This window comes from Dendropsophus ebraccatus, chromosome 6 (assembly GCF_027789765.1).
Source record: "Dendropsophus ebraccatus isolate aDenEbr1 chromosome 6, aDenEbr1.pat, whole genome shotgun sequence".
Classification (NCBI taxonomy): Eukaryota; Metazoa; Chordata; class Amphibia; order Anura; family Hylidae; genus Dendropsophus; species Dendropsophus ebraccatus.
The window spans coordinates 66,105,753-66,177,841 of record NC_091459.1 but is presented as its reverse complement, the minus strand read 5'-3'; the positions used below and the strand labels follow the sequence as shown (position 1 = coordinate 66,177,841).

At 45.5% G+C, this 72,089-nt stretch overlaps 2 protein-coding genes across 4 annotated transcripts; one reads left to right on the top strand and one right to left on the bottom strand.

Moving 5' to 3' along the window:
* Window positions 1-14,423: 14,423 nt before the first annotated feature.
* BDH1 (3-hydroxybutyrate dehydrogenase 1) lies at window positions 14,424-48,598 on the bottom strand. Its single transcript, XM_069975080.1, has 7 exons — window positions 48,556-48,598; window positions 45,762-45,863; window positions 38,056-38,125; window positions 27,699-27,806; window positions 19,554-19,695; window positions 18,800-18,952; window positions 14,424-15,090 (listed from the first exon to the last, which is right to left on the bottom strand). The coding sequence occupies exons 1-7, from the start codon at window positions 48,567-48,569 to the stop codon at window positions 14,621-14,623; spliced, it is 1,059 nt and encodes a 352-aa protein (XP_069831181.1). The 5' UTR covers window positions 48,570-48,598; the 3' UTR covers window positions 14,424-14,620.
* A 538-nt stretch (window positions 48,599-49,136) lies between these two features.
* LOC138795680 (D-beta-hydroxybutyrate dehydrogenase, mitochondrial-like) lies at window positions 49,137-66,797 on the top strand. Of its 3 annotated transcripts, none has more exons than XM_069975076.1 (5): window positions 49,137-49,417; window positions 53,056-53,166; window positions 54,110-54,251; window positions 55,075-55,227; window positions 65,705-66,797. In XM_069975076.1, exons 1-5 carry the CDS (start codon window positions 49,202-49,204, stop codon window positions 66,169-66,171), a joined length of 1,089 nt encoding a protein of 362 aa, XP_069831177.1. In that variant the 5' UTR covers window positions 49,137-49,201; the 3' UTR covers window positions 66,172-66,797. The 3 variants fall into 3 exon arrangements, with proteins under 3 accessions (XP_069831177.1, XP_069831178.1, XP_069831180.1); XM_069975077.1 differs by having other exon boundaries at window positions 49,150-49,240; XM_069975079.1 differs by lacking the exon at window positions 49,137-49,417 and adding an exon at window positions 49,467-49,704.
* Window positions 66,798-72,089: the final 5,292 nt, after the last annotated feature.

Here is a 72,089-nt window from a genome sequence, read left to right as displayed (position 1 = left end):
TGAAAAATTGCATTTTCCCAACTTTGAAATTTTTCTGCTTATACAGAAAATGGTTATGCCACATAAATTATATATTAAATAGCACTAGCAATATGTCTACTTTATGTTGGCGGCATTTATTAAACTATCTTTCATTTTTTTTAGACAATAGAAAGCTTAAAACATTATCAGCAATTTTCCAAATTTTCTGTAAAATTTTAAAATCAGATTTTTTTTTTAAGGACCTGTTCAGGTTTAGGCTATGTTCACACTACATAAACTACGGCCGTTGTTGCTGATGGCAACAACGGCCGTCGTTTTTGCGCAGCCTATTAAGCAATGGGATCCCGGCCGGAGCGTACGCACATCGTATACGCTCCGGCTGGGATCTGTGCGGCCCCGCAAATAACTAACCCCTTGTTAGATTCCTTGAGGGTTGTAGTTTCCAGAATAGGGTCACTTGTGGGAGGTTTCCATTGTTTTGGCTGTATGGGGACTTTGTATATGCAACATGGCCCTTGAAATCCATTCCAGTCAAATCCAGCTTTCAAAAGCCAATTGACGCTCCTTCCCTTTAGAGGCTCGTGCTGCGCCCACTTGGCACTTTATGTCCACATGTGGGGTATTTCCGTACTCGGGAGGAACTGCACAACACGTTTTGTGTTTTTTTTTTCTTTCATCCCCTTGTAAAAATAAAAAGTTGAAGGCTAGAACAATATTTTAGTGTAAAAAATTTCATTTTTCATGTCACTGTGTTCTGAAAATCTGTGAAGCACCTGTGGGGTCCAAATGCTCACCGGACCCCTTGTTACATTCCTCGAGGGGTGTAGTTTTCTAAATGGTGTCCCTTTAGGGGTGTTTTTTATGTTTTGGCACCCAGGAGCCTCTGCCAATCTGAAGTGGTACAGTCAAAAATGACCAAATATACACTTTAAGGCTATGTTCACAGGTTTTATGAGACCGGCCGGGTCACGGAACGGCCGGTCTCTGGCCGGATCATCTCGGCCGGTACTTAAGTACCGGCCGGGTGATCTTTCCGGCCGCAGAGCTCTGATGCGGGCGCATCAGCGCGTGCCGCATCAGAGCTTTACCATAGCAAACCGGAGTTTTCTGCGGCCGAAATTCAGTGAATTCTGGCTGCAGAAAGACCTGTCAGTTCACACAGTGAAGCAAGCGGCTCCAGCCACTTGTTTCACTGTGTGCTATGGTAAAGCTCTGATGCGGGCGCACGCTGATGCGCCCGCATCAGAGCTCTGCAGCCAGAGACCGGCCGTTCCGTGACCTGGCCGGGGTCGCGGAACAGCCGGTCTCATACAACGTGTGAACATAGCCTTAAAGTGTATTTAAGGGGATTGTATGTTAGGAATCCCCACAAAGCATCCCATTTCAGAAACTGCACCCCCCAAAACTCTGCAAAACTGTGCAAAAGCACAACCAGAAAGTTTTTAAGCCCTTTAGGTGAGTCACAAAAAAATAGTGTGTAAGAAATTTGAAAATTTTTAGTTTTCTGAGCATTTTATTGTAATTCAATATCTTTCATAATTATAAACCTATTACCAGATAAATGCACCGCAATATTTACTGCCCCGTTTTAACAGTTTATAGAAATAACCCATATGTGGCTCTATTGCGCTATTTGACGCAACCACAAGCCTCAGATATAAAGGAGCGCCTAGTGAATTTTAACCCAGCTATATTTGGTCATTTTTGACTGTACCACTTCAGACTGGCAGAGGCTCTGGGGTGCCAAAACATAAAAAACACCCTTAAAAGGGACACCATTTAGAAAACTACACCCCTCAAGGAATGTAACAAGGGGGCGGTGAGCATTTGGACCCCACAGGTGCTTCACAGATTTTCAGAACACAGTGACATGAAAAATAAAAAAAATTTACACTAAAACATTGTTCTAGCCTTCAACTTTTTATTTTTACAAGGGGATGAAAGAAAAAAAAAAACACAACACGTGTTGTGCAGTTCCTCCCGAGTACGGAAATACCCCACATGTGGACATAAAGTGCCAAGTGGGCGCAGCACGAGCCTCTAAAGGGAAGGAGCGTCAATTGGCTTTTGAAAGCTGGATTTGACTGGAATGGATTTCAAGGGCCATGTCGCATATACAAAGTCCCCATACAGCCAAAACAATGGAAACCCCCCACAAGTGACCCCATTTTGGAAACTACAACCCTCAAGGAATCTAACAAGGGGTGCAGTGAGCATATGGACCTCACTGGTGATGGGCACAAATGTGGAACAATGTGATGAGAAAGTGAAAAATTAAATTTTTTCACTTTCACTGCACAAATGTGGCCGTTATCAAGGGGTCCATATCGCCAAAAAGGAGGAGTTGCTGATCAGCGGCGCACTTACATGCGATGCTGATCAGCACTCAACTGCCAAAGATAGACTAAGGGGGAGCCGAAGATAGCTGAAGTTGGACTGTATCTTCCCCAATCGCTGTGTGTGTACACCGCAGGTGTAAATCTATATACATGTGACCTTTTTAATCACTTTTTGAATTTTCTGGGATGTGATTTCACTAAAACTCAACAAATTTGGACTTGGCCTCTTTGGCGATTACACTGTTTACCGTGCAAGATCAGGAATGTGATCATTTTATAGTAATGACAGTAATATTTCAGATATCAGGGCATACTAGGGGTAGTAGTTATGCACTGTTTCAGCTGTTGGGGTATGCTGGGGTTAGTAGTTATGCACTGTTTCAGCTATGAGAGTATGCTAAGGGTAGTAGTTATGCACTGTTTCAGCTGTTTTGGTATGCACAGGCAGTAGTTATGCACTGTTTCAGCTATGAGGGAATCTGGGGTAGTAGTTATTTACTGTTTCAGCTGTTAGGGTATGCTGAGGGCAGTAATTACGCACTGTTTTAGCTATGATGGATGCTGGGGCTAGTAGTTATGCACTGTTTCAGCTGTTGGGGTATGCTGGGGCAGTTGATAGATAATAGATCGATAGAAGGGAGGGAGGGAGGATAAAGAGCTAGACAGAGGAGAGAGAATCATCAGGCTTACAGCAGGGGCAGAGGATGCTGGATGCTGCACGAAATGCTGAGGAGGAAGGAGGAGGCACACCAGCCGGGCAGAGGTCAAAGGTCACCACACTGCCCGGGGAAGCATGGCCTGTGCTACAGATATCCCTGCAGCTACCACACACTCAGGCGACTGATTTATGTCCAGATGACCTGTCCGGCACACAGATCAGCAGGCTGCATTGTCGGGTAGCTGCAGCTTTTTCTTCACACCCCCTGCTTCCCTGTCAGAGTGATGAGGCGATTGCCACCCCTCAGATTCCTGATAGTTCCGGAGGCCTTCCCCCACGTCACAGCCGCGCTGGATCCTCTCAGGTGAAGAGGCCGCATCTCCGCACCCGCTCTCTGCATGTCCATCCTTCTCCTGCCATCTCCTCTCCTGGCCCACCCCACTCTTCCTCTTCTCTCTCCATGTTCTCTGCAGTATACTCTATGTTAAGCTGCACAAAAGCATAACTTAATGGGGTACTCCCGTGTGGGGGCTATTTTTGGATCTGACAGGGGAGGAGGTGGCTGAGAGAAAAGACGTCCACTTACGTCCCCGGTTCTAGCGGCGGGTCCCGTATCGCGGCGCTCCGGTCCCCGCCCGCTTCCTGGTGTCTGACGCAGGCTCGAGACATGACGTCTCAAGTCCGCTCAGCCAGTCAGTGACAGAGGCAGGATCCGTTTCATGTCCGCTCAGATCCCGCCTCTGTCACTGACTGGCTCCTCCCTGGCCAGATCCAAAAATAGCCCCCACGCCGGAGTACTTCTTTAACATAAAGTATCGACTACCAGGGAATCCTGGTATTGAACAGATATTTTGCCCCAAGAATCAATATTAGAATCGAATTTTCGGGGCATCGTGCATCCCTAATCGCTGCTGTTTTCTGCGTGAAAGAAACATGATGCCTAGAAAGGGCCACAAAGCAATTGCTTCAGATGTAACATAGTGGAGCTCAACCAAGGTTCTGAAGTGTCTATATGTTGTCTACTAGGTGCGGAGGAAATGGTCTGTTTACACAATGCAGCATTATAGAAATCCACTCAATGGATGGTGTAGTAAGCAATTGGAGAAAAAAGCAAAAGGGCACCATGGGTTGGGGATTCGCTGTCATGGATCCGCTCCAAGGATGGGTGCAGTGGGCTTTGTGGGGATGTGTTGCCAGGTCTCTCTGTGTGTGGTGGGCGTGACATGGAATCTGTATTTTTCACAGATTCTGTCCATGTAACAAAGGTGGAATCAGTAGAAAACACAGATACCATAGAATTCTATTGGGGGATCAGTGATTCCACTCCACACTAAACTGTCCTATTTTGCAGCACAGATCATATTGTTAGGTTTATAGGATTTAATGTCCCCTAAAACTGTCCATAGTTGCAGATCTACAAACACAGTCAATTTCACAGGACGTGTGAATAAGACCTTAGATTTTAAAATCATTGATCTACCTAGTAAAAGACCTGGATACAGTCAATGTTCTTTCCAGCATGCAGTAAAGCTGTTGTGTTATGCCTACAAATCTCTAGCTAAGCTTTACAAGGTTATAAAAGGAGACTCAATGATCATTACTCTGATAACATTATGTTAAGTAAGTAACACATGAAATTAAAGTAGATGGAAGCAAATGGAGAGGGTGTTTAGTGAAGTCAGGTCCCTGGAGCTTTCTGCTGCGTAAGTGGTGATGTTACAGATAATCAGCTGACATACTGCTTCATTTATGTGGAGTTTCTTTTGCACTAATCTACACAAATATAAAGGCAAAAATCACACCAGAAGTGCCATTCTAACATTTAAAAGTGACTCAAGACATAGTTCTGTATTTCCACATAAAAGGATAGGTGGTTGTGACAATGCATAGCTAGCAAAATTTATTTTATGAATTATAAAAAGTCTGGGCAATCATTTCTTAGAACTCTGCATTGTTCTGTTTCTCTCTTAGCCTTCTAAAGTGTACCTGTCGAGACATATTTTAAAAAAAACCTAATCTCCCTCCTCCCCTCTCCATAGGTTAGACAGGGCTCGACTGATGTAAAAGAGTCGAGATTTCCTGATAATGAGCAGTGAATGAGAGAGAGGAGGGGGGGGGCACCTGGGGAAAGTCTTTTTGAATGCAGATAATGGCAGATTTGCCTAATAAAACCAATTACAAAGTTTCTTAAAATCGCCTGTACAAAAAAATAAAAAAAAAGACAACAGTGACACGATGACTGAGCCTTGACTGCAATTTTCCAGTGAGAGAGACACCTAGTGGCCAAATGTATAGCATTGTGTTTTTGATATAGAAAACTCAGCAGAAGACTTGTTAGCAAAGAAAGTTTATTTTACTGGGACCCAGTGATCATTGCACCAGCACCTACAAGCTATACCGTCCTTAGGTCCCCCTTTCTGTGGGTGGCAGTACAGAAAGGCTGGGTAGGCCATCTCTCCACTTCAGACCACCGTGATAAGAGCCCAAGGGACCCCTCACAACCCGACAGGTCACCGGCCATTGGGGAAGGGTATAGCCAAACGCACACAACAAGCAGGTATAACATCACACCTGTGTGCTGAGTTAGCACTAGCGTAATGACAATCTCATCACCGGCTGAGCTATATTCCACCGACCAACCACCACCCAACAGGTGACCCAACAGATAAAACAAACAAATGTATTTGGCTATTAAAATATTTTAATAATCATATGATGTTTTATTTTACTTAGCAATAAGAGTACCAAATCCTTCACCAATATAAAATGTCTACAGAATAACCAGAATTACTTACGGTAATGATGTTTTCATAAGCCCATGACAGCACCCCTGGAGAGGACCTCCCACCGCTTGACAGGAAACCTGAGAAGATAAAAGCTGACACACCTCTCCACACCTTCAGTTCATATAAAAGTACTCCAGCGGAGCACACATATCACATGATAGTTTGAAAAAATAGAAGAAAGATAGAAGGAAAAAATTAGATAGAGAAATCCGTAAGGATATGTAAGGTAAATAGGGTGGGTATACCGGAGGGGTGCTGTCATGGGCTTATGAAAACATCATTACCGTAAGTAATTCTGGTTTTACCCAGACGCCCTATGACAGCACCCCTGGAGGATAAGCAAGTAAATATACGATCTAGGGTGGGACGACAGCAGACAGAACCTTGCGCCCAAAGGATAGGTCAGAAAGTGGATTCAGTTGGAGTCTGTAGTGACGAAGAAAAGTGTGAGGAGAAGACCATGTCGCAGCTCTACAAATCTGATCTAGAGAGGCATCTGCTCTCTCCGCCCAAGATGTGGCTACTGCCCTAGTGGAATGTGCGGGAAAAGTATGTAGGCGGGTCCTTCCCCTGAGAAGTGTAGGCTAGTGAAATTGTATCTTTAATCCACCTACTAATAGTAGGTTTGGAAACTAAAGTCCCCCTGTTCTTGCCTGAGAACTGAACTAGTAAGTTCTCTGATTTTCTAAAGTCTTTGGTAGACTCTAAGTAATGTATCAAGCATCTCCTGACATCTAAATTGTGAAAGTTCCTTTCTCCCTCATTTTTGGGTCTGTCACAGAAAGACGGGAGAACAATATTCTGGTTCTTATGGAAGTCAGAAACCACTTTAGGAAGAAAGGATGGAAGGGTTTTCATTGTTACTCTATCCTCCAGGATAATGGTGTGAGGAGGAAAGGCTGACAATGCCTGGAGTTCACTAACTCTCCTAGCAGATGTAATAGCTAAAAGAAAGGTGAGTTTGAGAGATAGCATTTTTAGTGATAAAGACTCTAAAGGTTCAAACGGAGGTTTAGTTAAGGCCTCTAAGACTAGGTTTAAATCCCATGGGGGAATAGTGACCCTAACTGAAGGATTTAACCTGAGTGCCCCTGTGATAAACCTTTTAATTAATAGGTTATCTGCTAGTTTATGGTTTAGGAATGTACTTAGGGCTGAAATCTGAACCTTGAGGGTGCTAGGTTTTAAATTTTTATCCAGCCCTGCCTGTAGAAAGCTAAGGATTAATGGGATGTTAGGTTCCCCTAAAGGGTCTTGTCTTCCCTGAGAAAATTTTAAAAAGGCCCTCCATGATCTTAGATAGATTGAGGACGTGACTTCTTTTCTACTTGCTAGCATAGTATTTATGACATCGTCTGTGAGGCCCCTACCTCTGAGGATTAGCCTTTCAGCATCCATGCAGTCAAGTGCAAGTGTGGACAGGTCGGGTGCTGTACTGGGCCCTGGGAGAGAAGATTCTTCTCTGGGAGAATCCATGGTTGGGCGACTGACAACCTTCTCAGCAGCGTGAACCAGGGTCTCTTTGGCCAAAACGGAGCTATGAGAATGACTTGAGCTCTGTCTTCTATTATTTTTCTCAGAACCCTGGGAATGAGGTTGAGGGGGGGGAAGGCATAAGCTATCTCTCCTTTCCAACTCTGAGAAAGTGCGTCTACCGCCGCTGGGCAGTCTCCTGGCCTGAGGGAGTAGAACTTTTTGACTTTCCTGTTCGCTCTGGTCGCAAATAGGTCGACTGTTGGAGGCCTGAATCTGCTGGTGATCTGCTGAAACACCTCCTCGCTGAGAGACCACTCTGATTGGGTTATCTTTACCCTGCTTAGGAAGTCCGCCTGGATGTTTTGGTCCCCCCTGAGATGAACTGCTGTTAGTGATAATAGATGTTGTTCTGCGAACAGGAAAATTTGGGCTGATAGTTGCAGGAGAGTCTGGCAGCGTGTTCCCCCTTGTTTGTTTATGTAAGAGACAGCTGTGGTGTTGTCTGAGTATACTAAGACATCCTTTGAGGACACTAAAGGCTCTAGGTCTTGTAAGGCTTGAAAGATTGCATACAGCTCCTTGAAGTTGGAGGTCTGTTGCCTGAGATGAGGAGGCCAAGTGCCCTGGGTAAAGGTATTGCCCAGGTGTGCTCCCCAGCCCCAGGGGCTGGCGTCCGTTGTTAGATTTAGTTGTTGTATAGGTGACCATCTCACCCCCCTCTCCAGATTTTTGGGGTCCATCCACCAACGGAGACTTATCCTTGCTTTGGAGGATAGATGGAAGGTGTTGTTTAGCGTCTGCTGACTGCCATTCCAATGCTGAAGAATGTCCCATTGTAAAGCTCTGGTTCTGGACTGAGTCCAGAGTACTGATTGGATACAGGATGTAAGTAGTCCCAACACCGACATTGCGTGTCTTATCACCGGTCTGGGGCAGAGAAAGAGTTCTTCTGCTCTCCTGATAACTACCTCTCTCTTTGGGGGAGGGAGAAGGGATAACAGTCTCTCTGAGTCCAGTAGAGTGCCCAGAAATACACACTGTCTGGAGGGACATAGGTTTGATTTTTTCAGATTTATGTTCCACCCTAACCTCCTGATAATGTCTGATACTAGCTGGATCTGGGCTTGAAGATGCGGGATTGAATCTGCTACCAGCAGGAAGTCGTCCAGGTATGGTATTATGAGGATATCTTGTTTTCTGATGTAAGACGTCATATCCGCCACAATCTTTGTGAAGGCTCTTGGCGCCTGAGATACACCAAATGGCAGGGCTCTGTACTGGAGGTGAGTCCACTTTCCCGCTATACACACTGCCACTCTGAGAAACTTTTGATGTATCGGATGGATGGGCACGTGATAGTATGCGTCCTCCAGATCTATTGACGCCATGACGCAGTGTGGGGATAACAAATTTATTGTGGACTTCAAGGTCTCCATACGGAATCTTTTGTATAGGAGAAACTTGTTGAGACCCTTTAAGTTTATGATGACTCTGTAAGAGCCATTTGGCTTTTTTACCAGGAACAGTGGGGAATAGAATCCCTGCTGGTGTTGTAATGGAGGAACTGGGATTAAAACGTTTTTGTTGATCATAGACAAAACTTCTTCCTCTATAATAACTTGCTTTGTCCGATCTGACAGGATTCTGGTGGGGAGGAATCTGTCTACTGGAGGGCTTCTGAACTCCAGAAGCAGACCAGAAGAAATTGTATTTAGAACCCAAGGACTGGGAGAAATTTCCCTCCAGGCCTGGGCAAAAAAAGACAGGCGCCCCCCCACCTGCATCCCGTCATTGCTGAGGGGGTTTAGGTTTATCGTCTTTGGAGCTGAACAGGAAACCTCTACCTTTCCCTGGCACTCTGAATTTCCTGTTGTCTTGGTTGGGACGAAAGGACCTCCTGGATTGCCTTCTGCCACGAAAGGACTCCTGCTGTTTGGGGGGAGCTGGAAATTTTTTCTTGTCTGATGCCTTCTCCAGTAGAGAATCTAGAACCGGACCAAACAGCAAATCTCCATTACATGGAATACCACATAATTTTCCCTTTGCGGCTACATCTCCCTTCCATGCTTTGAGCCAGAGTGCTCTTCTTGCGGAATTTGATAGCACTGCCGCCCTTGCTGACATCTTTATGGTGTCTGTAGAGGCGTCTGCTAGGAAGTCCACCGCTTTGGATATCACAGGCAAATCTTCCAATACCTTAGTGGTATCCTGATCATTAGTTAACTGAGTCTTTAGCTTAGTTAGCCACATTCTTAAGGGTCTAGCTACGCAGGTAGCTGCAATACTGGTTCTTAATGCACCTGTAGCTGCTTCCCAAGTTCTTTTTGAAAAATAGTCAGACTTTCTGTCCATAGGATCAGAAAGAGACCCGAGATCATCAAAGGGAAGGCTATTCTTCCTCGCAATCTTTGCCACAGGTGCATCAATAGCCGGGGCCTTATTCCATGAGCTACATTCACCCTCTTCAAAGGGATATTTCCTTTTATAATACCTAGGAATAAAAAATTTTCGGTCTGGGTTTTGCCACTCGTTGTCAATTAATGCCTTAATACTTTTGTGAACCGAAAAGTTATGCATCTTCTTGGGGGCTAACCCCTCATATAACGCATCCTCAGGTGACACCGTCACCTCCTCTTCCACTATATTCATGGAGGATCTGATTGCTTTGATAAGCTGCTCAGTATCTTCTGTAGGACAGAGAGCTCTAGAAGTGGAAGGCTGCTCTTGATCTTCATTAGAAGAAATTAAGTACACTTCTCCTTCTTCTTGATCCTCACTTGGAGCTACCGGAGGTTCAGAGGTTACTGAAAATCCAGGAGCTACAAGCGGGGTCTCAGCAGCTGGCCTATCAAACCCTAGATTTCTTAGGGAAAGCTGCACTTCATCTCTGACCACTTGCTTTAAATTATCCGCCAGGGAAGAGGCCTCCTGAGCCACTAATTTATCCACACAGTATTGGCAAAGTGACCTGGAATAGTCATCTGGCAGTAAGTTTCCACATTCCCCACATTCTTTATGGTGGTGTTTAGACGATCTCTTTCTATGGGATCTATCAGATGCCTATAAAGCAATAATTTAACGCCAATATTAGCAATATAAGACAAAGAGGAGGGAATACTCTCACCAACATGCCCCTCGTCCCACTGGTACCGTGTCACGGTCTCTTGAAGATTTGGACGATCTCTCGTGGCGTCCCCGCTCTCTCCTGCCCGAACTCTCAGACATACTGTCGGCAAGGCAGGCTGTTATCTCCTGATAACTAACGGCTGGCTGGTGAGTCCCTCTCCTGGACGCCTAGGAGCATGGACGGAGTGCTGGAGTGCCCCTGGCTCTATAAACGCCTGGACCGCCTACTCCACAGCTGCTGGATGCGGCGTCCCGGTGTGTGACGTCATCAGTCAGCGCCGCGCACCCTCGCGATACTTCGTACGGGTACACGGCGTCTGACGTCACTGCGCGTGCGTACGCACGCACGTCACGTGACCCGGAAGCGCCGCGCCATCAGCGGCACTCCGGGCATGCGCAAATGCGCTCCGTGAACGAGCTGGCGGGACAGCACGGCCTACCCGGACCACAGCCCCCGGAAGACCCCCGCCCGGGAGCGGAGACCCCCCAGGAACCGCAGGAGCCCGCAGCACCCTCCAGGGATCTCAGCCCAGGCTTATCCGGCTGCTGTCCGCAGACAGACTTCTGCCTCCAGGGAGCCCCACTATGAGATTCAGCTACGGGGGACCTGCAGCCAAAAAGGTATGGAGTTGTGCCATCTTCACCCAGGATGGGCTCTTCTGAGGCCTCCTATCCGCAGGACAGGAAACCTAAACTGAAGGTGTGGAGAGGTGTGTCAGCTTTTATCTTCTCAGGTTTCCTGTCAAGCGGTGGGAGGTCCTCTCCAGGGGTGCTGTCATAGGGCGTCTGGGTAAAAAGTTATTGCACCCGAAAAATCTGAGATTTCTTGTAAGGTTAGGAAGGCCTTCATAAGATGCATGTATTATACATGCATTATTACTAATATCACATATTGCTATAAAAACCCCTGAGCCAGAAACGGAAAGTTATACAGACTGTGACAATAAGCCATGTGCAGCCATAAAAACTGTACTACAAAAGGTAAGGGGAGTAACTATTAAAAGACAACTCCAGGAAAAATGTATTTAATATGTTATTACATAAGAAAAGTTAGACAAATTTCTAATATACACTAATTATGGGAGATGCACATAAAGTGCTATTTTCCTCAATTTGGTTGATAAGACAGGCTTTAATTCTCCTAAAAAACTGTAACGTCACAAATCAGAGCAGGGCGTAATTCCTATGAAGCGTCCAGCAGGAGGTGCAGTGTATGGAGAAATTACATAGTACGAATAACCATATCACAAGTGCCAGCAGCCCCATGCATGGCACATAGGATGGGGCTGCTGGCACTTGTGGTGCGGCTGTCCCTGTGCCAGCAACCCCCAGTGAACACCCTCACCCACCCTCCCCCCGCAACAGCAGACCCCAGACCAACGCCCCCCCCCACCTAAGGACCCCATAGCTCACCCCAGCACACCCCTTTCCACCCGGTGCCCCCTGAACCACACCGTGAGGAGGTGCATAGCTTCCTGTGATGCAGCGTCTCCCTGCTCTCTCTCTCCTCTCCCTTGCTGCAGCGGGGAAACGCCGCATCACAGGAGGTTATGCACCTCCTCTTCGTGTGGTTCAGGGGGCACCAGGTGGAAGGGGGTGTTTGGGGGTGAGCTATGGGGTCCTTAGGGGGGGGCGCTGGTCTGGTGTCTGCTGTCGCGAAGTAGGGGGCTGCAGCCGCAATACAACTGCCAGCAGCCCCGTCCTATGTGCCGTGGATGGGGCTGCTAGCACTTGTGGTATAGTTATTCTTACTATGTAATTTCTCCATACACTGCACCCCCCTGCTGGATGCTTCATAGGAATTACACCCAGCCCTGCTCTGATTCGGGATGTCACTTTTTTTTTAGGAGAATTGAAGCCTGTCTGATCTACTAAATTGAGGGAAATAGCAGTTTATGAGCATTTAGACATTTGTCCAACTTTCTTTATGTAATAACATATTAAAAAAATACATTTTGCCTGAACTTCTCCTTTAAATCTGAAATGGAGGAACATCAGAACATGTGTAAATTCTAAAGAGTCTAATGCATTACTTTAACACAATGTAAATAAGCAACACTTTTGCTGTTGATTGTAATGGTAAAGATGACAGATTGAGGTAGTTGTCCCTCTCATCATGCAGAAGGACAGAAATAAGCAATTCTAAACATCTTAGGTCACTTGGTGTTTTTAAATGGATTAGTAAAAAACAAAAAACATATTTGTGAAATAACCCAATGTTCCAATTCCCATCATGCCTCGGTAGCCAAGACTTTAGCTGTCCAGGCAAGATGGGAATTGTAGTTTTTCAACAGCAGGAGGACCGCAGTTTGACATCCCTGCTCTAGACAAAGCATATGCAGAGGTCCCCAACCGATAGTGGCTCACGATCAATCAAACCTAGTTTTTACATTTACCATCCCTCTTGAGTCTGTCTTCGTTTGAATTTCCCGCTGTTTTCAGGTCCCTGAAGCTCCAGTTGGTGGCTTTATTTTTTATTTACTTCCTGGTTTGGGCTTTCCCATGAAGCACTTTGTCTCCTGCAATGTCTAACTGACTCTGTAAAATGGTTAGATGGCTTATAGCTTGTTCAGCCAATGAAAGCCGAGTAATCCGAGTCATCTGACAAAGGGAGTCTGGCCTAACAGGACCTGCCTCCCTCTTGATGTCGTCATTGTTACAAAATGGATTCCTGGGGTCAACAGTCATTAGGTAAGAATGAGTTTACTTCACTTCCTGGTGCTGGAGCAGTCAGGCCGGCCTCCTAAAGATGACATGATCATCCCAAGATGGCGGCCGGGGTCGACAATGATTCCGTAAGTATACTGTATCACACTTCAGGGTCAATGGCCGGGGGGGGGGGGGGGGGGGGGGGGGGGGGGGGGGGGGGGGGGAGGGGGGGGACATGGGCAAGGGGGTCATTCACTTAAATACCACACATTAATTACAATGTTGTATAACTTTGTAATGTGTGTTATTTAGTGAAAAAATGTTTTACACCGCACTACCCCTTTAATAAATCCAGCATGGTTGTACACTGGTGGGGGTTTACAAATCTAACCTGCTGATAGCTCCCTACTGTACACGAAGCGGTGAGGATGTAGGCACGTCTCCTTATCCTCTGAGCCGTTCCCGTACAGTTTTAGGGTAGTGCTTTGCCCGATAAGGCCTTTTGGAGCACTGCCCCGACTCTATATATATTACCGCCTGACCCACCCCTTCTAATGATTAAGGGTCAGACCAGATCAACACTCTGGGGACAGCGGGTGTTCTAGTTGGCCTTACCGGACAGAGCACTACATTAAAATTGCAGGGGAATCAAAGGATGAAGATAAGAGACATACTATCATCCTCTGGGAGTTATCAGAAGGTTAGATTCATCTAAACTGCAGTACCTGTCATTAAGCAGTTTTTTCTAATTGGTGTGCAGTCGCTCCACCTGTTTGGGTAACTATGGATATGACCTTGGTGAGTTGCCACTTGCCATGGACATACTCATAGTTAGCTGATCTTCTGGCAGCAGTAGTAACTGTATGTTGATCAGGAAAACTTGCATAATGTACATTCTTTGTTTGCAAATTCATACACTTATCTTCTGCATTTCTGAATTTATATGGCTCATGACTTATGAGTTATAATAGTTACAATTGCTATGACATTTCTGTCACATAAAAATATGGGTATTCTGATTTAATTACAAACCTTATTGCAACGTAACAAACTAGTGCACACTCTCCTCTATTGGTCCAGTGATGGCACTCTGATCTGTCCTGGTCCTCTGATTACTCTAATGATATATTCTTTCTGCTCTGTTCTCAACATTCTAAACTCACTGCATCCTGGTGATTGCTTGCAGCGTGTTAAGAACTTCATTGACAGAACAGGTAAAAGAGGACAGACCAGAGCACGTACGCTGGACTGGGAGAGGTTAATACATTATAGTTTGTTACTTTACAGTCCTGGGATGTTGCTTATAATTAAATCAGAATACCCATTTAGATGAACATGTAGTGAAACAAAATGCACAGTCATTTAAGGTTCTGTTAATATCTGCAGCATCTGCAATATCACAGCATCTTAGTGGATACATTGTATGCTTTTTAATTATCATTGAAAGAATTGCACCACATTTGGAGCCTCTGACACAAATATAATTAGAGCCTTAGAAAAGGTAAAATAGTTGACATGTGACAACATGGTGCGAGGTAGCAAAGGCTGCTAACATGATGTCAGTAACTTAAATCGTAAATTGACCATAAATCTATCAAACATATCTAATGGATGTAAATCCTATCAGATATGGCCCCAGGCAGGTGTGTCATGATCTGCATCCTCAACCACCAGTAGTAGTCCATGGGATGGTAGCGAGTGAATGGATTTGCAGCAGTGAGAGCATGAGTGACATCATTCACCACAGGAGACGTGTCTGTGGAACCACTATTACAATATGTGTTCATCCGGGCTATTTTCTCCTCAAAGTACTTTCTTCCATAATCATTTTTAACGGTTTCTGGCAAGTCGTTCCACATCTTCTCAGCAATTGCTTTTATTTTTTCCGGGCTGTACAAGCTGGTGCCTGCGATGAAATTCCCTGGTTCAACCACACTCACCTTGACTCCAAAGGGGTGCATCTCATAACGCAAGCAATCAGAGAACGCTTCTACCCCAAATTTGGTGATGCAATAAGGAGAACGAGCAGGGTTTGCCATGCGACCAAACATACTGCTTATATTTACCACACGGCCTGCAATACATGTGCATAACATTATAATGGGAGTTAAATTCAACACACAGTCTAATTATTTTATACTAACCAGACAACAAGCAGCACTTGGATCTGAAATACATGCCATAAGTGTCCAACATGGAAACAACCCTTAAAGTGACGCTGTCACCCCTTTTATGCATTATGAATTCTCTTCATAGATGTAAAGGGTAAAATTTGCAGTTTCCAAATCTTATTTTATATCATATGTCATGGTGCTTGTTCCAGTAAAAAGTGATTTTTTTATAATCTGTGGATGGCGGGGCTAAATGGCGCTTTGTCCGTGAGGCCCTGCCTAGATAGCGCAATCCACAGATGATAAAAGGTCACAAGCACCATAAGAAACAAGCACCATAACGTACGATATAAAATAAGGTATGAAAACTGCCAAATTTTACCCTTTTCACCTGTGTAGAGCAGTCATAATGCAAAAGGGGGTGAGAGTGTCACTTTAAACCCTCTAAAATTCACATAAAAAAATTGTGGGGAAAAACAGCAGAAGATTTAAAATTTGTCTCAATCATTGGTGAATAGTTCATTTTCACCACATAGTAATCCTAGTTAACTAATTTTAGCCTCAAAGAGGAATTTTATATATAATTTTGTAGTCTGTTTTCCCGATTCTAACACCATTGTTATTTTGTTCCTATTTCCAAGATCATGCAATTAGTTTAACTATTTGTACATTTCCCTGGATAGTGAGGTGGAAATAAACGTACAATAATTATGTGTGGATCTTTTTATTCCATTAATAAAATATTGTTTTGAAATGTATTTATTTTTTTTTCAAAACCACTTAAATGCCATGTTTAGCACTGACTGTGGCATCTGAGGATTAACACCTTGAAGACCAAGACCAAAATGACCCAGTGTACTGCGCAAATTTTCATTTTTGCATTTTCGTTTTTCCTCCTCCCCTTCTAAGAGCTCTAGAACTTTCATTTTTCTATGGAATAGTAGTACTTTGTAATGGCGTCTTTCATTCTACCATTTATGATGGAACCCCAAAAAATATTATTTATGAAGATATAAATTGGTGACATCGTAAAAAAGAATGCAATATGGTAACGTTTGGGGGGTTCCTGTGTCTACATAATGTACTATACAGTAAAAGCAACATGATACCATTATTCTGAAGGTCAGCCCGAACACAACCACATGCAGGTTCACACAGATTCTCTAATGTTATATATATTTTTCTTATAAATCTTTTTTTTTTTTTTTTGCAATTAATTATTAATAAAGTGGCCCTATTGTGACGCTTATAATGGTTTTATTTTTTCACCGACAGGGCTGGTTGGGGTGTCATTTTTGCACCATGATCTCTTGTTTTCTATTAAAAGTGCATTAAAAATTAAATATATGTGTCTATATAATGGATTACTGTATCTATACGGCTCTGCCATACTGGTAGCTGATAGAAATCCAGGAAGTGAAAAAATGGCATCTGTGCCATTCCACATTGTCTCCTGCTCCTTCTGCTATCCCCCCCTAGGAGACAAATATTCCATGTCTCTGTCCCACATTGTGTGTGTTTGCTGAGATCAGGCTGATGATGCAGACAGGGGGGCAGGGTGTGATGTCCCAGGAAGCTTGGCTGGATCACCCAATCCCCTGAGTGATTCACCATTTCTGACCAGCCAGAAGCAGGTGCTGCACTGATTTCTCTAATTGTGCAGAAGTGTGCAGCGAAATTAGGGCTGTGTTCAAACATGTTGGAGTGTCATTGCAGTACTGCAGCGTATTCACAAAAATGATGCAGTAACAAAAGTAAATGATGCTAAACGAGAGAGGATCAGAGCCCTATCGTGGGGCTCAACTTTAAAGATAACAGATGCTTTATCATAATATGTGTATGGAAATGAAAAGAAAAAAAAATTCTAAAAGTTCTTTACTTTATTACAATATCAGCGTTACAGGTAGAGAATACAGCGTGCTGCGTGGTGTTACAGGTAGAGAAGACAGGGTGGTGTGTGGCTACATAGCTCAGGACATACCGATACGGCCAGGGTCGTCTGGGGACAGGCACCAGAGGCGTACCGGTATGTCCTTGGTTGTCTAGGGGTTAAAGGAGAAGTCCGGCCAGGGGGAAAAAGATCATTACCCACAGGGGGTGGGGAGATCTGTCCTGGTCCTCTGTTTGATTACTCTAATGATATATTCTTTCTGCTCTGTTCACAACATTCTAAACTCACTGCATCCTGGTGATTGCTTGCAGCGTGTTTAGAGCTTCATTAACAGAGAGAGCACTTGATCAGTAAACAGAGAAAAAGGGCGAACCAGAGCGCGTACACTGGACTGGGAGCGGTTAATACATTCTAGTTTGTTACTTTACAGTCCTGGGATGTTGCTTATAATTAAATCAGAATACCCATTTAGATGAACATGTAGTGAAACAAAATGCACAGTCATTTAAGGTTCTGTTAATATTTAAGTCCCCTTTGGGGACTTTCACATACAATTATTACATTACATACACTGTACAATGCTATGCCATAGGCATAGCATTGATCAGTGTAATAGGCGTTCTGCTCAATGAGCCTACCTGTGGACTGCACGGAGGCAGGTAAGAGACCTCTGGCGGTCCGATACACTGTGGGGGTCCCAATCGGTAAGTGACAGGGGACTGCCCCTGTCACTTACACGCCACGGTCGCGCTGCAATCGCGGCGTTTAAGGGTTTAATGACACACTGCATCCTGTCATTTATAGTGAGGGCTGGGCTGCTCACTGCAGCCGGCCCCCACCTGCTATGAAGCATGCTCCGCTCCGCTGCGCGCTTCATAGCTCAGGGTCATCTGGGGACAGGCACCCGAGGCATACCGGTACGTCCTTGGTCGTCTAGGGGTGGGGGGGGAGGCGGAGAACATATGAAGATAGTATGCTTAATTGCCCCCGTGCCCACGCTGCATCACATCACCAGGCTCCAGTACCCTGCCGGATGTAATCTTCTCCCGGCTTACTGGTATGTCACAACTCGGCTGATACGTGACCAATGGGTGGGATTTAGCCCACTAGCTGGGCGGGGCATCCGTCAGCCGGGTTGAGATGTAGCCGCAGGGGAGCTAGGAAGACTGCCGGCTGGGGTCCAGGACTTAAAGGGTTTCTCCACCTAAAATAACCTATGTACACAGTATCTGTCAGCTACAATTCACATTACAAACTGCTGACATTGTTAGATATCTGTTAGGACAAGAAGACACAGGGTACCTTTTTTTATACCCAGCTGAAAACGTCCGAATCCAGTGAGTTATGCAACTTGGCAACTCTGACTGACTGATCAATCACTCTGATCAATCACTGATTGATGGGAATTATGTAAACAGGGTAGGTGGCATGGGTTATGCCATAAGTGTCCCAGATGGGTATATGCCTTCATTTGACTGTCCAATGATGAAGTTCATTGGGCCCCTTTACTGATAGTGGAAATGACAACAAGTGCCCCACATGAAAGCCCTGAGCACACTTCCTGCAGTCAGGGTGTCTCAGGACCATGTGACTATAATCTGCTTTCGTGGTGGCTATGCACAGCAACTCTAGGTACGGAGATTTCATTCAATATGTAGCTTTTAACCTAATGGGGGCATTTTAAAAGGTAACCACGTTTTGTCTAATGTATGACACCATTTTATACATGTGACAATAGTGTACATATATTTTTCACTACAAATTATGACAGAAAATGTTACCTTTAGCTCTACGAATGAGAGGGAGACAGGCCTTGGTGGTTCGAACTGTGCCCCACAGATTCACTTCAGCAACTTCCTTGTAGGTCTCCATACTGGTAAACTCTACTTCTCCAAAGGTAGATATTCCAGCATTGTTTACAACACCCCATAATCCTGAAGATACAAGTAAATAGGATGTTTAACAGGAGTAAGAAAACTCCTCAAGCACATAACGTGTTCAGGGAATTAGATCTATAAAGAACTAGGTGGTATATTAATGACATTTAAAATAGTTGGTTTTTTTAGTGTTTCTTAACCATTACATGCCAGAGACGAAAAATGGATAATGGTTCTTATCTTTAGCAAGGTTTAACAAAGTAATAAACCAATTGTCAACTATTTTTATAGTCTTAGTATCAGAAATAACTGTTTGGCTATCATTATAGTCACTGCTCCTATCGAACAATCTTTTTCAAGGATTCCCCAGCTGTGATGTGTCTTTCCAATCTACTTTTGACAATAACTGGGACTTGGAATGTCGAATCTTTCTGTCAAACTACATCTGGATTGATTTCTTCTGTTCTCAAAGTTAGTAGACTGGGTCTCATGGGGTTCTAAAAAAAACTGATAAATTCATTAATGTATTCATATATTTACCATGAAAATAAATTAGATAAAAAAAAGAATTGAGATAAAATAAAATAAAAATAAAAAGTCTATTTGGCTCTAGGAGGTCTATGTCACTAATATGCCAATTTTGAACTTGTGTACTCACCCTTTTCTGGGTCTTCCAATTTTTTTTTAATAACTTCCACTGCTCTGTCCACATCATCTTGCTTTACAACATTCAGCTGTATGGTCTTCATTCTATCGCTGTTCATATTGTCCAGCTCCTTCACACCAGCATCTCCCTTGTCCTATGGTTGCAATGGTAGCAGTTTAAGTTAAAGCGTAACTGTCATTTCAGGGTCATTTTTCTGAAAACATTAAATATCAACAGTACAAGCGATTTTAAGAAACTCCGTAATAGGTTTTATGTACTAAAAGAGTTTCCTTCTGTAGTGAAAAAGCAATCTCCCAGCCTCCCCCCTCACATCAAATGAAGCAGGATTTCTGTCTCCATTATGTGGCTATGGAGAGGGGAGGGGCTGTTAGGAGTGACTGAGCACGGAAGATTTCTGCAAAGCACAACACCCTGCAATCTTCTCTCAGTAAGTTCATAGATTAGCACTGACCTTTCTGACCCCTGAATCCTGCGTTTTAGCTGCCCAGAGAGTCTACAAACAGCTGACCTTCATGTCACCTCTTCCTACTCCCTCATCTCCCTCAGCCCCTCCCCCCTTCATAGGCTTACAATGGAGAGAGCAGAACCCGTCTTCACTGGCTTCTCTGTAATGAAGACGTGTTTGCCTGATAATGCACAGATAAGAAGTCAGGGGGGGAGGCTGGGAGATTGCTTCTTGAGTACAGAAAGAGGCTTTTTTTGGCTAATGAAACCTATTACAGAGTTTCTTAAAATCGTCGCTTATACTACTGATTTCTGCAATAAAAAAAACATGACAGTTACGCTTTAAAACTAGGTACTATTTTATGACCACGAGAGCAAAGAAAATTTGCAGGTGTTGTCCACAGCAATGCTATTTGCATATCATGGGTTCATGAGAGGTATATGTGAGCAACATGTTAAAAAAAGATGTGTAGGCATATACTGCCGCAAACTGGCAGCAGGCTTATTAAGGTTACTGGACTACACACATGCATCTAGTGACTATGTCTGGTCCATTTCCTAAACCTAAACTTATTTCCTGAAAGTACACTTATTTTGCAGGACTCAAGAGCATGGTCTGCTGTGCTTTAGAGACTGACATTCAGTCCATTTCCTGAAGAAACACTGTAATTTTGCAGGACTTGATTTTAAGGCCTGAAAAATAACAGTGTAGTTTCAGGAAATGAACTGGTGTGAACTGGTGTAGACCTGATGTGCAATGGAATCGTTTGGCTTTGGCACATTTTTTGAGAGCACTGTCTATGGAGCAAAACTGGTTTTTACCCTTTGACCCTTGTACAAGGATCTGGACTTTTCTGCAGATGGCTACAAGGTTGCTACCTCTGAGGGTGGTCCCTGGGTAAAGCACCCAGGCGTCAAGCAGAAGTCGTGTGCTGGCAGTATACTATTATAGTTAGGGGCAGGTAGACAAGGGCACACAAGTTCATAGTAAACAGCTCCCCTGATGTGCAAAAGCACAGCTTGGCTCAGCCCCGTCACTAATAAATAACACCCCAAGGTTGCTAGTTCATGCTTACAGTCAGTTGAGAAGCAGAGGCCTGTATATTCAATGCAAGCCGAGCCACGCAAGTACAGAAAGTGGTTTAAGGCCACTGGAAGAAGATAACATAAATGCACATGCGCCACCTGATATCTACAAAGCCCCTGTGCAACATTTCAATACATGAGTAGGGTGAAATGTACAGGTTTCGACCAGTCAATGAATGACTGTGGGTATGAACTAGCAGCGTAGGAATGTTACTTATTAGTAAAGGCGCCACACCTGCTTCTGCAGTCCAGGGGAACGCTTTTAGACCTCATCTACATATTAAACAGCTTATCTTGGTGCTGGAGCAGTTGAAAGCAATAAAGGTGACAACTGCTGAAGCAGGGCGAGCAGCCCTTTTCTACACACTCTTTAGTTTATGCTGCAAAAGGCTACTGGCAGATAACTATGTCCAGTCCATTTAACGGCATATGTCACAAACATCTAATTCCCGATCGGCATGCAGTAGTGCCTGACAATGAAAGATCGGGTTACTGTGAATGCATCCCATGCTGGCCAAGTTCTGTGCACAAGGGCTTGTATGTAGCCCAGCTGTAGTGAAATGTATCCGTATAACCCCATCTTGATTATGCAAATGGTGTGTAATTTGCACATGTACACCATTAGAAAGTGAGATCATGACTGGTAACCTTTAAACCAGGGGCGTAGCTAGGGGTTCAGCCTAGGGGAGGCGAGTGAGGCTGAGTGGGCCCCCAACCAACGTTACCCATAGGGAACCCCAGCAGGTGACAAGGATTTTTTTGAATAATAAAGGGTATATTCTTCTACATTTTTTATAGTGAATAAGGATAAAGAGCAGTGTAAGAGGCTTCTACATCTGGAATATAGAGCCACAAAAAAAGTAAAAGTGCTTAAGATTAGAAAAATATAGCTGCCTTCTTCCACAGACAGCACCACTCTTGTCCTCAGTTTGATTCTCCTGATGGCTGCAACCTGTGGGTGACAACCATCAGCCCTGAAGTTCCAGCAATACATCTGTCTACAGCGGCAGGTATCGGAGGATTGTACTACAACTCCCAGCATACCCTGAGGGCTGCAGACTGTCAACCAGGGGACGTCTTCTCTGAACGGAGTTCTTCCCTTTTCATCTTCTTCTCCATCTGTCCTGGGCCATTATGAGGACTTCTCCGAGCCACGAATCCACAGAATCTGCCAGATAGACATATTAGGCTCCACACTCTGTCATCATCCTCATCTCTCTACACACTGCACATCTGTATTGGTCGCTTTACACCCTTGTTTAGTGGGTAGGCTGACTCTTATAGATGGCTCCCCCCTGTATTGCCCCCTTATAGATGTCCCCCCCCCTGTATTACCCCCTTATAGATGGCTACCCCTGTATCCCCCCCCCTTATAGATGGCTCCCCTCCCCTGTATTCCCCCTTATAGATGGCTCCCCCTGTATCCCCCCCCAGATAAATGGCTCCCCTCCCCTGTATTCCCCCTTATAGATGGCTCCCCTCCCCTGTATCCCCCCTTATAGATGGCTCCCCCTGTATCCCCCCTGTATTCCCCCCTTATAGATGTCTCCCCTCTCCTGTATTCCCCCTTATAGATGGCTCCCCCCCTGTATCTTCCCCTTATAGATGGCTTCCCTCCCCTGTATTCCCTCCTTATAGATGGCTCCCCTCCCCTGTATCCCCCCCTTATAGATGGCTTCCCTCCCATGTATTCCCCCCTTATAGATGGCTCCCCTCCCCTGTATTCCCCCCTTATAGATGGCTCCCCTCCCCTGTATTCCCCCCTTATAGATGGCTCCCCTCCCCTGTATTCCCCCCTTATAGATGGCTCCCCCCTGTATCCCCCCTTATAGATGGCTCCCCTCCCCTGTATTCCCCCCTTATAGATGGCTCCCCCTGTATCCCCCCCTGTATTCCCCCCCTTATAGATGGCTCCCCCCCTGTATCCCCCCTTATAGATGGTTTCCCTCCCCTGTATTCCCCCCTTATAGATGGCTCCCCTCCCCTGTATTCCCCCTTATAGATGGCTCCCCCCCTGTATCCCCCCCCCCTTATAGATGGCTCCCCTCCCCTGTATTCCCCCCTAATAGATGGCTCCCCTGCCCTGTATTCCCCCCTTATAGATGGCTCCCCCCTGTATCCCCCCCTAATAGATGGCTCCCCTCCCCTGTATTCCCCCCTTATAGATGGCTCCCCCTGTATCCCCCCTGTATTCCCCCCCTTATAGATGGCTTCCCTCCCCTGTATTCCCCCCTTATAGATGGCTCCCCTCTCCTGTATTCCCCCTTATAGATGGCTCCCCTCTCCTGTATTCCCCCTTATAGATGGCTCCCCCCCCTGTATCCCCCCCTTATAGATGGCTCCCCCCCCCTGTATTCCCCCCTTATAGATGGCTCCCCCCCCCCTGTATTCCCCCTTATAGATGGCTCCCCCCCTGTATTCCCCCCTTATAGATGGCTCCCCCCCTGTATCCCCCCCCTTATAGATGGCTCCCCTCCCCTGTATTCCCCCCTTATAGTTTGCCCCCTGCACAGATTAAAAAAAACAAACACACAACTCACCTAACAAGCGCTCCCCCGTCGCTGCTGTCCTCTCTTCTTCTGCCCCCGGCTGATGCGTCTCTCCCTGGGGGATTCCCGGGCAGCGCACACATCCGGAAGCTGAGTGTGCGCCCGGGCCGGGACTTCCGGTACAGGAAGTCCCAGCGACGAGCTCTAAGGTTCCTGACACGTGCGCTCCCTGGGAATCCCCCAGGGAGCGACGCATCAGACGGGGGCAAGATTGCCTCTTGCTACAGCAAGCAAGACCGTGCTTGCGATCGCAAGAGAGGCATAAAGGACGGGGTGGGCGCTGCAGTTCGGGGGGCGTGCGCCGATGCGGAGCGCAGCCTCTTGTGTCTGGAGGCATAACGCTGCCTCCGGCCACAAGAATGATTGACACAGCCAGGAGCCAATGGCTCCTGATGCTGTGTCAATCACATCCTGGCCCAGTCGGAACTGTATGCGTTCATTAGGAGTGCGAGCGCATACAGTTCCGGCCACTACTGACGTGTTAATGCTGTCTGCAAAAGCAATAGCTTTTGCAGACAGCATTAACTGTCTGAGACCTCAGTGGGCCCCTGTCTGAGTGGGCCCGGGAGCGACCGCCCCCCTTGCCCCCACCAAATTTCGCTACTGCTTTAAACTCACCTTTTTTGCAGATTGTAGATTTATACCTCCATAGAACTGGATGAATATAAGGTGAACATAGCCAACCTTGATAAAACCAATGACCACTGGGCAACCTCTCATTCTATCCACTAGTGATATATAATTAATGTATTACACATGTTCTTATAGCTATTAGAACAAAAATATCTTTTGAATTAAAAATAGGCAAAAATCCTACCACCAATAAACTCTATAAGCTCTTTAAGAAACAAATTAATATGACCAAGTGTCATCCAAGTGTTATGGGATATAAGTGACATGTTAAAGGGAATCTGTCAGCACCGGGGCCCTACCTAAGGTGCTGACAGTGTGCTGTAGCTGGCAGTCCCCTAGTAAGCATGGTGCATTTTGGCAATTTGTACGTCGAGTGGATTATGCAAAATCTCAGGTCTCCTACTGTAATGAAGAGTCAAGGATGAGTTGTTTGGGCCACTCTCTGGCACACCTCACCACTCCATCCTCCTCCCTCTTTATGAATAATCAATGCTGCCCGGCCTCCTGCTCGCTCAGCTGTCAGTTAGTGTCTCTGCTGCCCAGCCTCCTGCTCACTCAGCTCTCAGCCAGTGTCTCTGATTTGCAGATTAGTCTTCTGTAGGCAGTTTATGTCTGAAAGAAAGAATATAGTTGAATCTCTGATACCAAATGTGTTGGACCTGTGGTCTAAGGGTAACTTTCCTGTCTGGAGACCTGTCAGCTGTTCATTCTTTGGTTCAAATCCCTGTTAAAATTTGGTGGACAGTTGCCATGTAATGGAAAATAATTGCTGTTATTTTAAAACAATGGCCGTTGTTTTGAAATAATGGCCATTATTTGCTATTAAATGAGAGCCATCCACAAAATTTCAACAGTGTACGAACATAGCCTAGGTTTTCAATCTATTCCTGGTTTTGGTTGCAAAATACAGAGCAAAAATACTGAGTGTGAACATAGCCTTAAAAATGATACAATAATGAGAAAAAAGAAGAAGATAAATACATATATTTCATTTCCATCAGGGGATTTGAACCAAAGAATGAAATGCTGGCAGGTCTGTAGACAGATGAGTTACACCTAGACCAGAGCTTCAACACATTTGGGTTCAGAGATTCAACTATAGCTAAGTGTTTATTTTAGACGTAAACTGCCTAAAGAGGACTGATCTGCAATCAGAGACATTGGCTGACAGCTGAGTTAGCAGAAGGCGGGGCAGCATTGATTATTCTTTTAGAGGACGGAGGAGGAAGGAGTGGTGAGGAGTGCCAGAGTGTGGCACAAACGACTCCAGTTTGACACTTCATTAGAGTACGATTGTGCATAATCTACTGCATGAAACATTTATCAAAAGGTACCATGCTCACTAGGGGTCTGCCAGCTACAGCACACTGCCAGCACCTTAGGTAGTGCTCTGGTGCTGACAGCTTCCCTTCCCTTTCCCATTCTGCAGGTTAATACAATTAGAATTTTCCTGTGTGCTTTTATTTTGACAGTGTCACCAAAGCGGGACCTAGCTTCCATTGAGCCCCCTCTCCCTGCCTTTTTCCAGTACTGTTATCCACATTCTTACTGTGATGAGGCAGGGAGAGGGGGTTCAACAAGCGCTTAGTGAAACCAAAAAGTGGTGTGAGTAAAGTATCACTTTAAGGCGACACCAAATTTATATCGTAATATATTATACAACAGATTTTACAACTTTTTTTATATTGTTTTACTTGCACAATTAAAACACTTAAAGGGGCTGTCCCAAGATTACAACTTATCACCATAAACAGGATAGGCTAGAAATGATTGGTCCTGACCCTGTTTGTGGCAGCTATGTATATGCACTGCAATTCTAGTTAAACTCTAAGGGCCCTATTACACCAAAAGATGTCTTACAGATTATCTGACAGATTTTTTTCAGCCAAAGTCAGGAACGGTCTATAAACAGAGAACAGGTCGTAAAGATAAGACTGAGATTTCTCCTCTTTTCAGATCCATTCCTGGCTTTGGCTGAAAAAAATCTGACAGATAATCTGTTGGTGTAATAGGGCCTTAAAGGACTCTAAAGATAGTGGATAAGATAGGAGAATATAGTGCCCGGCTATGATTTGGCCTTTGGCTGCCATGGCAACTATTGGAAACCCATGATCACATGCGAGGTTGATGATAGGCAACAAAAGGGGCACCCTTATGCTGCGTTTACACGGAACGATTATCGTGCGAATTTGCACGGTAACGGTCGAATTTGAACGTTAATCGTACGTGTAAACGCAGCAAATGATCAAACGACGAACGAGAAATCGTTCATTTTGATCTTTCAATATGTTCTCAAATCGTCGTTGATCGTTCGCAAAAAATTCTCAGATCGTTCCGTGTAAACGGTCGGCGCGAAAGTCCGCCCGGCCCCCTGCTCATCCGCAGCCCGGCCATGCATCCTACAGCCCCCTGCGCCGGCTCGATCGCCACCCCCGCCGGCCGATCAGCACCCCCGCCGGCCGATCAGCACCCCCGCCGCTCTGATCGCCACCCCCGCCGCCTTGATAGCCCCTGCCGCCCCGGCCACGAGCATACCTTACCAGCTCGGCGTAGCGGGTGTTAGAAATTCCCAGCTCCCCTCTTCAGTGCATTGATTGGCTGAAGAGGGGAGCCGGGAATTTCAAACAGCTCCTCTTCAGGCAATCAAGCCGGCAGGGGGGGGGGGCTGTAGGACGCAGGGGTGGGCTGCGGGCAGGGGGCCGGGCAGCGGGCGAGCGATCTTAAAACGATCGCAAAACGATTTTTCCGTACGATATATGGTACCGTCTAAATGCTGATCGTTATGTAAAGAAAAACGTTACTCCGACATCGTTAATCGTACGATCGTGCGAATTATCATTTCGTGTAAACGTAGCATTACCCTGTAAACTATACAGAAGTAGCAGTTAGCATTTACAGGGTTGAACTGCTAAATCAAGTACTAGTACTTTTCTCAGCAGTTTTGGCTAGTTCTTGTCTGACAGATTACTTTCTCTGACAATTCTATGGGCTCCGCATTGAGCCCACGCAATCCCCAACATCATGCTGCTCAGGATAATCTATAATCGTTCCATGTAATACGGCCTTTTTTCTAGTGTCAAATATTTGTTAATTGGTTTCAAATTTCCAATATGTATAGATCAGTACATATACACTATATATATACACACACACACACTCACAGGGGGTAATTATGGGTCATTGTGTTAATAAGTTGCATGCACTCAATTGCACAGGAATGAGCAAATTAAGTTTTCTCCTTCGCCTTTTGAGTAAAAATTTGCACAAAAACGTGTGCCTGGGGATAAACTGCTGCACACTATGCACAATATCTACTGGATGTAGATATACATTTTTAGTTTTTGCCCAGGGCCACAGTTTGGCTAAAACCGGCCCTGCATATACACTAGTACACTAGTAATAAGTCTGCAATGTATGAACAAACCTTCAACAGACATCCTGCAAACACAGTGAATCCTTTGCTGTGGAGATGTTTAGCTAATGAAAATCCAAATCCTGAATCACATCCTGTGACAAGCACTGCCTTGTTGCCCTGCAAAAATAAAATAGACATTTTATCTACAAACAGACAAATTCTGTATATTTTCAATTCAGTAATTCATGTGGTGTTCTGAACAACTAATAAAAAAGAGAAGTACCAATAGCAACTAACCATTCAAAAACTGTATTAAAAACTGATAGATAGTGACCAGCCCTCTAGGTATCCCCAGCATACAATACGGTATGGGATAAACGATGGATTAAGAATTTAATAATAGTTTCAAGGCTACATTAAGCAAGAAAACAATAAATACATATAATTGGAGGACAATACCACAGAGCCCTTGTGAAAGTACAACAATAATGTTAAAAACACTGAAAAAAAAATACTTAAAAAATATGTAATTTTTTTTCCTTTTTTCTAAAATATAAAAAAAAGCATGAAATAAGTAAATAGCAGCAAATATGAGCAAAAAAATAATAAAATTGAAACATAGATTAAGCCCAGAGCCTTTTGTTAATTCATTTATGGCTGTGCTGGTTCTAATTCAGAGTTCTTGAATGTCCAAACAGTGTTGTTGCAGTTCCAGCTGAATTGTGTAATACAATGCAATAATGTCTAGGACCGTGATGGCGAACCTATGACACATGATGACAGTGGTGGGGTCAGGCCGCTAAGCTGTCTTGGAGGCTTGCATGCAGCCACATACTTTTCTGTAAGTGGCCGCGTGTCAGCGACTATGGCTACGCCATATGACAGTGCTGACACATGGCGTAGCCATAGTCGCTGACACGCGGCCGCTTACAGAAAAGTATGTGGCCGCATGCAATCCTCCAAGACAGCTTAGCGGCCTGACCCCACCACTTATTCCCCGCCCCAGTAGCTGCGTACGCCCGGCCGCATCAGTGCCGCGCTCCTGCCCCGTCTTGCTCCTGCCTCCAGCCCATCTTGCTCCAGTCTCCAGTTGCCACAGCCCTTATCCTGGACCGCAGCAGTATTGTTAGTGTGTGTGGGGAGGGATGGGGGTAAGGCGGTCAGGTGGGGTAGTGTGTATGTGGCTATGGGGGTCAGGTAAGGTAGTGTGGGGGGGATGGGGGTCAAGTGGGATAGTTTTTATGTATTTGTGTGGAAGGGTCAGGTGGGGTAGTGTGTGTGTGGAAGGGTCAGGTGGGGTAGTGTGTGTGTGGAAGGGTCAGGTAGGGTAGTGTGTGTGTGTGGTTTGTAGTTTACTTCACACAATAATTATTTTTTTGTTTATTAAGTACAGTTATATACCACAATTACATATTTTTGTTATTTAAAATTATAAATATCGCAAAAATATGGTGTTTTTTCTCAAAATGAGATAGCATCCGAGTTATGCTTGTTTCTTCGCTGAATACTGACACACCAAGCTCAAAAGATTGCCAGTCACTGGTCTAGGACAAACGTATTAAGATTGAGTGGCTTCAGTAAGCATGCAGATACTTGTGCAGTATTATTTCAGCTTAGCTGTATGTGATAGCCAGTAAGTGCCGATGCTCGTTTGTTCTAAGGGGACATGAAGTATAAATTGTACTACTGCACCTCTCACCAGTCTGAAAGGATCCTGTTGAGGCACTTCTCCTCGTGGGTCCCGGTGTTCCAGTCCTCTGTACGCGGGGAAAATGAAACTGGTAGTCTCTCTCTGGTGTTGGGCGGATCGTGACGCAACTCCGCTAGTTTGTAAAACGCCTGGGCTGCTGGAGCTAGGTATCAGGCTGAAAGGAATGTGCTGTTTATGAGCAGAGTTTGTATGCAAGTTGTACTGGGTTATGCCAGACGCGTTTCAGGGTATGTTCCCTTTCATCAGTGGCCAAAGTGTGTATATACATTAGCTGTTTCTGGTTTAAATGTTCTTGTGTAATGGCCCAGAACGGTATTTATTGTCAGGCGTCTGGAAATGTATTGTTGCTATTGGCAACCTTAGACAGTCTGTATTAGGGCCTATGTATTTGCTGCTCTTCCTTAGCTCTCTTGTAGTGGTATTGTTTTCTGGTATGTATTTATTTAATATGTTGTTATGTATTAATCTCTAATGAGAAAAGTGTTGAGCTTGATCAGTGCTCCTCCCCTGCAACCTATCACACTTTAGTGATTGGCCAGGGGGAAGTTAGCTCCGCCCACCTCCTACCCAGAGGGGCTGTGCGGTCTTGTCAAGTGTCAGTTGGTAGTCTGGCATTGCCAGAGTCACATCTAACCTCCCTACGTCACCTCAGTAATCCTGTCAGACTCCATCCTCAGTCCCCTAACCTGTATCTAGTCAGCCGTAAGGACTAATACGTGTCTTCAAAGTCTCAGCAGGAAATCCTCTGTATTTATTAGTGCCTGCTGTCAGATTGGTGAAGTGATAGAGGGTCTCCCATTCACCGTCCACATCTTCCTGGCTTCCAAGTCAGTGTGTCCATGCGTCTTCCTCCTACATGATAGCGAGCGTTGACAGCGTCAAGTCTCTTCAGTAACTTCAAGTACCTATTCACACGTACCTTATAAAGGCAGAAAGCTATAAAGTCCCTGGAACAGGTCTGTCTCTCTGAAATCCTATTTATCCACCAAGTCTAAGCTATAGTAACCAAGGTAACCCTCCCCCTGAAGCTAAGGACGCTGATCAAGCCAACAGTTTACCATCATCAGATGCCCCTGTATTGGATTGTATATAGTTATCCTTCAAGTAAAGTCTTGATATACTTTGACCGCTATTGTGTGAAGACTTTTATTAAAAACTAGAAAATGTACCCGGAGCTGCCCGGGTATAAAGTGTCAGTGTGTTAATTAGATTTGTTCTAAGGTGCCCAGGAGGCCAAGCTAAAGGTATTGTTTCATCTGAGTTAATCAGTGGAATTAGGGTATACCTGTAGTGCATAGTTGGAGGGGTTCTGTATACCCACAATGTATAGTTTTTAGGGGTCTCGCATATCTGTAGTGCATAGTTAGGGGGGGCTGTATACCTATAGTGTATATTTGGGGGGGTCCTGTATACCTGTAATGTGTAGTTGGGGGGGCTGTATACCTGTAGTGTATAGTTGAGGGAGGTCCTGTATACCTGCAGTGTACAGTTGGTGAAGGTCCTGTATACCTGTACTTTATAGTTCGGGGGTCCTGTATACCTGTAGTATATAGTTGGTGCTGTATACCTGTAATGTATAGTTGGTGGAGTTCCTGTATACCTGTAGTGTATAGTTTTGGGGTCCTGTATACCTGTAGTGTATAGTTTGGGGTCCTGTATACCTGTAGTATATAGTCGGTGGAGGTCCTGTATACCTGAAGTATATAGTTGGTGGAGGTCCTTTATACCTGTAGTGTATAATTTTGGGGTCCTTTATACCTGTAGTGTAAAGTTTGGGGTCCTGTATACCTGTAGTATATAGTTTTGTGGAGGTCCCGTGCACCTGTAGTGTATAGTTTTGGGGTCCTGAATACCTGTAGTGTCCTGTATACCTGCAGGGTTGTATTTACCCGTATGGCAGTGTTATTCAGTCACAGTGTGTCGGTATTGGTCATGTCTGGTATGGCGGTGTAATCCAGTCACAGTATGGCGGTATTGGTCAGGTCTAATGTGGCGGTGTTATCCAGTCACGGTATGGTGGTATTGGTCAGGTCTGGTATAGCGGTGTTATCCAGTCACAGTATGGCAGTATTGGTCAGGTCTGATATGATGGTGTTATCCAGTCACAGTATGGCGGTATTGGTCAGGTCTGGTGTGGCGGTGTTACCCAGTCACAGTTTGCCGGTATTAGTCAGGTCTGGTATGGCAGTGTTATCCAGTCACAGTATGGCGGTATTGGTCAGATCTGGTATGACAGTGTTATCCAGCACAGTATGGCAGTATTGGTTAGGTCTGGTGTGGCAGTGTTATCCAGTCACAGTATGGCGGTATTGGTCAAGTCTGGTATGACAGTGTTATCCAGCACAGTATAGCAGTATTGGTTAGGTCTGGTGTGGCAGTGTTATCCATTCACAGTATGGCGGTATTGGTCAGGTCTTATATGACAGTGTTATCCAGTCACAGTATGGCGGTATTGGTCAGGTCTGGTATGACAGTGTTATCCAGTCACAGTATGGCGGTATTGGTCAGGTCTGGTGTGGCGGTGTTACCCAGTCACAGTTTGCCGGTATTGGTCAGGTCTGGTATGGCAGTGTTATCCAGTCACAGTATGGCGGTATTGGTCAGGTCTGGTATGACAGTGTTATCCAGCACAGTATAGCAGTATTGGTTAGGTCTGGTGTGGCGGTGTTATCCATTCACAGTATGGCGGTATTGGTCAGGTCTGGTATGACAGTGTTATCCAGTCACAGTATGGCGGTATTGGTCAGGTCTGGTGTGGCGGTGTTACCCAGTCACAGTTTGCCGGTATTGGTCAGGTCTGGTATGGCAGTGTTATCCAGTCACAGTATGGCGGTATTGGTCAGATCTGGTATGACAGTGTTATCTAGCACAGTATGGCGGTATTGGTCAGGTCTGGTATGGCAGTGTTATCTAGTCACAGTATGGCGGTATTGGTCAGGTCTGGTATGACAGTGTTATCCAGCACAGTATAGCTGTATTGGTTAGGTCTGGTGTGGCGGTGTTATCCATTCACAGTATGGCGGTATTGGTCAGGTCTGGTATGACAGTGTTATCCAGTCACAGTATGGCGGTATTGGTCAGGTCTGGTGTGGCGGTGTTACCCAGTCACAGTTTGCCGGTATTGGTCAGGTCTGGTATGGCAGTGTTATCCAGTCACAGTATGGCGGTATTGGTCAGATCTGGTATGACAGTGTTATCTAGCACAGTATGGCGGTATTGGTCAGGTCTGGTATGGCAGTGTTATCCAGTCACAGTATGGCGGTATTGGTCAGGTCTGGTATGACAGTGTTATCCAGCACAGTATGGCGGTATTGGTCAGGTCTGGTATGAGTGTTATCCAGTCACAGTATGGCGGTATTGGTCAGGTCCAGTGGCGTAGCGACCATGGTCGCAGCGGTCGCTGCTGCGACCCAGCCCGCCACGGAGAGGGGCCCGCGGCCCCTCTCCCTGTATCCTCTGCGCCCGCCGCTCCGCTCTCCAGGACGGCCCCCGGCTGACGCTGGCTCCCTCCTTTCATCCCCTGTGCCCCTGCAGCACACGCATCAGGGAGCTGTGTACACCGGGGCTGTTACTTCCGGGTCAGGGAGCGCTCCCTGACCCGGAAGTAAAAGCCCCCGCGCACACTGACCTTCCTGGTGCATGTGCTGCAGGGGAATCCCGGGGACACCGCCAGGTAGTGGAGCATCGGCCGGGAGTTCGGGAGTGCGGAGCGGCGGGCACAGGGGATGAAAGGAGGGAGCCAGCGTCAGCCGGGGGCCGTCCAACACAGATGAGAAGGGAGCTGCAACGGGGGAACGAGGTTAAAGGTGAGTTGTTGTTGTTGTTTCCCCCCCCCCCCTTTTGTTTTTATCTACTTGACAAGGGGGCATATACAGTGGGGGCAACACAGTGGGGGCATATACATGGGGGCAACATGGTGGGAGCATCTACATGGGAGGGATGTATACGAAGACAACACAGTGGGGGCATATGCATGGGGGGCAACATAGTGGGGGCATATACATGGGGGGGTAACATGGGGGGATGTATAAGAAGACAACACAGTGGGGGCATATACATGGGGGTAACATAGGGGGGGTATTTATAAGAAGACAACACAGTGGGGGCATATACATGGGGGGAATGTATAAGAAGACAACACAGTGGGGGCATATACATGGGGGGAATGTATAAGAAGACAACACAGTGGGGGCATATACATGGGGGGAATGTATAAGAAGACAACACAGTGGGGGCATATACATGGGGGGGAATGTATAAGAAGACAACACAGTGGGGGCATATAAATGGGGGTAACATAGGGCGGGTATGTATAAGAAGACAACACAGTGGGGGCATATACATGGGGGTAACATGGGGGGGTATTTTTTAAGAAGACAACACAGTGGGGGCATATACATGGGGGGATGTATAAGAAGACAACACAGTGGGGGCATATACATGGAGGGTATGTATAAGAAGACAACACAGTGGGGGCATATACATGGGGGGATGTATAAGAAGACAACACAGTGGGGGCATATACATGGGGGGTATGTATAAGAAGACAACACAGTGGGGGCATATACATGGGGGGATGTATAAGAAGACAACATAGGGGGTATGTATAAGAAGACAACACAGTGGGGGCATATACATGGGGGGTAACATAGGGGGAATGTATAAGAAGACAACACAGTGGGGGCATATACATGAGGGGGAAAGTATAGGAAGACAACACAGTGGGGGCATCTACAAGGGGAGGAAACATAAGGAAGGCATCTATATGGGGGAAAAGATAAGGGGGACAACACAGAGGGGACCATTTAAAAGGGGGGACTACACTGAGAGGGGCTGTCAAGAGATGCACATGGGGGCCATATATATGGAAGACTGAACAAGGGGCCATCTCTACACAGAGGGGGGCATATACTATAAGGGGGGGGGGGGGGTAACAGAGTCAGCCTACCCACTAACTGAGGGTGTAAAGGGGCCAATACAGATGTGCAGTTTGTATAGAGATGAGGATGGTGACAGAGTGAGGAGCCTAATATCTCTGTCTGGCAGATTCTGTGGATTCGTGGCTCGAAGAAGTTCTCATAATGGCCCAGATGGAGAAGATGATGAAAAGGGAAGAACTCCGATCAAAGAAGACGTCCCCTGTGAGTCACCTGATGTAGATGCACTGTAATGTATATGGTGTACAGAACCTGTGTAGAGCTGGGTCTGCCTCTTCTGGATGAGGTGATAGTGATCTGTGTACAGTGGATGTTATTCGGTACCAGCGGTGGTATTAGTCAGTATGTGGTGGTGTTAGTCAGTAGCAGCAGTGGTGGTAGTATGTGGTGGTATTAGTCAGTATTGGTCTCAGTATACTGGATTTGGTCAGTAACAATATGGTGGTGATGGTAGTGGTTGTGGTGTGGCGGTAATATTTGCGCCTTGGTAATATTGGTCTCAGTATACAGGATTTGGTCAGTAACAGCATGGCGGTAATATGTATGGTGATTATATTTCCATCCTATATACTGGTATTATTGGTAATATCAGTCTTTATCTATCTATCTATCTATCGCATAGCTTGGTCAAGGAAGGGGGGGGGGGGGCCAAGTTGAACTCTTGCACCAGGGCCCAAGGGACATTAGCTACGCCCCTGGTCAGGTCTGATATAACAGTGTTATCCAGCCACAGTATAGCGGTATTGGTCAGGTCTGGTATGACAGTGTTATCCAGTCACAGTATGGCGGCATTGGTCAGGTCTGGTGTGGCAATGTTACCCAGTTACAGTTTGGTATACTTGTAGTGCCCTGTATATACATGTACTGTATAGATGGAGTAGGGGGGTCTACCAGTAATTTCTGTGGATGTTGTGAGGCAGCTTCCCTAGCAACCATTGCTCCCTGTGAAAATGAAAGCAGTAATCCTATTGGTTGCTAAGGCTCCAACTGCCGTGTCTGCTGCAGCTAATTATATCACCTGTGTTTGCAGTGAGGAGATTTTCCCATTCATCTCTATGGGGCACCGCTCTTTCCCCTCCCCCTCCCCGCCTGTACATCTGGCGGGGACGGGACCTTCGCAATAACCTTCCCAGGCACCCAATGTATCTGTGTGCCAAATTTGGGGTCAAACGGTTCAGGCGTTTGCAAATCTATAGAGGACAGACAGACAGACAGACAGACTTTGATTTTTATGATATAGATTATATGTCCCTGCGTGTATGCTGAAGAAGACAAGGGCCCCAGCACCCTCGGACCCCGCCGTGACAGGAAGGTTTCAGAAGATGAGCCCTAAGGTTGCACTACACCACCCAGCAACACAATACCCTCAGCATATTACAATAATACCACCAAAGGGACATGATAATTTTTCTTGGCATCATGCATAGGACATTATACTTGGGTATGGAAATAGCTGCAAACAGTGTGCAAACAGCTCCCAGCTCACCGACTCAGCAAACAGCAAAATGACCAGTAATTTGGCACGAGGACATAACTGTACGTCCTCGCGCGGCGACCCCGCTCTGAACCGCCGCGGTCCCAGGTGCCTCATGTAGTCCGGGGCTGCGGCTATTAGCGGGCACGGTCCGATCGCCGTGCCCGCTAATAAGGTAATCAGATGCAGCTGTCAAAGATGACAGCTGCATCCGATTACCGGATCCAGCGCTTCCCTGGTGTCTAGTGGCGGAGATCGCTCCCCCGGGACGTCATCCCGGAGGAGTGATCTCTGTGTGTGGTGCCGGACGGGGTCTCCGCCAAGATGGCGCTGATCCCGGCTCGGCACTCGTTTGTTTTCGGCTGCAGCAGCCAAAAGCAAACGAGTGCCTATCTCATCGATCTATGCTGTATAAGTATATACAGCATAGATCAATGAGTGATCAGTGCACTTATACTAGAAGTCCCCCAGGGGGGCTTCTAGTATAAGTGTAAAAGTAAAAAAAAAGTGTTAATAATAAAAAAAAAACCTCCCCTAATAAAAGTCTGAATCACCCCCCTTTTCCCAGGTTATAAATAAAAATAAATAAATATACATGTTTGGTATCGCCGCGTGTGTAATCGCCCAAACTATTAATTAATCACATTCCTGATCTCACACGGTAAACGGCTTAAGCGCAAAAAAATCCCAAAGTGCAAAATGGCGCATTTTTGGTCACATCAAATCCAGAAAAATTGTAATAAAAAGCGATCAAAAAGTCGCATATGCGCGATTAAGGTACCGATAGAAAGAACACATCATGGCGCAAAAAATGACACCTAACACAGCCCCATAGACCAAAGGATAAAAGCGCTATAAGCCTGGGAATGGAGCGATTATAAGGAACATATATTTGTTAACAACGGTTTGAATTTTTTACAGGCCATCAGATACAATAAAAGTTATACATGTTACATATCGTTGTAATTGTAACGACTTGAGGAACATATACAACAAGTCAGTTTTTCCATAGGACACACAGGGTAAAAACTAACCCCCCCCCCCCCCCAAAAGAAAAAGAATTGTGATTTTATTTTCAATTTCACTGCGCATATAATTTTTTTCTGGTTTCGCAGCATATTTTATGAAAAAAATTCAGCCTGTCATTGCAAAGTACAATTAGTGATGCAAAAAATAAGGGCTCATGTGGGTCTGTAGGTGTAAAAATGCAAGTGCCATGGCCTTTTAGGCACAAGGAGGAAAAAACGAAAATGCAAAAAAACGAAAATTAGCCTGGTCCTGAAGGGGTTAACAGTAATCCGATCCAGTTGGGCTTTTATGAATTGCATACCCAAGAACATTTAAAGCATCCGGCCTGGTACCTGTAAATAGAAGAGCAGCGTACATGGGAACTGGGACACTGTTCAAAAAAAAGACCGCGGCACCGGCTTCCACATGCCGGCACTGTTCTATACATGGGTAATGCTTAAAGCGAATGTACCTAATGGTACATTCGCTTTAAACCAGAAACATTGAATGTATATACATACTCTGTTTGGACACTAGTGAAAGAGAACGTACCCTGAAATGCATCTGGCATAACTCAGTACAACTGAACAGCACACTCCTTTCAGCCTGATACCTAGTTCCAGCAGCCCAGGCACTTTACAAACGAACGGAGCTTCGTTGCACCTGAGTGAGGTCACGATCCACCTGACACCAGAGAGAGGCTACCAGTTTCATTCTCCACGCAGAGGATTGGGACACCGAATTCTTAATTCGTTTGTCCTAGACATTATTGCATTGTATTACACAGTGCTGGAACTGTAACAACACTGTTCAGACATACAAGAACTCAGAATTAGAACCAGCACAACCATTCATGAATTAACAGAAGGCTCTGGACTTTATCTTTGTTTTTCCATTTTATTATTTTTATTATTATTTGCTGATATTAACTTGTGTCATTTTTTTCCCAGTATATTTTGTGTGTGTTTTTAACATTTTTGTAGTACTTTCACAAAGGCCCTGTGGTATTGTCTGCCAATTATAAGCATTTTATTGTTTTATTGCTTTATGCAGCTTTGAAACTATTATTAAATTATTAATCCATCTTTTATCTCATACTGTAATACATGTTGAGGATACCTAGAGGGCTGGTCACTATCTTTATTATTATAATTATATATTTGCATTTGGGTTAGTGGATTCTTTCTCTCTCTTCTGTAATAAAAACTGCAGAACCAGCAGCCTAAAAGCAAAAGAATATAGATAGGTGTGTGTGACTTTATTTTAATGTACTTGTAATGTAATATTACTACATACCCCTTCTGGCTGACTTGCATAGAAGCGGTTTGCAGCTACGGATACAGCGGTAGACAACTTCTGCAGAAATCTATGGAAAAAAGTATACACACATTCATAAAATCTATTTAGATAGAAAAAAAGGGCACATAATATGGACCCTGTGGGGGGAGATTTATCAAACATGGTGTTAAGTGAAACTGGCTCAGGTGCCCCTAGCAACCGATCAGATTCCACCTTTCATTCCTCACAGAATCTGTGGAAAATAAAAAGTGTAATCCGATTGGTTGCTAGGGGCACCTGAGCCAGTTACACTTTACACAATTTTTGATAAATCTCCCCCTGTGTGTTTTTATGTTTGTTTCACTAAATGTACCTATAGGAATTGTAGATTATTTGGTAAACATTTACTAAGGGGTGCACCTGCACCCAGCAGGTGTAGGTTTGTATCATGATTTACGTCTCCTGGCGTACACCAGCAGAACAATGATGGTAAATGTCCCCCATTTTGTACAACTTTGTCTTACTCTTCCCACATCTATAATCCATTGCTATGTATAATGCAGTCAGCCTATTAGGCCCTGCCTCCCTGTCTCTAACTACTTGTTAATGCTGACATCATCATCTAAGGGGTTTAAAAAAAAAAAAAAAGTATACTCCAGCAAAAATCTTTTTCTTTCAAATCAACTGGTTCCAGAAAGTTCTATAGATTTCTATGGGAATTTGCTACTGCTCTGGCAGCAGAGAGAACTGTGTCAGTCTGGAAAGAAAACACCATTTCCTGCAGGACATACAGCAGCTGCTAAGTATGGGAAGACTTGAGATTTTTGAATAGAAGTTAATTACAAATCTATATAACTTTCTGAAACCAGCTGATTTAAAAAATATATATTTTCACTGGAGTACTCCTTTAAATGACTGGGTTAAGAGTTCACTCCAAGGCCAGATGTTAAAGCAAACATAGCCAGCAGCTAATGACCGTGATGTACCACTGGGCCAGTCTGAGGGCCCAAAATCAAACAGCAACCAGGACAGCTGGATTCTACCATGAAAGACCAGAACAAAATTCATGATATGTACATAGAACGCAATGGAAGATACTAAAGGACCAGTGCATATTATAGTACAGATGTTAAAGTAATAATGCATGTACCAAAGACACACAAAGTGCCTGTGCATAGAGTCCTTTACATTCCAATCAGGCACATTTCCCTAGCTTAATAGGCATTTTTAACGTGATTGGTACCCTCTAACGCCCTGTGGGCCAGACTGTGCTCAGTGGAAGGGAGGGAGGGCGTCAATTCTGTGGACTACGTCGATGACCAGCATTGTGGGGGTTTTTTTGGTTTTTTTTGTGGGGATGTTATTTTTTGAATAAAACACTTTTCTCAATTGTGTTGTGTATATTTTTACAGGCTTAGTAGTGGAAGAAGTCTGATGGACGGCATCCATTACCAAGTCGGGGCTTAGTGTTAGCCAGTGTAAAATTGCTAACACTAAGCCCCCCCCCCCCCCCCCCTTATCACCCCAGTACCCACTGCACCAGGGGTACTGAAAAGAGCTGGTCACCAGTAGTCCCGAAGCATCAATACTGGCACTCCTGGATTGGGCGGTAGCAGGCTGGTGTAATTAGGCTGGGGAGGGCCAAGATAAATGGCGCTTTGCACCCTGGTACAACTAGGCTTCTGCGGTTTGGTTTTTTAACCTGGCTGGTGATGAAAATCAGGGGAACCCTATGCATTTTTTTAATTATTTATTTAAAGAAAAAAAAAAATCTAGGTTACCCCTAGTTCCATACCCAGCCAGGTGCAAAAAAAACAAACAGTAGCAGCCTAGTAGTACCAGGGTGAGAAGGGACATTTATTTTGGCCCGCCCCAGCCTAATAATACCAGCCTGCTACTGTTCTTGAAGCACAAGTGTCATCTCAGCCAATCAGCAGCTGAAGAAGTAGTTTCCCTGCTCAGCCGCTGAGGGAGAGAAGAAAGGGAGAAGACCGTGGAGTAAGTTAACCACCCCCCGCCCGCCCCAACAGAGCACAGTTCGGCCTACATGGAGTTACGTTAGCCCCTTGGGGACCAAACTGTGACGTTTTCTGCCCAGAAAAGCGCCACTAAAAACGCAATACACTATGGCTTTTTTTTTTAGTGGAGCAGAAGACTTCCATTGAAGTCTATGTGAGAAAAACACAACAGTTTGGTGAAAAAATGACAAACTCTCTGCCTGCTGCATTTTAAAAAAAATTGCCACAGAGCCTCAAAAACACCAAGGAAGAGAGAAAAACGTCACAATAAAAAACACCATGTGTGTAGGGCAGATCATAAACTTCCATTCACTTCCACCTAACATCTGACCACTGGTGTTTTGCAAAGAAAACAAGGAGGGGGGGGGGGGGGGGCAATAGGGCTGCAAGGGGACATGTCTCTGGCTTTAAGGGGACATTTATTTACCTACAAGGGGCCATGTATCTGCCTACAAAGGGGGGGGGAGGGCGGCTATATGGCTTCAACGGGACTTGTATCTGGCTGCAAAGTGACTTGTGTCTGGCTGCATGGGGAAATATGTGGCTGCATGGGGGCACACCTAGCTAAGGGCATATGAAGCTCCATGGGGCATACCTGTCTGCAAGAGGCATATTCAGCTGCAGGGGGCATACCTGGCTAAGGGGAAAATCTGGCTAGGGGCATATCCAGCTGCAGGGGCCATACCTGGCATCATTAGACATCTGACTGCAGGGGCCATACCACGCAGAAAAGGGCATATGCAGCTACAAGCAGCATATCTGACTCCAGGGGGCATACCTGGCTAAGTGAACACCTGGCTCCAGGGGACATATCCTGCAGCAAGGAGCATACCTATCAGAAAGGGGCATGTGACTGCAGGGGGAATACCTGGCTAGGGACATATCTGGCTGCAGGGGGAATATCCGGCTCCATGGGGAATATCTGGCTGCAAGAGGCATATGTGACTGTAAGGGCATACCTAGCTGAAAGGGGCATATCTGGCTGCAGGGGGCATACCTGGCAACAAGGAGCATATCTGGCTGCTGTGGGCATACTTGGTTGTATGTATCATACCTGTCTAAAGGGGGCATATCTGGCTTAAGGAAGCATTGCATCTAGCTACAGGGTGGGCATTATTACTGGCAACAAGGGCTGTTATTATTGGGAAGGGGGTATTATTACTGGCTACAGGGGGCATTACTACTAGGGAAGAGGGATTTATTATTGAGGAAGGGGGGTATTATTACTGGCTACGGGGGGGCATTATTAGACATTACTACCGGCATTATTACTGGGTTCTACAGATAAGTCACATTGTTATGTGGGGGGGGGGGGGGATCTGATCTGGGAATCAGTTGCTGACTAATACTTTACTCAGAACCTATGGCCGCAGTGCAGTGTCGGACTGGAGTGCTTGGGCCCACCAGGGGAAATTATTCTTGGGGCCCACCCTTCAGCCACTATACTTATCTATGGTAACATTAATAAGGGTCCATTAACACAGTGTGATATGGGGCAGCATAGGGCTGCAAACGATTGCTAATCAGCAGGGCAGGAATACACCGAGATGTGCGGCCAACAACAATGATTTATACAGCTGCACAAAAGATCAAATCAGCCGACTATCGGGCATTTGCGTGTTAGCTGATCTCTGACACTTTTACATGGGGCTTCCTAGGAGCTTTTGTTACCTATAATTGCCCTGTGCAATTGGCTATAAGACAGGTTTCTTTGCATGATAACACTTTATACAGATACAAAAGTCATACAGCTACCAATAACACCAGTATATAAAGAGCAAATATCCCCACACATATTACCGCCATACTGTTACTGACCTCTGTCCTGTATACCAAGACTGATATTACCAATAATACCAGTATATAGGAGGAAAAATAGTATCACCATACATATTACCGCTATACTGGTGCTGACCAAATCCTGTATACTATGACCAATATTACCAGTATACAAGGGGGAAATATTACCGCCGCTACTACTGACTAGTACCACCACATACTGACTTACACCGTCACCGCTGTTACTGAATAAAATCCTCTGTACACAGACCACTATCACCTCATACAGTCATATAGAGGCAGACCCAGCTCTACACAGGCTCTATACACCATATACATTACACTGCAGTTACATCAGGTGACTCACAGGAGACGTCTTCTCTGATCGGAGTTCTTCGCTTTTCATTTTCTTCTCCATCTGCCCTGGGCCATTAGAACTTCTCCGAGCCACGAATCCACAGAATCTGCCAGACAGACATATTAGGCTTCAGACTCTGGCACCATCCTCATCTCTCTACACACTGCACATCTGTATTGGCCCCTTTACTGGTCCCTTGTTCAGTCTTCCATACAGATGGCCCCATGTGCATCTACTATAGTAGAAATCCCCCTATGCGCAGTCCCCCTATAGTAGATGACAACCTCTGTGCATCCCCTATACAAGGGGTAGGGAACCTTGGCCCTCCAGCTGTTGCAAAACTACAACTTCCATCATGCCTGGACAGCCACAGCTAAAGCTGTAGTTTTGCATTAGCTGGAGAGCCAAGGTTCCCTATCACTGCCCAATAGTATATGACCCCCTCTGTGCATGCCCTATTATATACATCCCCCGTGTTGTCTCACCTATAAATGGCTCCCCTATGTTGTCCCCCTTATAAATGGCTCCCCTGTGTTATCCATCCCGCATATACTGTAGATAGCCCCCTTTTGTTGTGCATCCCCCTATACAGCCCCCTTATGTTGTCCATCCCCCTATATAGCCCCCTTCTGTTGTCAATCCCCCTATACAGCCCCTTATGTTGTCCATCCTCCTATATGGCCCCCTTATGTTGTCCATCGCCCTAAACAGCCCCCTTTTGTTGTCCATCCCCCTATACAGCCCCCTTTTGTTGTTCACCCCCCCTATATAGCCCCCTTCTGTTGTTCACTCCCCTATATAGCCCCCTTCTGTTATTCACACCCCTATTTAGCCCCCTTCTGTTGTCCATCCCCCTATATAGCCCCCTTCTGTTATTCACCCCCCTATATAGCCCCTTCTGTTGTTTACCCCCCTATATAGCCCCCTTCTGTTGTCCATCCCCCTATATAGCCCCCTTCTGTTGTCCATCCCCCTATATAGCCCCCTTCTGTTGTTCATCCCCCTATTTAGCCCCCTTCTGTTGTTCACCCCCCTATATAGCCCCCTTCTGTTGTTCACCCCCTATATAGCCCCCTTCTGTTGTTCACCCCCCTATATAGCCCCCTTCTGTTGTTCACCCCCCTAAATAGCCCCCTTCTGTTTTTAATCCCTCTATATAGCCCCCCTTCTGTTGTTAATCCCCCATATAGCCCCCTTCTGTTGTTAATCCCTCTATATAGCCCCCCTTCTGTTGTTAATCCCCCATATAGCCCCCTTCTGTTGTTAATCCCTCTATATAGCCCCCCTCCTGTTGTTAATCCCCCATATAGCCCCCTTCTGTTGTTCACCTCCTATATAGCCCCCTTCTGTTTTTCACCCCCCTATATAGCCCCAGTCTGTTGTCCATCCCCCTATACAGCCCCCTTTCGTTGTCTATCCCCCATATAGCCCCCTTCTGTTGTCCACCCCCTATATAGCCCCCTTCTGTTGTTCACCCCCTATATAGCCCCCTTCTGTTTTTCACCCCCCTATATAGCCCCCGTCTGTTGTCCATCCCCCTATACAGCCCCCTTTCGTTGTCTATCCCCCATATAGCCCCCTCCTGTTGTCCATCCCCATATAGCCCCCTTCTGTTGTCCATCCCCCATATAGCCCCCCTTCTGTTGTCCATCCCCCATATAGCCCCCTCCTGTTGTCCATCCCCCATATAGCCCCCCTTCTGTTGTTCACCCCAATATAGCTCCCCCTTCTGTTGTCCATCCCCCATATAGCCCCCTCCTGTTGTCCCCCTAAAAATAAACAAAAACAACTCACCTTACAACACGCTCCCCCGTCGGTCGCGGGTGTCTTTTTCTCTCTTCACGTCAGATCAGCCGCATCCTGTTGAAGTCGCGAGCAGCACGTCGCCTCTGAGCTCTGTGTGCGCCGCGGCGGCTGAGACTTCCGGTTCACGCTCCCAGCCGGAAGTCCCAGCCACCGCAGCGCACACTGAACTCAGAAGCGACGTGCTGCCCGGGACTTCCCCAGGATGCTGCGGATCTGTCGGGGGCGGGAGCGGAGGTGACACTGACACTCTTGTGATCGCAAGCAAACGCTGCTTGCGGTCACAAGAGTGATTGACAGGGCGGGAAGCCTATGGCTTCTCGCGCTGTCAATCAGCACACTACATTTAACTGGAAGCGATTGTTGCGATCGCTTCCAGTTAAAAAGATAGGTGCCGCACCCGAGTGGGCCCCCCGGGAGCACGGGGCCCCGGCTGGGCTTGCTGACTGGAGACCACATGGCTGCAGTCTCCAGCCCTGTGTCCCCTGACAGGGGGGCGGGGCCCACTCCAGCTCGGGGCCCACCGGGGGCCCAGTCCGAGCCTGCCGCAGTGTGATATCAGCCTTATTAAGGCAACATTTTTAATTTATCACATCCTTGGGGGTACTCAGCTGGAGCATCTTATCACATGGAGGTACTTTACCTAAATAAGGTCGAGAAACACTGCACTACACTGTTGTTGATCCTGTGACAAGTAGTTACACACATATTGCCCCATACTGTAGTAATCAGAGGTGTGTCTTGTAACAAGCTGTGCATAATAACCATTAGCAGAAGGTTATATGACTTCATTACAAATAGGTACATTAATTGTTTACTTACATATTATAAAATATAAATGCACTACGTCAAACGCTGCAGCGTATTTTTCTTTAAACACTCACAACAGCTTTTAAAGAAAAATGTCTGAATAGCATTGTACTTTTTATCGGTAGAAGTTTTTGACATGTATGGTCGGGTTAAAGGGGCATTCCATTAAAACGTAACTTTTGATATGATGTTGCCCCTGGTGAGATTAACAATTCCTTCCATACTTGTTATTTTCTATTTAGCCTCTTTCTCCCAGTTCTGAGCTTCTTCTTTATGCTAAAGACACAAAAATCTGTGTAAGCCTCTATCTCCCCCTCCCCCCCCCCCCTTCCCTTCTGAGACAGCTGATGTAAACAGGTCCCTGATTGGCTTTATCTGAAACATTGGAGCTTCTTTGTAATGCTGGGAGGGATAATCACAGTGAGTTCATCAGCAACTTGATCTCAGATTCACCATCCCAGCATAACAAAAAAGCTACAATGTTACAGATAAAGCAAGTCAGGGACTTGTTTAAAGTGACTGTACCACCAAGCCCAGGCTGAAGCACTGGAGGTGGGCCGACCCACCCTTAGTGGGAGGAAACCCTAGCCCCTCTCTCATAGGGTTCCATTGATTCTAATGGAGTCACGTCATGGAGGGGCTGGAGTTTCTTCCCACTAAGGGTGGGTCGGCCCACCTCCAGTGCTTCAGCCTGGGCCTGGTGGTACAGTCACTTTAAATCAGCTGTCTCAGAGGGGAGAGGGAGACTGAGAGAAAAGCTCACACACAGATTTTGTGTCTTTAGCAGAAACCAGCAGCTCAGAACTGGGGGAAGGAGAGTGACTATATAATAACAAGTATGGAAGGAATTGTTAGCCTCACAATGGGCAAAAACATATGTTTGAGTGGAATACCCCTTTCAGTTCAAGGAATTCAGACCATAGCTGTCAGTAAACCATTTGAGGACTGCTACATACCTTGCATGACTAGCATTGTTCCTGAAGTACAGTGTCCTTGTCGGGACAGTGAAGCAGGTCTTGGCAGCCAGCATTCTCAAACAGTAACTTTCACCTTGATTCCTATAAAAAGAGAGGAACGGCCCTTCCTTATCTGCTATAGATACAGTAGCACAGAGCAGGAAAGTTCTCAGCAAGTAGATTTCGCTGAAGTGACAATTCCGTCTGTTAAAACATATCTGACAAATAAGAATATTATTAAGGGTACGTTCACATGTACTGGATCCGCAGATTTCGCGCTGCGAATTCGCAGCAGATCCATTGTCATTCAACCCCATTGACATTACATACTCGCAGCGGGATTGACATCCTGCTGCGAGTATGTTCATTACGGCTCGGGAGCCATAAGGAGAGAGCTGTGCCCGACAGCAGCAGCACAGCGGAGGGGAGCCTGCACAATCTAACAGTGCTCTGTGCAGGAGGATGGGTGCCGCTCCGCTCCTGCCGCTGGGGGGTTAATTAACATACTCGCAGCGGGATGTCAATTCCGCTTCGAGTATGTAATGTCAATAGGGTTGAATAACAATGGATCCGCATTGTGAAGTCCACTGCAGATATGGTATGTGTGAACGTACCCAAAAAAGGCTATTTACAAAAGATACATGTTGGCTACAATTTATAAAGACTGCAAATTATTGTCTGCCAAAAATGTGATCTTTGAGGTTGGATTTTTTTGTGGTTCACTCTGTTGTTGGGATCTGCCAGTTTAGTCTGGCACAGTGATAGTCGGACATTCATATAATTTATCTAATGTGTATAACCAGCTTTAAAGGTGTTGTCCGGCCTGTAACATATATAGTAAAAAACTATTTCAGGCAAGACAACACAGTTTAAGGGTATATTCACACGAACGGGTCTCGCAGCGAGATTCTCGCTCTGAGCCCGGCAGGTCCTGGCAGTTCCCATACACTACATACTTGCTGCGGTCTAAACGACCGCAGCGAGTATGTAATTTTGCCGCCCTTAAGCCCTTCTGCTCCCCCGCTGTAAGCATACTTTACCTGTCCTTGCTGCATGGGTCCGGCGTCCTGCTCTCCCGTCCGGCCAATCAGTGGCTGCAGCTAGGCAACACACTGATTGGCCGGACGGGAGAGCAGGACGCCGGACCCGTGCAGCAAGGACAGGTAAAGTATGCTTACAGCGGGGGAGCCGGGAGGGAGCAGAAGGGGTTAAGGGCGGCAGAATTACATACTCGCTGCGGTCGTTTAGACCGCAGCAAGTATGTAGTGTATGGGAACTGCCAGGACCTGCCGGGCTCGCAGCGAGAATCTCGCTGCGAGCCCGTTCATGTGAATATACCCTAAAGGGTTATTCCACTGAAACATAACTTTTGATATGCTGCTGCCCATGGTGAGACTAAAAGTTCATTCACTACTTCTTATTATCCTTCCCCCAGTTCTCAGCTGGTGTTTTGTGCTGAAAACACAAAAATCTGTGTGTGAGCCTCTCTCTGTGCCCCCCTCCCTTCTGAGACAGCTGATGTAAACAAGTCTCTGACTGGCTATATCTGCAACATTGTAGCTTCTTTGTAATGCTGATAGGGTTAATCACAGTGAGTTCATCAGCAACTTGACCTTTGAATAACCTTCCCAGACTACACTATTCCTAATAACAGGATCCTGTGAATAAAGGTAGCTGATGGGTGACGGATGCTATAGTATGTCATATATCACTTATACATCATGAGTGTGATGTATCTGCTGAGAGGATGCAATAATAAGCTATAACTGATGTATACAAATGTATGGTATCCATCACAGTATCAGTTATACTGCGTTCCCACTGCATTTAGCCACTCCATCTATGATATATGTCAGCAGCCTATTAAAAAGACCACATTCAGCTAAAGGGCTTTAGTATTTCAAAAGCCCTATTTGAGGACTATTGCTTCTATGAACACTATAAAAAAAATTAAAAAAAAACAGGATCTTGATTATAACCTTGTGCTTCTCCTGCCATATCTAGATCCAGGCTTATCAAAACTTTTTACATTTCTCTGTAACATGTCAAAAGTTTTTATTTATAATGACAAGAACACTTTGGGGCTATTTACACACATACTGTAAATTAAAAGAAAAACCACTAAAATTAGTAATAAAATAAAATAACTTTGAGACTATAATACAGCTGTGCACACTCTGTATAGAATAACGTAATTGATTGTAACCGTCCAATTAATGAACATGCTTTGGCAACATAGTGATCTGTTTCCATCTGTTGACACGCTGTTTTATATTTGCTTAAAATCACAACTGTATTTTTTATATTTTTTACTGGGCAAGAACATTGCCTTAATGGTCTTTTTTTACACATCAGGCCGGGCAGGTAACAAGTCCATTACTTACCTCCCCTGTCCGTAACATCTGCCCCTAACGTAGAAAAAGCCTCCTGATGGTATCATCCAGGCCAATTCAATGAGGATAAATGAAAATTTATTGTTGTAACATATGGGAGCCCTACCTAATCCATATTAAAGAGCTAAAATGATCTGCTCCCCATAGAAAGCAGTGAGCAGCTGAGCCTTTCCTATCTAGGGCTGCACACACCCCATCGCATAGATAATGTATTACACTATATGGAAAGACCAGGGAGAGGGGCCATGTGCAGAAGGAGAGCTACATTATATGGAGCTGTACTATATGTATGCACCATATAATGAGTGTACATAATACATCATGTATTGTGCATACAGGTAGGGCGACTATAAACCTGCATAGCCATGTACCTATGTAACAATGTATATAGCAGCACGTACACAAAGATCTGCATACAAACCTGACGGGGTCCAGGCTGCAGCGTGCACCTGCCCTTGACTTGCACAGCGGCGGGTGAGTAGGGAAGGAGGAGGAGGAGGGGCGGGTGAGTAGGGAGGAGGCGGAGGAGGGGCGGGTGAGTAGGGGAGGAGGAGGAGGAGGGGCGGGTGAGTAGGGGAGGAGGCGGAGGAGGGGCGGGTGAGTAGGGAAGGAGGAGGAGGAGGGGCGGGTGAGTATGGAGGAGGCGGAGAAGGGGCGGGTGAGTAGGGGAGGAGGAGGAGGAGGGGGGGTGAGTAGGGAGGAGGCGGAGGAGGGGCGGGTGAGTAGGGAGGAGGCGGAGGAGGGGAGGGGCTTTGGAGGAGGCGGAGGAGGGGCGGGTGAGGAGGCGGAGGAGGGGCGGGTGAGTAGGGGAGGAGGCGGAGGAGGGGCGGGTGAGTAGGGAGGAGGCGGAGGAGGGGCGGGTGAGTAGGGAGGAGGCGGAGGAGGGGCGGGGGAGGAGGCGGAGGAGGGGCGGGTGAGTAGGGAGGAGGCGGAGGAGGGGCGGAGGAAGGGCGGCTGTGTCCCTCGGAAGTGATCGGCCTGCTCCCCGGCTCCTCCTATCAGTATTAGAAGCGCAGACAGCGGCCCCTGCCCGGCTGTGGGAGGAAGATGGCGCTGCCTGCTGTCAGCCTGAGGACTGCCCTGCTGGTGCTTCTCTCGCTGGGACTCACGCTGGCGCTGGGCTTCCTGCTGCCACAGGCTCTCAAGTTGCTGTTCACATTTCTGGGCTTCCCCTGCGATAATGCTTCACATGCTATTGTGCTGCTGTACTTTGCGTTGATGCTGCTTGTGGCCATGCCATCCTTACCCAGGGGCACTGTACCAGTGAGTAATAGCATTCTGGCTGCTGTATACTGGGGCTTATGGGATACTCCTCATTGTTTCCTCATCACTTTTGAGTCGTTTGATTTGAGGCCGATCTGATGTTGTAATATTACTTGTACTTTATATGTTTATGTTTAATGCTGTCACTACTATTTCCTCATGGGACATCTGGTTCCATAGGGAGTGCAGGGCAGTATAGCCCCATATATACGTCACTGCTTTGCTGCACTTACATGAAATATTAGAGAAGTCTGCCCCATATTCCAGAAACAATGACATCATTTACAGTAAGCAGGACTGTTACCCCCAATAGTTCTATGAGCACCCTGTTGGGGGGGGGGGACTGTTATCCCTGATAGTTCTATGAGCAGCCTGGGAGGGGGGCCTTTGGGGGGGGGGGGGACTGTTACCCCTGATAGTTCTATGATCAGCCTGTTGGGGGGACTGTCATCCCTGATAGTTCTATGAGCACCCTGTGGGGGGGGGACTGTTACCCCTGATAGTTCTATGATCAGCCTGTTGGGGGGACTGTTATCCCTGATGGTTCTATTAGCAGCCTGTGGGGGGGGACTGTTATCCCTGATAGTTCTATGAGCACCCTGTGTGTGTGTGGGGGGGGGGGGACTGTTATCCCGGATAGTTCTATGAGCACCCTGTGGGGGGGGGACTGTCATCCCTGATAGTTCTATGAGCACCCTGTGTGGGGGGGGGGGGAGACTGTTACCCCCGATAGTTCTATGGGCACCCTGTGGGGGGGGACTGTTATCCCTGATAGTTCTATGAGCAGCCTGTGGGGGGGGGGGGACTGTTATCCCTGATAGTTCTATGAGCACCCTTTTGGGGGGGGGGAGGGGGACTGTTGCTCCTGATAGTTCTATGAGCTCCCTGTGAGGGGTGGGGGGGACTATTACCCCCGATAGTTCTATGAGCAGCCTCTGGGGGGGGACTGTTATCCCTGATGATAGTTCTATGAGCAGCCTGTGGGGGGGTGGGGAATGTTATCACTGATAGTTCTATGAGCACCCTGTGTGTGTGTGGGGGGGGGGGACTGTTATCCCTGATAGTTCTATGAGCACCCTGTGGGGGGGGGGCTGTTATCCCTGATAGTTCTACGAGCACCCTGTGGGGGGGGGGGGGGGGGCTGTTATCCCTGATAGTTCTATGAGCACCCTGTGGGGGGGGGGGGGGGGACTGTTATCCCTGATAGTTCTATGAGCAGCCTGTGTGGGCGGGGGGGGGGGGGAGACTGTCATCCCTGATAGTTCTATGAGCAGCCTGCAGGGGGGACTGTTATCCCTGATAGTTCTATGAGCAGCCTGTGGGGGGGGAGACTGTCATTCCTGATAGTTCTATGAGCAGCCTGTAGGGGGTCGGGGGGGGGGGGGAACTGTTATCATTGATAGTTCTATGAGCAGCCTGTGGAGGGGACTGTTATCCCTGACAGTTCTATGAGCAGCCTGGGGGGGGGGGGGGGACTGTTATCCCTGATAGTTCTATGAGCAGCCTGTGGAAGGGGGGGGGGAGACGACTGTTATCCCTGATAGTTCCATGAGCAGCCTGTGGAAGGGGGGGGGGGGGAGACGACTGTTATCCCTGATAGTTCCATGAGCAGCCTGTGGGTGGAACTATCAGGGATGACAGCCCCCCCCCCCCCCCCCCACAGGGTACTCATAGAACTATTAGGGATAACAGTTCCCCCCACAGGCTGCTCATAGAACTGTTATCCCTGATAGTTCTATGAGCACCCTGTGTGTGTGTGTGTGGGGGGGGGGGACTGTTGTCCCTGATAGTTCTATGAGCAGCCTGTGGGGGGGGGGACTGTTATCCCTGATAGTTCTATGAGCACCCTGTGGGGGGGGGGGAGACTGTCATCCCTGATAGTTCTATGAGCACCCTGTGGGGGGGGGGGGAGACTGTCATCCCTGATAGTTCTATGAGCACCCTGTGGGGGGGGGGGGGGACTGTCATCCCTGATAGTTCTATGAGCACCCTGTGGGGGGGGGGGGGGGACTGTCATCCCTGATAGTTCTATGAGCACCCTGTGGGGGGGGGGGGGAGACTGTCATCCCTGATAGTTCTATGAGCACCCTGTGGGGGGGGGGGGAGACTGTCATCCCTGATAGTTCTATGAGCACCCTGTGGGGGGGGGGGGGAGACTGTCATCCCTGATAGTTCTATGAACACCCTGTGGGGGGGAGACTGTCATCCCTGATAGTTCTATGAGCAGCCTGTGGGGGGGGGGGAGGAGACTGTCATCCCTGATAGTTCTATGAGCACCCTGTGGGGGGGGGAATCTGTCATCCCTGATAGTTCTATGAGCAGCCTGTGGAAGGGGGGGGGGCTGTTATCACTGATAGTTCTATGAGCACCCTGTGGGGGGGGGGGGGGGGAGACTGTCATCCCTGATAGTTCTATGAGCACCCTGTGGGGGGGGGGGAGACTGTCATCCCTGATAGTTCTATGAGCAGCCTGTGGGGGGGGGGGGGGGGCTGTTATCCCTGATAGTTCTACGAGCACCCTGTGGGGGGGGGGGGGAGACTGTCATCCCTGATAGTTCTATGAGCACCCTGTGGGGGGGGGGGGGAGACTGTCATCCCTGATAGTTCTATGAGCACCCTGTGGGGGGGGGGGGGAAGACTGTTATCCTTGATAGTTCTATGAGCACCCTGTGGGGGGGGGGGTTGGGGGAGACTGTCATCCCTGATAGTTCTATGAGCACCCTGTGGGGGGGGGGGGAGACTGTCATCCCTGATAGTTCTATGAGCAGCCTGTGTGGGGGGGCTGTTATCCCTGGTAGTTCTATGAGCACCCTGTGGGGGGGGGGGGAGACTGTCATCCCTGATAGTTCTATGAGCAGCCTGTGGACGGGGGGGGGGGGGAGACTGTTATCACTGATAGTTCTATGAGCAGCCTGTGGGGGGGACTGTCATCCCTGATAGTTCTATGAGCAGCCTGTGGGGGGGGGGGGGTGAGACTGTCATCCCTGATAGTTCTATGAGCAGCCTGTGGGGGGGGGGCTGTTATCCCTGATAGTTCTATGAGCACCCTGTGGGGGGGGGGGGGGGGAGACTGTCATCCCTGATAGTTCTATGAGCAGCCTGTGGAAGGGGGGGGGGGGGAGACTGTTATCACTGATAGTTCTATGAGCAGCCTGTGGGGGGAACTGTTATCCCTGATAGTTCTATACATTCAGAAATCTCTAATTCATCCCCATTACTGCTACATAAGTCGGCGTTGAAGCTACAGATTAAAGTTCGGACAGATAAGTGACTCCTAGTCATTTTATAACAACCTAATGCAGAGCAGTGTGTAACCAGATGTCTGCTAAGCTGTGACAATTATTACCAAAGTATACTTTTTTAGGCTAGGTTTACACTGTTGTTTTTACATATAAGCCTGTTCATATTACATTTCTCTAAACCCACAGTATAGTATGGAAAGATAAAGCATGTAGTTTAAAAAAAAAACATCATAACAAACATAAACCTGCCATGCTAATCCTATTTGCAATAAAATATCTTTGTCAGGACAGGATAGTGTAGTTTACTTAGGTAAATGTAGTTTGAGTTCTATACAGTGTGTCATATGTAATCATATAAAGTTAATTGCTGATGACATTTTCACTTTGTATCTCCTAGGCTGAAGGCAAGGCAGTGCTGATCACAGGCTGTGACTCCGGCTTTGGACTGGCCTTGGCAAAACATTTACACAAACTAGGGTTTACAGTATTTGCAGGTTGTTTATTAAAGGTGAGTGGTGGATAAGTTCTAGATTTTGTCATGAGTCCAGTTATTTAGAGCAGTCCCTGTGAGCAGCCCAAGATAATAAGTCTTTGTAAAACTGCTAGTCTGCCTTTTAGAAAAATAGAAAAAGTAAATGTCTTGAAATGTAGTTTATACTATGGGGGAACTTAGAAGAGTTGGCTTATGAGTTACTAAAAATATGGCAATGAAACCATCCACAGATGTACCCTGTCATGACATATTCACTCCCCCCCCCCCCCCCCCCCAATCTTTCCAGAGGCCTCATGATAATAGGTAGTTATCACTTTTCCCTCATGCGCATGACATGTATGTGTGGAGCCTGTATGGTAATGCCCGGAGTCTATAAAGCTGTGTATTAAAAGGTTGTAGCTGAAGCTCTATTTGTGTGTATAATAGCTGATCTGCCATTTATTAGACACATAATGTGAATAGTTTTGCCCTATGTTTTGGAAGACAGCTTACAGGTTTTCCTTCCCTTAAAGGGGTTGTCCCACCATTACAGCTTATTCCCTGTATACAAGATAAGTAACAAGTGCCTAATTGCTGGGGGAGGGTCTAACGGCTTACAGACTTACAACTAGCATCCTAAATCTTCTGGCAGAATGTGCAGCAGACACACAATCACTTTATTCATTATCTTTGGGAGTCACCTGAGATATGATTCTTTCCGACGGTAGATTCTGGACCCCTTTCTGTATATTGAGTCACAGCAGTTGGAGGAGTTTGAAGCACATGTGTAATAGCATGCTGACCTGACAGGTTGGCGCTCTATTTCTTCCAGTAATCGTCCTGTGTAATAGGGGCGTTAGTCGTACATTGCGGATTCCTTACCATAAGTCTGCACGGTATCACATTACACTACAGTAATTCTATGAGCATGGCATGGCGACATGATTGGTATGATGATCTTTTCAACATGCGTTTCCAGGACAAAAATGGTGAAGGTGCTCAGGAGCTGGAAAGTTTTCATTGTAATCGTATGAAAGTGCTTCAGCTGAATGTCTGCAGTGAGGAAGACGTTACACAAGCTGTTGAATTTGTTAAGAAAAATTTAGAAGACCCTGAGAAAGGTACATTCAAAATCCTCAACACAAACACATTGTAGTGATTACAGTAAGATCACTCACAATGATGTTTTTTTCAGATGAGTTTAAGTATTCATTAAAGTGGTTGTAGCACCTCATACCTTGGTAATAATAAGGTAGGTGAGAGCATGGTTCACATGTCTGGCTACTCTGTACATGCACATCATGGAACTTTCCAATGCGCTGATATCCTGCTCCCAGTCCCAAAACAGGTCTCTTTGTACAAATGCAGACAGAAATGAGTAATGAAGGAATTAGAGTAGAAGGCTATCTTCACACAAGGCTATACAACGCTCGTTGTTTGACACAGCCATTGGTTTCCGTGTCAAACAATGGCTGCTGTATTATGCGTTCCTCTGACCGATATTGCATTATTGGCTGTAGGAATGTTTTCCACCCATAGAAGTCTGCAGACCGTATGGGTATAATGAAAATCAATTAACCATTAACTTTCATTCACATGTGAACGGTTTATTTTTCAAGGCCATTGTTCGCAAAGTGCGGCCATACAAAATAGACATGTTCATTATTTTGTAGAGCCACAGTAAACAACGGCCGCTGTTAATGCACTGTGTGCACAACAGCCATTGTCCTATTGAAATCAATAGAACTTAATGATTTCAACCTACAGCCGTTGTTTTTAATGACCACTATGGCCTTAGTTTCCCAAATTCATTACTTTGTGTGAACATCGCCTAAGTGTAAACCAAAAAGTACTAGAAATCTGGTGTACCACCTTCTGTATCTTTTATGAAAACTTGACCACATAGTTCATGCTTGTCTTTATATTTCATTATTACCTTTCCAGGATTGTGGGGTTTGGTGAATAATGCTGGTATGTCTACATTTGGAGAAGTAGAATTCACAAGCATTGACACATATAAACAAATAGCAGAAGTAAACTTGTGGGGAACAATAAGAGTAACAAAAGCATTCTTACCATTAATACGTCAAAGCAAAGGTAAGTTAACCCACAGAAGTAACCAGAGGTAATGCTGGGATCACTATAACAGATTTGTTTTGAGCCATGTTATATGTATGGGAAACCACCTGTAATCTGATAGTCTAGGCCAGAACCACTGTGTAATGTAAATGTCAATTTTACCAGAAGCAGAAGAGGGGTATAGAGAATTATACAATTTATTGACCACCAATGTATTAAAAAAAAGTGCATTTTGTGTAATTTAACAGTAAGACTTCTTTTTTTCAAATAGGTGTATAAACAATGGCCCTTTTATTTTACTCTTCTAGCGTTTCTATTTTTCCATGTACGCGGCTGTATGGGGTGTTATTTTTTGCGCCATGATCTCTAGTTTTTATTAATACCATATTTGTGTAGATGAGATGTATTGATCAATTTTTTTTCATTTAATTTTAAATAAAATGTATTAAAAATTATCAATCCTGGCATTTTTTTTTACCGCTTTTTGTTTACACTGTTCACCGGGCGGGAACAATATTGATTTATTTTATTATATCGGACGATTACGCACGCTACAGTATATTATATGTTTATCTGTTTTATTTATAAAATGGGAAAGGGGGGTGATTTAAACTTTTATTGGAGGAGTGGCTATGGTGTTCTGTTTTTTTGTTTTTTTTGTTTTTTTATTTTTTAACACTTTTTATGTCCCCCTTAGGGGACTTTAACATTTTTACTTTGGATTTCTTACACTGATCATTGCTATGCAATAGCATACAATTGATCATTGTAATCTGCGATCATTGCATAGAGCCTGCCTGTGCAGACTCTATACAGTGATCGCCAATCTGACTGCCGGGAGGGCAGTCAGAAACAACGATTGAAACCCCCGCAGTCACGCTGCGGGGCTCCCGATTGGTCAGTGACAGCAGCACAGTTCCTTCCACTGATGTAAGTGCCGCAATCGCGAACTGCAGGGGTTAATAGCGGGCGGCGGCCCATCATTAACAGTGAGGACCTGGCTGCATATAGCAGCCGATCCCCACATGCTTTGAAAAGGGGCTCAGCTCAGAGCTCACTTCAAAGCACTGCCAGACATCATCACTTACTGGTACAACATGAGTCCTTAAGTGACAGGATTCCATTATGTACCCTTATGGCATGGGTCCTTAAGAGGTTAAAGGGAATGTACCATCAGGGCTGGGCTGAAGCACTAGAGGTGGGCCGTCCCACCCTCAGTAGGCAGAAACCCCCACCCCTCTATGACACTGCTTTATTAGAATCAATGGAGCAGTCTCATAACAGGGCAGGGATTTCCTCCCACTGGGGTGGGTCGACCCACCTCCAGTGCTTCAGCCCAGGCCTGATGGTACATTCACTTTAAAGGCTTATTTTTAAGCCATGCTCCTGCTATCAATAGACATGGATGGGGGGGGATTAGAATTGGGCGATTGTATCTTGAGGGCCCTTTTACACAGATTATCTGCCAAAGATTTGAAGCCAAAGCCAGGACTGGATTTAAAGAGGGGAAATCTCAGGCTTTCCTTTATGACCTGGTCTCTGTTTATAGTCTGTTCCTGGTTTTGGCTTCAAATCTTTGGCAGATAACCTGTCAGATTTAATCTTTCTGTGTAAAAGGGCCCTAACATACCCAATCCATTTTCTCTTAAATTCATTCAATGATGAAGCTGTGGAATCATCAATGATAATATACTATTGGCCAGGTGACATATTTGCTGGCAAAGTTAAACAATCAGTAAAAAATTAACATGTTTTAGCTGTCACAATTGGTGACACATTCCCTTTAGGAGTGTCCTGTTTGAGGCTGAGATTGTGCATGCTTTGATGAATAAAGACTACAAGCTCTTCTCCACATTCTGGCAGCTAGTAAGATCCCATGACTGCTGCTCCTGGCCTCCAACTATTAATCAGTAACAGATGATTATACTGGTGTCTTTATTTATCTTTTTGGAGAAAGTATTTGTTTTTCTAATCTTGGATAACTCCTTTTTAATTAAGTAAATCCTATCTACCGTGATAAGCTGAAGACTAGAGATAATGCAACTCCAGCATGCTCTAGTCTAGGATACATTTTGATGTGTGTTTTTTGTTTTTTTTTATAATGGCACACAAATGCATTGGTTTTTTTCATCCATTTTTTGCAAAAACAAATGAAAGAAATAGATTGCAGAAACATAGTGTGAACCCAGCCGTACTTAGCAATTGTTTTATTACATTGGCATTACAATACTTTTAATATTGGCATTACAATACTTTAATAAAATACTTTCGCCGGACTTCTCCTTTAAATGTGCACACTAACAGTCAACAGGTAAGTTCAAGCTCAAATTACTCTAAAAGCCTAGCAGACAATTAATATTCTGATATTATATTAATATATAATGATATTAAAGAGGATGTACCACCAGGTACCAAATAACCAATATTTGGTTAATAACTGGTAAAAGATACCCAAGACTTATAAATTTTATGACTGTAGTAAAGGTACAGATTGCAATTCCCAGGATTTTCTGTAGTCACAGTAAGGTTTAAACAGAAAGCTAATTGACACAGGCTATTAAAGGACAACTCCCACAAAAATTTTTTTTTTGCTCATTTAACACACATTACAAAGTTATATAACTTTGTAATGTGGTTAAATACCCGGCCTGGCCCCCTTCCCCCACTTTCGGACCCCCGACCCCCCACCCCGGAAGTTAAAGAATGTATACATTACCTATTACGATCGTCACGGTCCTCTTCTCCGGGGCGGCATCTGGTGACGACGACGTCAGAGCCGAGGGGCGGTCCGGGTCTTCTTCCTCCTCGGCGTCTGTATGCAAAGTGAATGGGGATGAAAAGGCTGCTGGTGCACATGCGCACCAGCAGCCTTTTCATTGGCTGGAGCGCATCACATGGCTTCCAGCTTGCTCAGCCCTGATTGGCTGAGCTTGCTGGAAGCCATGTGATGCGCTCTAGCCAATGAAAAGGCTGCCGGTGCGCAAGCGCACTGGCAGCCTTTTCCATCCCCTGGACCCGGAAGTCGGAGACATCGCTGGATGGCGGACGGCGGCGACGGAGAGGCGGACGGCGGGCGAATCGAGTGGCGATCGTCACCGGAGAGATGGTGAGTATGGTGTCTGTGTGTGTCTGTGTTTTTTTTTTTTTTTTTTTTTTTTTTTTTTTTTTTGGGGTCCCGCGGGAGTTGTCCTTTAATCTTTAGGATTCACTAATTTTCAAGCTATTACATTACTTATCGACCATTAGAAATTTTTTTTTTTACTGATTTTAGTAAGAAGTGTAGACCGCTATGCTAACGCTATACATGTGAAACCAGCTGCTTTGTTTTTATTCACCTGTAAACAGTTCTGTTTTTTTCCCTTTCTCTGGGTGGGTACCAGTGTGATCATGTGACCAGGAAGCTGCTGTATTTTTTTTTTAATTTAGGTGTAGTTCCATTTTCTCTTTCTTTAGATATAGGCTAATAGAAGTGCATAAAGAAAGTATGAGTATAAACATTAGTCTACCTGGTGAGAATGCGAGCAAAAGAACTTTTGGGGCCATAAGCAGGATGATGCAGAAATCAACAGAACATGGAATAGCAGGGGGCACTACCGATTATTTCAATAAAAGATATCTTGTAACAGAAACAGATTTTTTTATCGATTGCTTTGGATGAAATATTTATTTCCCCACATACAATTAAAATGCACACTATTTTTCATATATATATAATATTTATATTGTGTATATGTATGTATGTGTGTGTGTGTGTGTGTGTGTATATGTATATATATATATATATATATATATATATATATATATATATATATTATACTAGAAAATGTACCCGGCGCTGCTTGGGTATAAAGTGTCAGTGTGTTAATTAGATTTGTTCTAAGGTGCCCAGGAGGCCAAGCTAAAGGTATTGTTTCATCTGAGTTAATCAGTGGAATTAGTGTATACCTGTAGTGCATAGTTGTAGGGGTTCTGTATACCCACAATGTATAGTTTTTAGGGGTCTCGCATATCTGTAGTGCATAGTTGGGGGAGGTCCTGTATACCTGCAGTGTACAATTGGTGAAGGTCCTGTATACCTGTACTGTATAGTTGGTGGAGGTCTTGTATACCTGTAGTTTATAGTTTGAGGGTCCTGGATACCTGTAGTGTATAATTGGTGTATAATCAGGTCTGGTATGGCAGTGTTATCCAGTCACAGTATGGCGGTATTGGTCAGGTCTGGTATGACAGTGTTATCCAGCACAGTATGGCGGTATTGGTCAGGTCTGGTATGGCAGTGTTATCCAGTCACAGTATGGCGGTATTGTTCAGGTCTGGTGTGACAGTGTTATCCAGTCACAGTATGGCGGTATTGGTCAGGTCTGGTGTGGCAGTGTTACCCAGTCACAGTTTGGTATACCTGTTGTGCGCTGTATATACATGTACTGTATGGATGGAGTAGGGGGTCCTGTATAGATGCAGTAGGGGGCCCTGTATATACATGTACTGTATGGATGGAGTAGGGGGTCCTGTATATACATGTACTGTATAGATGGAGTAGGGGGTCTACCAGTTATTACTGTGGATGTTGTGAGGCAGCTTCCCTAGCAACCATTGCTCCCTGTGACAATGAAAGCAGTAATCCTATTGGTTGCTAAGGCTCCAACTGCCGTGTCTGCTGCAGCTAATTATATCACCTGTGTTTGCAGTGAGGAGATTTTCCCATTCATCTCTATGGGGCGCCTCTCTTTCCCCTCCCCCTCCCCTCCTGTACATCTGGCGGGGACGGAACCTTCGCAATAACCTTCCCGGGCTCCCAATGTATCTGTGTGCCAAATTTGGGGTCAAACGGTTCAGGCGTTTGGAAGTCTATAGAGGACAGACAGACAGACAGACAGAAGAACAGACAGACAGACTTTGAGTTTTATGATATAGATATATATATATATGTATATACAGGTGGTCCTCGGGTTACAACGGTCTCGAGTTACATCGTTTCGTGGTTACAACGCTTTATTCGATGCCTTATTCCGACTTACAAGGTATCAACGTAACTCGAATACATGCAGCGGCAGAAGAATACAGTACGATACTATACTGGTACAGTACTCAGTTATGCAGTTCTAGACTGAGGATATTGATAATTATGTAGGGTACTATGTTAGGATAGGCTAAGTGTTTACAGGACAGTACTGTTATATTACAGTACTGTATGAACATATGATCCGACTTACATCGAAATTCGGTTTACAACGCTGCGTAAGAACGGATCACTGACGTAAGTCGAGGACTACCTGTATATATATATATATATATATATAATATGTATGTGTGTGAGAAATTGGAATTTTGGGGGGTTTGTTTTACCCTGTTTTTTTTTTTCAAAATCTAATATATTACGTGTGTTAGTGAAACGAAGTAAACTTCCAGTTCCCAGGGAATTTCTTCAGCTTTTTAGAGATGTCCTTGTGTCTACACCAAGTGTGGTTATCATATCCTTAGTCACTTGTATAGGAAATGCTGTGGTAAATTTTATGCACACACAGTAAGGGCAACAAAACTGTCTAATTTGTCTGTACTAGAGCTCAATAACGTATGAAAGCTGAGGAACGATTGGTTTTTATGAGCAAATCAGAGAGTTTTTATTTATTCCCCTCAATTTTGGCATTATTGTGGTCAGGTTTTTTAACCAAAAACAGAATGGGTTTAAAACAGAAAGAGAGGTGCAAATGTTAATTGTTTTTCTCAGTTCCACTCCTGGAATTGGTAAAATAAGGCTCCATCTTTGGGGATAATTATTTGCATCCCACTTTTCTAGCCTAAACTCTTTTGCCCTTTCCTTATGCCAGTATCAAATGTGCCAAATTGTTTTTGTGCTATGTAAAGTTTTAATTAATAAATGCATGTTAAAATTCATGACTCCTAAACTAAGCCCTTTTTAGGACAAAACAAGAAAATTAATGGCATGTTAAGGTTCGTTTACACGAAACGATAATTGGGCCGATCGTACGATTAACGATGTCGGAGTAACAATTTTTTTTTTTCACAACGGTCAGCGTTTAGACGGTACGATATATCATACGGAAATTCGCTCTGCGATCGTTTTGCGATCGCTTAAGCCTATCTCGCACATAGGAAAAATCTGTGAACGACTGTTTACACGGAACGATATGCAAATTTTTTGCGAACGACGATTTTAGAACATGTAAGATTAAAATGAACGATTTCTCATTCGTCGCAGGATCGTTCGATGTTTTTAACCCTTTAAGGACCGTGCTAACTTTCGTTTTTGCGTTTTCGTTTTTTCCTCCATGTGCTTAAAAGGCCATAGCACTTGCATTTTACACCTACAGACCCACATGAGCCCTTATTTTTTGCGTCACTAATTGTACTTCGCAATGACAGGCTGAATTTTTCCATAAAATATGCTGCGAAACCAGAAAAAAATTATATGCGCAGTGAAATTGAAAAAAAAACGCAATTATTTTTCTTTGGGGGGCTTCATTTTTACGCCGTGTATCCTATGGAAAAACTTAGTTGTTATATATGTTCCTCAAGTCATTACGATTGAAACGATATATAACATGTATAACTTTTATTGTATCTGATGGCCTGTAAAAAATTAAAACCATTGTTAACAAATATACGTTCCTTAAAATCGCTCTATTCCCAGGCTTATAGCGCTTTTATCCTTTGGTCTATGGGGCTGTGTCAGGTGTCATTTTTTGCACCATGATGTGTTCTTTCTATCGGTACCTTGATTGCGCATATGCGACTTTTTGATCGCTTTATATTAAATTTTTTCTGGATTTGATGCGACCAAAAATGCGCAATTTTGCACTTTGGTTTTTTTTTGCGCTTACACAGTTTACCGTGCGAGATCAGGAATGTGATTAATTAATAGTTCGGGCAATAACGCACGTGGTGATAAAAAACATGTTTATTTATTTTTATTTGTAAAATGGGAAAAGGGGGGTGATTCAGACTTTTATTAGTGGAGGGGATTTTTTATTAATAAAAACACTTTTTTTAACTTTTCCCTTACAGTAATATGAAGCCCCCTGGGGGACTTCTATATACACAGAACTGATCTCCCATTGAGATCAATCCTGTGTATATAATAGAGCAATGATCCATCAGATCGGTGCTCAATATATTATAATGGTCTGCTGCAGACCATCTGAATAGATTGCCGAGCGGGGATCAGAGTCATTCCGACACTGAGCCCCGGCCGGCTCATTAGAACGGATCTCCCCTCCGCGATCGCATCGCGGGGGGGGGAGATCCCCCACTGGACACCAGGGAGAGGGGGCACAGCTGCTATTCAAATGCAGCTGTCAGCTTTGACAGCGGCATTTGAATAGTTAATTAGCCGGCCGTGGCGATCGGCCGTGCCGGCTAATACACGCGGTCCCTGGCTGCACTTAGCAACCGGGGACCGCGCGCTGCAGATAGGGCTCACGCCGGGAGCCCTCTGTTTACTCTTCACAGCCGCATGACGGGTATACCCGTCATGCGTCATTAAGAGGTTAAACGCAACGATTATCGCTCCAATTCGATCGTTATCGTGCGAATTTGCATGATAATCGTTCCATGTAAACGCAGCTTTAAAAACCAACTACAAATGAATAATAAATGTACAACCCTATAAAGTGAAGGCCAAAAATTTTTTTTTTTTTTTAGAAAAATGTGCCATAAACTAGCACAGACATTTTAGTAACCACCCTCCTACTCCCCAATGTGTGCTCACAGTTGTACGAAATGCTGTCTTATCTAATCAGATACAAATGTTATTCACTGATAACTAGGGGAGGTTATATAGATAAACCACTGAGTAGGATGGTAGATAAATAAAAAGTAAAAGCACCAGCAAAAACTTTTTCCAAGGTATAGGTTACATCAATACGACACAGTAAAGGCTTCTTTATAAGGTGTGATTATCAACCAATGTAAATTATCACCCTATGTAAAAGGCCCTGCAATGAGCTTAACTTCTGTCAGCAGTTGGGTCTGCACAGGAGAGTTTTAGGCTGCCTTCACACTGCCTCCTTTTCTTAGAAAAACGCCAATAAAAATGCCATGGCGGTTTTTGTTTTTTTTCAAAAATGCATGCGGCCAGATGTCAGCTGGCAATCAATAGAATTTCATGATTTCCCTTGCACACATGGGGTTTTATGGACTGTGCTCCATTCCGGGGGGATGGTTAACTCACCCTCCGGTCTTCTCCCTGTCGTCTTCTCATCAGCAGGTGCAGCAGCATCCCTGCTGCAGCCGCTGATGCGGCTTTTTTGAAGAGGCACATCTCAGCAGACGTTATGCACAGAATACCGATATTTGAAAAATTAAAGGGCCAGGAGCAGAACACCCATTATTGTGACAAGTATTATGCATGTTACAGTAAGGCAGCATGTTAGCAGAAATCCATACCTAATCCCTTGTGTGCCCGGCTGAACAATGCATGGCACCCTCAATTAACCCCATGGGGGCCACATTGATGTCCCTATTTATACTCGCCCCAATGTCTTCGATCTTCAGTAGATCCTGGCACACTGAGATCAAAATGTGCCCCACTTTGCATCTTCAAAAAAGCCACCCCAGCACGATTGGCTTGGCATTCTCAGATCAGCCAAGCAGTGTTCCTCCTGCAGCTGCTGATGAGCAGATGATGGGGAGGAGACCAAAGGGTAAGTTAACCATCTGACTGCCCCCTCTCCCTTCCCTACGTGGTCTTTTCAGTGATTGCTTAGTGACTTGTATTAAAGGAAACCTGTCACCTTCCCCCGGGCCGGGTGACGCCCGCCCGACACCCTGGTGGAGCACCATATACTTACCCCTTCCCCAAAGTCCCAGTCCTGGACCTGCGCCTGCCGCCGCAATATCACAGTCGGAAGCCCTGCGCACACTCATCAGACATGAGTCCGATGTTCATAGAGAATGACGGCTCCAGTCATTCTCTATGGGCGTCGGACTCATCTCTGATGAGCGCGCGCAGGGCTTCCGATGGCGATATCGCGGGTCCAGGACTGGGACTTCGGGGAAGGGGTAAGTATATGGTGCTCCACCAGTGGGTCGGGCGGGCGTCACCCTGACATGGGGGGGTAGGGGGGCAATAATGTGCCCCTGAAATTCACACATGAGTAATATGGCTTTGTGAAGAGACATGTACTAAAGGCATCATAGTAAACTATGATGCTGTCAGTTGAAGTCAATAGACCTATGGTGGGCCACAACTTACATCCATGAGCTACACAGTGCTTTTGGCTGTGTCGTACTGCAGTGCTTACGCTGCATTACACCTGATGTGGATCGTGTGGCAACCCAACAGTTAAGTGGTTGTCTTGGTCACTGCCACTTTTGGGTTACAGTGCCCCATTTCCTTACCTTGACTGCAATGCAACACGCTCCTCACAGTACGACATAGCAGTCGTTTGGTTGCAACCAAAATTGCTGTGTAGGCATGGCTTTATGTAGATACATGCATTCATATTCACACTTGTAAATGTGCCTTAAGCAAGCGCTGTGGAATCTGTTGGTGCTATACAAATAAACATTATTACCATTATAAGCAAGAGCAATTTCAGATGAGACTGTTTGTGGAATCTTGTCTCGTTGTTGTTAGTTTTTACCCATTTAAAAAAAAAAAAAAAGTTTTGAGCAATGAACCAAATACAGCAATTGTATATACTTAGTAAATTTCTCCTTGGGTTGCTTTCCTACAATCTGTATATATGGTCCATAGGCAGACTTTATGGCATGGACTGAACTGTCAGAACTCCCTGCACCATAATTCCTTACAGCTGAGTCAGTAAAGTAAATTATGATGCCTGTGGACCGTATATATGAAACGTGGAAATGCAGCCTATGTTCTGTCTGCCTCTTCTTGTCTAATGAATTGACAAACTATTTTGACTATGTGGTTGTCTTGCGCCCATAAGGAAATCCAACAGCATCCAGAGTTCGCAAATATCCAAATACAGCAGTGATATTTCGACCAAGTATGGTCCTAATCAATTTTATAAAACCATACTTGGTTGAGACATTGCTTCTGAATTTGGATATGCAATTACGCCTTGAATAATTCCTGGACTCTGGATGCTGTTGAAATTCCTTACACGTGCATTTCTAAAGATGGGCTTTTAGTACTGCTTGGTTCCCAGCGTGCGTCCCTGCTACTATTGATTCTGTGCGTGGTCAGCGGCTGATGGTACAGCTCATTCTAATGGAGCAGTGTCATAGAGCGACGGGGGGTTTCTTTCCACTGGGGGTGGGTCAGCCGCCTCCACTGCTTCAGCCCAGGCCTGATAGTACAATACCTTTAAAGAAACGATTAGCCAATGGTCGTTTCATCGGATGATCATTGTCTCTATTTCGAGGAACAATAATTGGCCGATTGGTGCTGCTCGATGGTGGACCAGTGTCTTTCCATGTGTGGTTGCCTTGTCAAGCAGAAACTTTAGTGAGCCATTGTGGGTTTTTTTATTTTTAAATGTATTTATTTTTTTATCCCCCTTTTTAGGCCGCGTAGTATGCATGGCGAGCATGTTTGGAAGAATGGGTTGTCCATCTCGATCTAGCTACTGTGTTTCCAAATATGGAGTAGAAGCATTTTCAGACTGCCTAAGACAAGAGATGTACAAGTGGGGAGTGAGAGTCAGTATTATTGAGCCTGGAAATTTCGTAGCTGCTACTGGCATAATTACCAAAGAAGGAGTAGAAAGAAGAGGACAAGACATGTGGGAGCAAGCTTCAGACGCTATTCGAGCCGATTATGGTAAAGCCAATTTCGCTCATCAGGTTGCCAGAATGAAAGCCTTTGTCAGCTCCGGTGTGAAGCACATGAATCCTGTTATTAATGCATTAACAGATGCTTTAAGTTCTAAATATCCATACACACGATACAATCCAATGGACAACTACTACTGGATAAAGGTTCAGGTTATGTCTCATCTACCTGCTGCCATTGCAGATTGGATTTATAGCTAATGAAGAGAGATGATTGAAACTCCATGAAGCAAACCTTGTTCAGGTATGAAAGCTGCTGTCTGTACTATTCTTTCCAGGTTCTGCTGGTATGACATGTGTCTACTAGTTTTTTTTTTTTATTCAACAGCAATCAAATTGTACAGATATGGAATCTGTACTAATAGAGTAAAAATGTCTGTCCGCCTGGGTGGTACCTAGAGAAAAACACTAACAAGATGCACTGTATCACTGTACAAATCTGTAGTTGCAAATCAGAAAATACAGCAGTGGACTGGCATCTATCCATATCATTGATTAAGGCTGTCTATCCAAATTATGTGTTAAGAGGCCAGATAAATTAAACAATGTCGAAGCTGGGCTGGCAGTGGACGCACAGAAATGTCTGAGGGACCTTTACATTGACTCACTGCTATTTGTATACATAGTAAGTGACCGTTTCCAAGTTTTAAAGTGCCCTTTAGCAAATTACTTTACTACCCTTCAGAATAAATAATGAAGGATTTTCCTTTGTTGAGCATATATATGAATAGCAAGTTAAATCTTTTGGAATTTATTTTTAAATTTGAAATGTTGTAATTTATACTGCAAAAATACTTGGTTTATAACAAATGTTGATGTCTTTTATTAAAAATAAATATTTCAAGAAAAACACTGGTGTTCTTTATTGCAACCTGTTGTATATTTTATGCCAGCCATGTGATTCTGCAGAAATATAAGCTATTATTCTGCATACATTTATCTTTTGCCTTGGAAGTCCATTCTTATTTTCATACTCCACAATTCCTAAAATTTAACACCTTTTTGACAGTGACCTTTCCATCATTTTTACAGGAGATGTCCAGCCCCACAAAATGTTTGTCCCAGGCTGGAGAAAAAAATGGAAAAAAAAACTTGTGCTCAGCTGTCATAATCCAACCCAAATCCTTCCCACCTACCTCAATACATCTTAATGCATCAGGGAATAAAAGACTTCATGTTAAAATGACTTATCGTAATTTACATGTGATCATGAATGCATATTATCACTCATGTTTAGAAGTGCTTATCTTAAAGGGATTTTCTGGGAAGATTTTTCCCCCCCATGATAAAAGAAAAAAAGTTAGTACTTACCTCACCTGTTGCTCCAAAGTCTCTTTTATCCAGGCACTCATTATCCACCGACCTTCACTTCATTTTTTGCTTGCAGCCTTCCACACCTCTACTGCCTGTCACCACCCACCCCACCCCTGCATACCATGATGCCACCGATCCAGGAATCTGCTTGTTTTTTTTCTCCGCACATGTGCCGTTTCTCTCTGTTGCGCACCAATCCCGCGCAGGGGCAGTGACGCAAATGGCTTTCTCCCACTAGCCTGTGCGGGATTGGCACGCAACGGAAAGCAACGGCGCATGTGCAAAGAAGGCAAGCTGATTCCTGGATCCATGGTATGCGGGTGGGGGGGGGGTGCTGGTGACAGGCAGGAGAGGCGGGGAAGGCCATAAGCATCATGAACGCGGGGACGGCGCTGAGAGGCCACACAAGAGGTGGTGTGGACCTGGCTATGTCATTGCAGCGGAGCGGGGGAGTTTAGGAGGTGGCGCATGCGCAATTACACAAAACACTGTGCGGCAGACAGAGGGCGGAACGTGAGGCAGGGGAAGACTGCAAACACCACCACACAGGCTGCGCTGGCCTAGGGCACGAGCGCTCTAGGCCACGCCTCTTTGGCACGGCTGCACCTCAACTAAAGTCTGATTTTTGCCCTCAGGAAAGAACAACGAGCGTGGACAAATAACATCTGAAAGAACTTCTCTGCAGCTACAAGAAGGTACAAGTAGTTGGAAGGCAAAAGTGGGTACAGAGTCGCTTCAAAGAAGTTCAGCGAAAACTTTATTAGGGTGCCTTCACACCTACCAACTCGCAGCGTTAATAACACTGCAAGTCGGCTAGGTCCTGGCAGATCACTATCAGTACATACACGCAGCGGTCTGAACGACCGCTGCGTGTATGTAAATCTGCCGGCCACTTAACCCCTTCTGATGCTGGCCGGCCGCCTCCCGCTCAGCACTGTATACATTACCTCCTCGCTCCACGGGGTCCCGGCGTCCTGCTCTCGCGCCCGGCCAATCAGTGTGTTGCCCTGCCGCAGCCACTGATTGGCCGGGCGGGAGAGCAGGACGCCGGGACCCCGTGGATCGAGGAGGTAATGTATACAGAGCTGAGCAGGAAGGGGTTAAGTGGCTGGCAGATATACAGTGTAGTACTGACAGTGATCTGCCAGGACCTAGCCGACTTGCAGCGTTATTAACGCTGCGAGTCGGTAGGTGTGAAGGCACCCTTAAAGTATTGTTCTGCCCTCCAAAAGTTATACAAATCACCAATATGCCCTTATTATGGGAAATAACTGTAAAGTGCTTTTTCCCTGCACTTACTACTGCATCAAGGCTTCACTTCCTGGATAAAATGGTGATTTCACAACCCGACTTCCAGAGACAATAAAATACTTTAATAAAAATTTTCGCCAAACTTCTTCTTTTAAAGGAGAAGTCCGGCCAAAATTAATTTTTGATATGTTGTTACTTATGAAAAGTTATACAAATTTCTAATGTACATTAATTATGGGAAATGCACATATAGAGCTATTTCCCTTAATTTAGTAGATCAGGAAGTGTTAGAAATATCTCTGAAGAAGTGACGTCACGACCCAGGGTGTAATTCCTATGGAGTGTCCAGCAGGGGGCTCTCTCTATATAGAAGTCTATGGGACTTTATTGTTTCTATGGGTTTCTATGTAATGTAATGTAATGTAATGTAGTGTACAGTGCTTTATTGAATGAATACATCTATGGAATACTTTGGGGAGCAAGTGTCCTTGCTCCCCAAAGTATTGCATAAATGTATTCATTCAATACATTCAATACACAGTAAGCCCGCCGATCCGCCACACGCTGATCCGCCGCATTCCCGCCGATCCGGACCATATACATTGAACTACAGCTCCCATAATCTGCTTCTAGTATGAACAGGTGATGGGAGCTGTAGCTGGGTAATGGATATGACATGCCGCCGGGCGCAGGGGGGAGCCGCTCAGTACACAGGAGCGCTCCCCCCTCCTCCTCCTCCTTCCGGGATAACTTCCGCCTATAGCAATGCTGAGTCCCTGCCTGGCCGCCGCTCTCCGCTCTCCCCCCATACATACCGGCTCCCGATGCATCCTGGTGTCCGCGCTGATGCCGGGAGCCGGTATATGTGAGCGGAGAGCGGCGGCCAGGCAGGGAGTCAGCATTGGTATAGGCGGAAGTTATCCCGGAAGGAGGAGGAGGAGGAGGAGGGGGGAGCGCTCCTGTGTACTGAGCGGCTCCCCCCTGCGCCCGGCGGCATGTCATATCCATTACCCAGCTACAGCTCCCATCACCTGTTCATACTAGAAGCAGATGATGGGAGCTGTAGTTCAATGTATATGGTCCGGATCGGCGGGAATGCGGCGGATCAGCGTGTGGCGGATCGGCGGGAATGCGGCGGAATTCGGCGGAAATGCGGCGGATCGGCGGGCTTACTGTGTATTGAATGTATTGAATGAATACATTTATGCAATACTTTGGGGAGCAAGGACACTTGCTCCCCAAAGTATTCCATAGATGTATTCATTCAATAAAGCACTGTACACTACATTACATTACATAGAAACCCATAGAAACAATAAAGTCCCATAGACTTCTATATAGAGAGCGCCCCCTGCTGGACACTCCATAGGAATTACACCCTGGGTCGTGACGTCACTTCTTCAGAGATATTTCTAACACTTCCTGATCTACTAAATTAAGGGAAATAGCAGTATATGTGCATTTCCCATAATTAATGTACATTAGAAATTTGTATAACTTTTCATAAGTAACAACATATCAAAAATTAATTTTGGCCGGACTTCTCCTTTAAGGGAATGTTCACACAGCCAATTTCTGTGTTGAAAACCATGCAGTATATAGCTGTAATGTCGGCACTCCGTCACGTGGTGCTCGTGGATACAATAGCAATATGTCAAAAAGGATTCCTGGCACTTCATCACAGCTGTAACTTGCAAAAGGTGCGTTTATTTACAAGACATAGTGCACACATACAGTCGAGCAGAACGCGTTTCGGCAAGGTCGCCTTTATCAACTGCCTAATACAAATAGAAAACTGGTTATCTTTATACAGGTAAGAGGCACTCATGGATGACGATCCAATTCTACAGAGAGTGGAATAAGGTTATCAATAAATACATATAAAAAGCATATGAGAGAGTAATGGCATGAATCTACATAAAACCTGATATTTCATATTCCCGGTCCGGAGAGTATGTATCCAAAATCCATATCATTTTAGAGAACACCAACACAACTTGTCACAACGTCAATTCCAGGTCATTGAGAAAGTGTTTCCCTCAAAAAGAGCAGGTGATTTGAAAACATTACTACGCCGTAGAGAGGCGTTTTGGATTCATACTCTCCGGACCCTTGAACCGAGAGGGTTAAACCGGGAATATGAAATATCGGGTTTTATGTAGATTCATGCCATTACACTCTCTCATGCTTTTTATATGTATTTATTGATAACATTATTCCACTCTCAGTTGTTTTGGATCATTGCTAATTTAATATTTATGTATCTTATATTTAGATTACTATCATAGATTGAATGGATTGGTGGTAGGCTCTTTTAGCACTTTTTTCTATGCATGTACTAATCTCGTTTTGATGGGTATTAACTTTTGTATGTAATTTATATGTTTTTATGTAGTATGTTTGTGTCTGTGCATATGCTGCGGTTGGAAGGATAGCGTCACTTACCCTTGTGATCTCTTGTTTACTTAGCGTATATTGATTATAACAGTTGCGCGGCACTTCCACTACATCGTGATGAACTTGTTTACTGGTTCCCTGGGAGACTGATTACGTCACTGAGAGCGACGCTCATAGAATTGGATCGTCATCCATGAGTGCCTCTTATGTGTATAAAGATAGCCAGTTTTCTGTTTGTATTAGGCAGTTGATAAAGGTGACCTTGCCGAAACGCGTTCTGCCCGACTGTATGTGTGCACTATGTCTTGTAAATAAACGCACCTTTTGCAAGTTACAGCTGTGGTGAAGTGCCGGGAATCCTTTTTGACAGAAAACCATGCAGTGTCCAAGTCAAAAACCCTGCTCCCATTGACTTCATTGAGAGATGGGAATCTGCATCATAAAAGAAGTGACTGGTCACTTTTTTTTTTTTTTAAGAATGATTATAAACCAAAGCTCCCATTACATTTAGGCCCCCTTCACATGTCTGGAATACATTAGTCATGGACACCCTTCAGGATTTTTCATGCACATCAGGAAAGCGTCCGGAGTTCTGGATTGTATGGGCACACCACCACCACCCATACCCCTCTCCCTTAGAGCCAGGCCCGCTGGGCTGCTCAGATTATCAGTCCGAGGGCCGCCGACCAACCCCCCTCTGCTAGTCCTACCGGCCGCCGCCGCCTTGCATCTGCTGCTGCTGTTGTCTGCTTACATTTTCCGTCATCAGCAGCCCGATGCAGACCGGCCCCGGGGTCTCACAGCTCCAGCCCCGCGGCGCCTGCACCTCTCTCATCTACTGCTCTGTGGCCGGCAGTAACGGATGACGTCACACGTCCGCCGACGTGCAGTAAATGAGAGAGATGCAGGCGCCGCGGGGCTGGAGCTGTGAGACTCCGGGGCCGGTCTGCATCGGGCTGCTGATGATGGAAAATGTAAGCAGATAACAGCAGCAGACCAGAGAGGACCGGAAAGAATCTGCTGGATCCGAGGTGAGTATACTTTTGCTGTTTTTTTTTACAATGTGGGGGCTGTACAGAGGGCCACATTTACTATGTGGGGGGGGCTGCATGGGGGGGGATAATATGTTGGGGGCTATACTATGTGGGGGCTGACTA

Excerpts from the sequence above, each read along its gene's own strand:
- LOC138795680 (XM_069975076.1), top strand. The coding sequence starts at position 49,202 with ATGGCGCTGCCTGCTGTCAGCCTGAGGACTGCCCTGCTGGTGCTTCTC. Across the intron at positions 54,252-55,074 it reads TTTAGAAGACCCTGAGAAAG|GATTGTGGGGTTTGGTGAAT; the intron begins GTACATTCAAAA and ends TTACCTTTCCAG. Across the intron at positions 55,228-65,704 it reads ATTAATACGTCAAAGCAAAG|GCCGCGTAGTATGCATGGCG; the intron begins GTAAGTTAACCC and ends CCCCCTTTTTAG.
- BDH1 (XM_069975080.1), bottom strand. Across the intron at positions 38,126-45,761 it reads AACAATGCTAGTCATGCAAG|ATTTCTGCAGAAGTTGTCTA; the intron begins GTATGTAGCAGT and ends TTTTTTCCATAG. Across the intron at positions 27,807-38,055 it reads ATGCAAGTCAGCCAGAAGGG|GGCAACAAGGCAGTGCTTGT; the intron begins GTATGTAGTAAT and ends TTATTTTTGCAG.